General features: G+C 45.8%; 1 protein-coding gene across 2 annotated transcripts; it reads left to right on the forward strand.

The window, feature by feature from the left end:
• The first annotated feature begins 17,503 nt into the window (after positions 1-17,503).
• Positions 17,504-56,787, forward strand: LOC137534775 (zinc finger protein 585A-like). Of its 2 annotated transcripts, none has more exons than XM_068256419.1 (3): positions 17,504-17,581; positions 34,588-34,819; positions 52,703-56,787. In XM_068256419.1, exons 2-3 carry the CDS (start codon positions 34,597-34,599, stop codon positions 55,324-55,326), a joined length of 2,847 nt encoding a protein of 948 aa, XP_068112520.1. In that variant the 5' UTR covers positions 17,504-17,581; positions 34,588-34,596; the 3' UTR covers positions 55,327-56,787. The 2 variants fall into 2 exon arrangements, with proteins under 2 accessions (XP_068112520.1, XP_068112521.1); XM_068256420.1 differs by having other exon boundaries at positions 17,514-17,578.
• Positions 56,788-72,089: the final 15,302 nt, after the last annotated feature.

Raw genomic sequence — 72,089 nt, forward strand, 5'->3', positions numbered from 1 at the left:
GTTTCACCATAAAATAATCATAATGCAGCAATGTTTCCCCATAAAATAATCATAATGCCGCAATGTTTCCCAATAAAATAATCATAATGCCGCAATGTTTCCCAATAAAATAATTGTAATGCAGCAATGTTTCCCCATAAAATAATCGTAATGCAGCAATGTTTCACCATAAAATAATCGTAGTGCAGCAATGTTTCCCCATAAAATAATCAAAATGCAGCAATGTTTCCCCATAAAATAATCGTAATGCAGCAATGTTTCCACATAAAATAATCGTAATGCAGCAATGTTTCCCCATAAAATAATCGTAATGCAGCAATGTTTCCCCATAAAAAAATCGTAATGCAGCAATGTTTCTCTATAAAATAATCGTAATGCAGCAATGTTTCCCCATAAAATAATCGTAATGCGGCAATGTTTCACCATAAAATAATCATAATGCAGCAATGTTTCACCATAAAAAAATCGTAATGCAGCAATGTTTCACCACAAAATAATCATAATGCAGCAATGTTTCCCCATAAAATAATTGTAATGCAGCAAAGTTTTACCATAAAATAATCATAATGCAGCAATGTTTCCCCATAAAATAATCGTAATGCAGCAATGTTTCACCATAAAATAATCATAATGCAGCAATGTTTCCCCATAAAATAATCGTAATGCGGCAATGTTTCCCCATAAAATAATCATAATGCAGCAATGTTTCACCATAAAATAATCATAATGCGGCAATGTTTCCCCATAAAATAATCATAATGCCGCAATGTTTCCCAATAAAATAATCATAATGCCGCAATGTTTCCCAATAAAATAATCGTAATGCAGCAATGTTTCCCCATAAAATAATCGTAATGCAGCAATGTTTCCCCATTAAATAATCATAATGCAGCAATGTTTCTCCATAAAATAATCGTAATGCGGCAATGTTTCCCCATAAAATAATCATAATTCAGCAATGTTTCACCATAAAATAATCATAATGCAGCAATGTTTCCCCATAAAATAATCATAATGCCGCAATGTTTCCCAATAAAATAATCATAATGCCGCAATGTTTCCCAATAAAATAATCGTAATGCAGCAATGTTTCCCCATAAAATAATCGTAATGCAGCAATGTTTCACCATAAAATAATCGTAGTGCAGCAATGTTTCCCCATAAAATAATCATAATGCAGCAATGTTTCCCCATAAAATAATCATAATGCGGCAATGTTTCCCCATAAAATAATCGTAATGCGGCAATGTTTCCCCATAAAATAATCGTAATGTGGCAATGTTTCACCATAAAATAATCGTAATGCAGCAATGTTTCACCATAAAATAATCGTAAGTCAGCAATGTTTCACCATAAAATAATCGTAATACAGCAATGTTTCACCACAAAATAATCATAATGCAGCAATGTTTCCCGATAAAATAATCGTAATGCAGCAAAGTTTCACCATAAAATAATCATAATGCAGCAATGTTTCCCCATAAAATAATCGTAATGCGGCAATGTTTCCCCATAAAATAATCATAATGCAGCAATGTTTCACCATAAAATAATCATAATGCAGCAATGTTTCCCCATAAAATAATCATAATGCCGCAATGTTTCCCAATAAAATAATCATAATGCCGCAATGTTTCCCAATAAAATAATTGTAATGCAGCAATGTTTCCCCATAAAATAATCGTAATGCAGCAATGTTTCACCATAAAATAATCGTAGTGCAGCAATGTTTCCCCATAAAATAATCAAAATGCAGCAATGTTTCCCCATAAAATAATCGTAATGCAGCAATGTTTCCACATAAAATAATCGTAATGCAGCAATGTTTCCCCATAAAATAATCGTAATGCAGCAATGTTTCCCCATAAAAAAATCGTAATGCAGCAATGTTTCTCTATAAAATAATCGTAATGCAGCAATGTTTCCCCATAAAATAATCGTAATGCGGCAATGTTTCACCATAAAATAATCATAATGCAGCAATGTTTCACCATAAAAAAATCGTAATGCAGCAATGTTTCACCACAAAATAATCATAATGCAGCAATGTTTCCCCATAAAATAATTGTAATGCAGCAAAGTTTTACCATAAAATAATCATAATGCAGCAATGTTTCCCCATAAAATAATCGTAATGCAGCAATGTTTCACCATAAAATAATCATAATGCAGCAATGTTTCCCCATAAAATAATCGTAATGCGGCAATGTTTCCCCATAAAATAATCATAATGCAGCAATGTTTCACCATAAAATAATCATAATGCGGCAATGTTTCCCCATAAAATAATCATAATGCCGCAATGTTTCCCAATAAAATAATCATAATGCCGCAATGTTTCCCAATAAAATAATCGTAATGCAGCAATGTTTCCCCATAAAATAATCGTAATGCAGCAATGTTTCCCCATTAAATAATCATAATGCAGCAATGTTTCTCCATAAAATAATCGTAATGCGGCAATGTTTCCCCATAAAATAATCATAATTCAGCAATGTTTCACCATAAAATAATCATAATGCAGCAATGTTTCCCCATAAAATAATCATAATGCCGCAATGTTTCCCAATAAAATAATCATAATGCCGCAATGTTTCCCAATAAAATAATCGTAATGCAGCAATGTTTCCCCATAAAATAATCGTAATGCAGCAATGTTTCACCATAAAATAATCGTAGTGCAGCAATGTTTCCCCATAAAATAATCATAATGCAGCAATGTTTCCCCATAAAATAATCGTAGTGCAGCAATGTTTCCCCATAAAATAATCATACTGCAGCAATGTTTCCCCATAAAATAATCGTAATGCAGCAATGTTTCCCCATAAAATAATCATAATGCAGCAATGTTTCCCCATAAAATAATCATAATGCAGCAATGTTTTCCCATAAAACAATCGTAATGCGGCAATGTTTTCCCATAAAATAATCATAATGAAGCTATGTTTTCCCATAAAATAATCGTAATGCGGCAATGTTTTCCCATAAAATAATCGTAATGCAACAATGTTTCCCCATAAAATAATCATAATGCAGCAATGTTTCCCCATAAAATAATCGTAATGCAGCAATGTTTCCCCATAAAATAATCGTAATGCAGTAATGTTTCACCATAAAATAATCATAATGCAGCAATGTTTCCCCATAAAATAATCATAATGCCGCAATGTTTCCCCATAAAATAATCGTAATGCAGCAATGTTTCCCCATAAAATAATCGTAATGCAGCAATGTTTCCCCATAAAATAATCGTAATGCAGCAATGTTTCCCTATAAAATAATCATAATGCAGCAATGTTTCCCCATAAAATAATGGTAACGCAGCAATGTTTCACCATAAAATAATCGTAATGCAGCAATGTTTCCCCATAAAATAATCGTAATGCAGCAATGTTTCCCTATAAAATAATCATAATGCAGCAATGTTTCCCCATAAAATAATGGTAATGCAGCAATGTTTCCCCATAAAATAATCATAATGCCACAATGTTTCACCATAAAATAATCGTAATGCAGCAATGTTTCACCATAAAATAATCGTAAGTCAGCAATGTTTCACCATAAAATAATCGTAATACAGCAATGTTTCACCACAAAATAATCATAATGCAGCAATGTTTCCCCATAAAATAATCGTAATGCGGCAATGTTTCCCCATAAAATAATCATAATGCAGCAATGTTTCACCATAAAATAATCATAATGCAGCAATGTTTCCCCATAAAATAATCATAATGCCGCAATGTTTCCCAATAAAATAATCATAATGCCGCAATGTTTCCCAATAAAATAATTGTAATGCAGCAATGTTTCCCCATAAAATAATCGTAATGCAGCAATGTTTCACCATAAAATAATCGTAGTGCAGCAATGTTTCCCCATAAAATAATCAAAATGCAGCAATGTTTCCCCATAAAATAATCGTAATGCAGCAATGTTTCCACATAAAATAATCGTAATGCAGCAATGTTTCCCCATAAAATAATCGTAATGCAGCAATGTTTCCCCATAAAATAATCGTAATGCAGCAATGTTTCTCTATAAAATAATCGTAATGCAGCAATGTTTCCCCATAAAATAATCGTAATGCGGCAATGTTTCACCATAAAATAATCATAATGCAGCAATGTTTCACCATAAAATAATCGTAATGCAGCAATGTTTCACCACAAAATAATCATAATGCAGCAATGTTTCCCCATAAAATAATCGTAATGCAGCAAAGTTTTACCATAAAATAATCATAATGCAGCAATGTTTCCCCATAAAATAATCGTAATGCAGCAATGTTTCACCATAAAATAATCATAATGCAGCAATGTTTCCCCATAAAATAATTGTAATGCGGCAATGTTTCCCCATAAAATAATCATAATGCAGCAATGTTTCACCATAAAATAATCATAATGCAGCAATGTTTCCCCATAAAATAATCATAATGCCGCAATGTTTCCCAATAAAATAATCATAATGCCGCAATGTTTCCCAATAAAATAATCGTAATGCAGCAATGTTTCCCCATAAAATAATCGTAATGCAGCAATGTTTCCCCATTAAATAATCATAATGCAGCAATGTTTCCCCATAAAATAATCGTAATGCAGCAATGTTTCCCCATAAAATGATCGTAATGCAGCAATGTTTCCCCATAAAATAATCATAATGCAGCAATGTTTCTCCATAAAATAATCGTAATGCGGCAATGTTTCCCCATAAAATAATCATAATGCAGCAATGTTTCACCATAAAATAATCATAATGCAGCAATGTTTCCCCATAAAATAATCATAATGCCGCAATGTTTCCCAATAAAATAATCGTAATGCAGCAATGTTTCCCCATAAAATAATCGTAATGCAGCAATGTTTCACCATAAAATAATCGTAGTGCAGCAATGTTTCCCCATAAAATAATCATAATGCAGCAATGTTTCCCCATAAAATAATCGTAGTGCAGCAATGTTTCCCCATAAAATAATCATACTGCAGCAATGTTTCCCCATAAAATAATCGTAATGCAGCAATGTTTCCCCATAAAATAATCATAATGCAGCAATGTTTCCCCATAAAATAATCATAATGCAGCAATGTTTTCCCATAAAACAATCGTAATGCGGCAATGTTTTCCCATAAAATAATCATAATGAAGCTATGTTTTCCCATAAAATAATCGTAATGCGGCAATATTTTCCCATAAAATAATCGTAATGCAACAATGTTTCCCCATAAAATAATCATAATGCAGCAATGTTTCCCCATAAAATAATCGTAATGCAGCAATGTTTCCCCATAAAATAATCGTAATGCAGTAATGTTTCACCATAAAATAATCATAATGCAGCAATGTTTCCCCATAAAATAATCATAATGCCGCAATGTTTCCCCATAAAATAATCGTAATGCAGCAATGTTTCCCCATAAAATAATCGTAATGCAGCAATGTTTCCCCATAAAATAATCGTAATGCAGCAATGTTTCCCTATAAAATAATCATAATGCAGCAATGTTTCCCCATAAAATAATCGTAATGCAGCAATGTTTCCCCATAAAATAATCATAATGCCACAATGTTTCACCATAAAATAATCGTAATGCAGCAATGTTTCCCCATAAAATAATCATAATGCCACAATGTTTTCCCATAAAATAATCGTAATGCGGCAATGTTTTCCCATAAAACAATCGTAATGCGGCAATGTTTTCCCATAAAATAATCATAATGAAGCTATGTTTTCCCATAAAATAATCGTAATGCGGCAATGTTTTTCCATAAAATAATCGTAATGCAACAATGTTTCCCCATAAAATAATCATAATGCAGCAATGTTTTCCCATAAAATAATCGTAATTTGGCAATGTTTTCCCATAAAATAATCGTAATTTGGCAATGTTTTCCCATAAAATAATCGTAATGTGGCAAACTTTCACCAGAAAATAATCAACATGCCCTTAAACTTCAGCTGCTGCCATCACCAGAATGCCATTACCCCAGAATTTACCACCCGTGTGGAAATTTTTATCTGTGTCTGCCTCAGATTACAGCGATGCCATCTGTACTATCTGCCACCAAAAATTGAGCCGGGGAAAAAGCAACACCCACCTAGGGACAACAGCCTTACGAAGGCACTTGATCAAGAAGCAAAAACACCAATGGGATGAGCACATGAGGAAAAGCAGCACACAAATGCAAAGCCACCCTCCGCCTTCTCTTCCTCCTCCAGGTGCAGCATCTTCAGCCGCTTTATCCTCTGCTGCCATTGCATCTTCACAGCCACCCTCCTCCACTCTGCCTCTCACCTTGAGCAGTTCCTGCTTCTCTGCTCATAGCAGCCAGATATCCGTTAAGGAAATATTTGAGCAGAAGAAGCCAATGTCTGTCAGTCGCCCCCCTAACAGCTAGCTTGGTGGAACTGTTAACCCGCCAGCTGTTACCATACAAGCTGGTGGACTCTGAGGCCTTCAGAACATTCGTGGCGATTGGGACACCGCAGTGGAAGATACCAGGCCGCAATTATTTTTCCAAAAAGGGGATACCCAGACTGTACTGTGATGTTGAAAGGCAAGTGGTGTCATCTCTGGCACAAAGCGTTGGGTCAAGGCCAGGGTCCATCTGACCACGGATGCCGGTTCTGCAAAGCACGGTCAGGGCAGGTATATTACTTATATGGCACATTGGTTAAACCTGGTGACCGATAGCAAGCTTGGAGTGCGTGGCTGTGCAGTGGACTTGGTGGTGACAACCCCATGGCTTGCAGGCAGGCCTGCTGACACCTCCTCTTCTTCTCCTCTTACTCCTCCATCCTCTTCACTGATGTCCTCCTCCTCGGCTGAATCATACTCTACTACTGCGCTCTCCTCCAACTGCACACCCCCAGTAACATATCAGGAAAAAAATACAAGCAGTACACTACTTACACTACCTGATCCATGTATACACGCACGATGTTTTAAAGCACTTTATGCTCCAATTTAGGAATGCAATGTGATTTTTGCCCTTTAGGGATTATAACCCTGCTCTGCGTCAAATACATAATTTTCCCAGGGCCTTTTGGCGTGTATCCCACTCTGCCATGCCCCACTCCAGGTGTTAGACCCCTTGAAACAACTTTTCCATTACTTTGTGGCCAGAAATAGTCCCTGTATGTTTTAAAATTCACCTGCCCATTGAAGTCTATGGGCTTGATTCACAAAGCCGTGAAACAACTCTTATCACGGTCGCGCTAGCGGTTTGCTATAGTGTTTTGCTATAACGCGTGTAACGTTTTCACACGCAAACGCAAATGTGAGAGCAAAATCGTGGCCATTTGCGCATGAAAAATGTTACATGCACTATAACGCTAGCGCGACCGTGATAAGAGTTATCACGGCTTTGCGGATCAAGCCCTATGGCGGTTTACCCGAATTCAAACTTTTGTGGAAGTTCGCGTTCACTGTTCGCAAACCCAAAATCTGATGTTTGGGCCCTCACTAGAGTTGACCCAAAGGAACAACAAATACATGTTTATAGTTATGACAGAGGCCTCCCATACCCCTCCAACACTTTAATGAGGATCTGTAACCAAGGATTGAACTTCATTCCAAACAGTTTCTCAAATAGATTATCAGGGGCTCTGTATGGCTGATTTTGTGATGAAACCCCTCCCATAGTGTGATGTCAGCACCTATGTAGATACTGACATCACACTGTGGGAGCTTTGTTGCATTGTGGGGAATAACAGCTGTTTCTAACTGCCCAAAAAGCAGCATTTCCTTCCACTGACATCACCTGCCAGCAGTAAAGATGTCGCCATGTTATAAATTTCAGAATGTAAATCAGGGACAAGGAGAGGAAACATTTTACAATGTAGCAGACTGGGCAGGCTGGTGTTATTATGTGATCATACGAGAGGGATCAGACTGACTGGGCAGACTGGTGTTATTATGTGATCATAGGGGAGGGATCAGACTGACTGGGCAGGCTGGTGTTATTATGTGATCATAGGGGAGGGATCAGACTGACTGGGCAGGCTGGTGTTTTTGCGTGACCATAGAGGGAGGGGATCAGACTGACTGGGCAGGCTGGTGTAATTGTGTGACTATAGAGGGAGGGGATCAGACTGACTGTGAGGAAACGCGGAAAAGCCGCCGCTAATACTCAGAGTAAGGCGGCTGACTCCGCGTTCAACATGGCAGCTGGCGCGCAGTCGGAGCGCGGAGAAACCGCCGCATGCTCAAGCAACAGGGCGGCGGATTCCGCGTCCAATGCGGTAAGTTGCACACATAGGCCTGCTCCTCTCAGTAATGCGGAATGCGGCGAAAACGCCACACGCATGGACAGAGGTGCGGCGGATTCCGCATCCAACACAGCAGAAACATTACAACACATGACTGGTGTGGCTGGGACTGATAGTCCACACTGGTTTAGGAGGACGCGCGCGCGCACAGAGAGGCAGGGCCTTTATGGCAGTCAGAAGGGGGTCAGCTGACCAAGCCGGTCAGCTGACAATTTTAACAACTTTCATTGGTCCAGCACTTATGGGAGGCGCTGGAGAGCGCTGGTGTATATATACTGGGTGCTGGTCATTCATCTGGTGTCTGGCGTAGCGATCACTACGTGGTAGCACTCAGACCTTGTCAGTATCTGTGTTTATTAGACAGTTTCGTAGGTGTTGATGATCACGGAGCTCACACCTTAGCCTAGGAATTCTGTTATTATCTGTATTATTATCTAGACCAGTTTCCAAGGTGTTGATGGCCAAGGAACTCACACCTTAGTCTAGGAATTCAGTACCATCTGTATTATTGTTATTATCTAGTCTAGTTCCTGAAGTGTGAGAATCTTGGAGCTCACACTCAAGCTTAGGCATTGTTAGTTATCTGTTATGACCTTCTGCCTTCCTGACCATTCTTCTGATCTCTGATTCTGTACCTTTGTCTTTCTGATACCTTGTTGCCAAACTCTGCTAGTTCCAGGATTCTGCATCTGTCTCCTGTCTCTGTACTGTATCTGTCCGTGTGTTTACGACCTGGCCTGTCCGACCTCGAGAACTATCTCTCCTGTTAAGAGATAGTTCACAGATCTGTTGGTGACACTGCCCATTGGTGTCACTCACGTTCTGTCCTTCCCACTGTCTCAGCCTGGCTCCGCCCCTTGGGGAGCATCAGACCTGTGGAAGGAATCTGATCCATAGCAGTAGCTCTTACTGTCTAGCACCTATCTTACGGGTGCTTTCCTCAAAGTATTACTGTTGCACCAAACACTCTCATCTCTCACTTGTCCAGAGGTTAGAAGATATATCTGATTATCGGTGATACTGCAGATCATCAATAATCGGGTATATTCTGCATTCTCGGTGATACTGCAGATCACCGGTAATCAGACCCTCTCTGCGTTACACCGATCGTTACAGAACGCCAGACCAAAAAATGCAAATGGACGCACACACTGACCGTCTGGGCGCACTTACCACTTCGGTGGACTCTATCAAACAAGTGCTGGGTAATCACAAAGCTATGATTGACGCTTTGTCCGGTTCTTTACTAACCCTGCAGACGGCAGTGGATGAGGTGCGATCCCCTCCTAGCACAGACATACGTATGCCTGTACCTGAAAAGTTTTCCGGTCACAGATCTGACTTTTGAAATTTTAGGAGTAGAGTGTTGTCATACTTTGAGTTGAGATCTAGATCTTCAGGAACCATGACCCAAAGGGTCACGTTTATTAAGACTTTGTTATCAGGCGATTCCCAAACCTGGGCATACAGTTTACCCGCTGGGGATTTAGTTCTATCCTCTGTAGACAAATTTTTTAAGGCCATGGCAGTAATTTACGACGATCCAGACATTGCCTCGACTTCTGAGCGGAAGCTCAAGTTGTTGCGTCAAGGCAAGAGTCCGGTCGAGGAGTATGCTGCCGAATTTAGGAGGTGGTCAGTTTCAGCCAGGTAGGACACCTATGCTCTCTTAAACTGTTTCTTATCAGGGTTGTCAGATGAAGTCTCTGATCTTATGTTAAGTCAGCCCGAGCCCAAAACCCTCGATGAGGCCATTTCATCGGCAATCAGGATTGATCGCAGATTGCGTTATCAACGGCAGACTCGGGGTAGAAACAACGTTGAAATGGTGTCCTACGCTGCACCTCCGGTGACTCCACCTCCTTCCGTCTCACCTTCCCCTGAGCCAATGCAGATTGGTCGGTCTAGACTGTCCCAGGTGGAGCGGAGACGCAGGATTTCTGAACAGTTGTGTCTTTATTGTGCAGAGGGGGGTCATAGAGTACGAAAATGCCCTTAAAAGTTGGAAAATGCCATTGCCTAGGAGTAGTTGGGGGTAATACCCTAGGCGTACAGCTCTTACCCCTAAAGGATAAGCGGTTACTCCTCCCTTGTATGATCAAATGGGGGGATAAATCTGAAGTCTCTGAGGCCTTTATTGATTCAGGCTCAGCGGCAAATTTTATGGATTACGAATTTGCCAAGAAATTGGGTGTTCCACTCACCCCGGTCAAGCCACCTCTGCAGGTTACGGCAGTGGACGATTCCCCTTTACAGCGTAACCATCCGCTGTCTCAGACACCGGAGGTGGAAGTCACAATAGGGGTGCTGCATAGAGAGAAATTGCAGTTTTTTGTATTGCGCATGACAACCTCCACAATCATCCTTGGCATGCCGTGGTTACACCTTCACTCCCCTCAGATAAATTGGGCTACCAGTCAGCTAACGAGCTGGTCAGCCCACTGTTTTCGTCATTGTTTAGTGAAGGTGACCTTAGGCCAGACCAGGATTCATGTGGAGGGTGTCCCGGAACAATATGCGGAGTTTTCGGACGTGTTTTGTCCCAAAGCTGCCGATAAACTACCTCCACATCGCCCTTTCGATTGCCCGATTGATCTCCGATCAGGTTGTATGCCCACTAGAGGTCATCTCAACAATTTGTCTAGGCCAGAAAAGGTGGCCATGCAAGAGTATATCCATGAAAACTTAGCTAAGGGTTTCATTCGTCCTTCCCGGTCGCCTGCCGGAGCAGGGGTTTTTTTTGTAAAAAAAAAAAGGATGGAGGCCTTCGGCCATGCATTGATTACCGGGGACTGAATAAAATCACAGTTAAAAATCGTTATCCGTTACCTTTGATAGACGATTTATTCACTCAAGTCACCAATGCTAAGGTTTTTTCAAAATTGGATTTGCGAGGTGCATACAATCTGGTGAGGATCAGAGAGGGCGATGAATGGAAGACGGCCTTTAACACACCCGACGGGCATTACGAGTATCTGGTGATGCCCTTCGGGTTGTGTAACGCCCCGGCCGTCTTCCAGGAACTCATTAATGAAGTTTTCAGGGAGGTGTTGGGTAAATTTGTCCTAATATATTTGGATGATACATTGATCTTCTCAGACAACCTCTCTGAGCACAGGGATCATGTCAAATTCATGCTACACAAGCTCAGACAAAACAGGCTTTATGCTAAATTGGAGAAATGCATTTTTGAGGTGACATCTGTCGCTTTTCTGGGATACATAATTTCCACCTCTGGCCTTTCTATGGATCCCGCCAAAGTATCTGCTGTTCTGGAATGGCCCCAACCAGTAGGACTTAAATCTCTTCAAAGATTTCTAGGGTTTGCGAATTACTATAGAAGGTTCATAAAGGGGTACTCCACAGTGATAGCACCCCTCACCAGTCTCACTAAAAAAGGGGTAGATACCAACCATTGGTCCCCCGAAGCTCTGGCCGCTTTCTCCACTTTGAAAGAACTGTTTTGCTCTGCACCCATATTGAGACACGTGGACACCTCTTATCCATTCATTGTAGAGGTTGACGCCTCAGAGGTTGGAGTAGGGGCTGTGCTGTCTCAACGCTCTGGGCTGCAGGGAAGATTGCACCCGTGTGCCTATTTCTCTCGAGGTTTTCTCCAGCAGAGAAAAACTATGATATAGGCAACAGGGAACTCCTAGCCATTAAGCTGGCCTTTGAAGAATGGCGTCATTGGTTAGAAGGAACAGAACATACGATTACAGTCTACACTGATCACAAAAATTTGGAATATGTTGAAGGGGCTAAGAGATTGAGTCCCCGTCAGGCTCGGTGGTCACTGTTTTTCTCGAGATTTAGATTCGTAATTACGTACACTCCGGGTAGTAAAAACATTAAGGCGGATGCCTTGTCCAGATGTTTTGAGCCGGAGACAGCACAGCCCTCAGTACCTGAAACTATTGTTCCACAAAAGGTAGTACTGGGAGCTACAGAGACTTGGATGGACTGGACGGAGACTTTAGGTCCCTTCCAGCAGGATGTCTCTGAGGGAAAGCCTGAAGGGGTTATGTTCGTGCCACTGCCCTTTCGTCTCCAGGTTTTGCAGATGTTTCACTCACACAAGAATGCTGGGCATCCAGGGGCCTCCAGAACGCAAGATTTGGTTGCTAGATGTGCTTGGTGGCCTTCTTTGGCAACAGACTGCAAGGAGTATGTCAGAGAGTGGAAGTTCCGACCAGGAGACCTGGTGTGGGTGTCCACACGTCATTTAACCCTGAAACAACCCTCGCCCAAGTTAGTTCCCAGGTTTGTGGGCCCTTTTTCTGTGACCAGGAAGATCAACAATGTTACTTATGCCATCGATCTTCCTGCTAGCATGCGTGGTGTAAGATCTTTTCATTTGGGTACCACTCCTCCTCCTCCTGTGATGGTCGACGACCAACCTGAATATGAAGTAGAGAAAATTTTAGATTCACGAGTAGTGCAGAACTCACTACAGTATCTAGTACACTGGAAAGGGTATGGTATGGAGGAGAGAATATGGGTACCTGAGTGAGCATGCATGCGGACAAATTAAGAAAGGAATTCCACACTCGATATCCCGAGAAACCTGGTAGGAGTTGTCCGGAGTCCACTCCACAGGGGGGGAGGGGGGGGGTACTGTGAGGAAACGCGGAAAAGCCGCCGCTAATATTCAGAGTAAGGCGGCTGACTCCGCGTTCAACATGGCAGCTGGCGCGCAGTCAGAGCGCGGAGAAACCGCCGCATGCTCAAGCAACAGGGCGGCGGATTCCGCGTCCAATCAGGCAAGTTGCACACATAGGCCTGCTCCTCTCAGTAATGCGGAATGCGGAGAAAACGCCACACGCATGGACAGCGGTGCGGCGGATTCCGCATCCAACACAGCAGAAACATTACAACACATGACTGGTGTGGCTGGGACTGATAGTCCACACTGGTTTAGGAGGACGCGCGCGCGCGCAGAGAGGCAGGGCCTTTATGGCAGTCAGAAGGGGGTCAGCTGACCAAGCTGGTCAGCTGACAATTTCAGCAACTTTCATTGGTCCAGCATTTAGGGGAGGCACTGGAGTGCACTGGTGTATATATACTGGGTGCTGGTTATTCATCTGGTGTCTGGCGTTGCGATCACTACGTGGTAGCACTCAGACCTTGTCAGTATCTGTGTTTATTAGACAGTTTCGTAGGTGTTGATGATCACGGAGCTCACACCTTAGCCTAGGAATTCTGTTATTATCTGTATTATTATCTAGACCAGTTTCCAAGGTGTTGATGGCCAAGGAACTCACACCTTAGTCTAGGAATTCAGTACCATCTGTATTATTGTTATTATCTAGTCTAGTTCCTGGAGTGTGAGAATCTTGGAGCTCACACTCAAGCTTAGGCATTGTTGATTATCTGTTATGACCTTCTGCCTTCCTGACCATTCTTCTGATCTCTGATTCTGTACCTTTGTCTTTCTGATACCTTGTTGCCAAACTCTGCTAGTTCCAGGATTCTGCATCTGTCTCCTGTCTCTGTACTGTATCTGTCCGTGTGTTTACGACCTGGCCTGTCCGACCTCGAGAACTATCTCTCCTGTTAAGAGATAGTTCACAGATCTGTTAGTGACACTGCCCATTGGTGTCACTCACGTTCTGTCCTTCCCACTGTCTCAGCCTGGCTCCGCCCCTTGGGGAGCATCAGACCTGTGGAAGGAATCTGATCCATAGCAGTAGCTCTTACTGTCTAGCACCTATCTTACGGGTGCTTTCCTCAAAGTATTACTGTTGCACCAAACACTTTCATCTCTCAGGTGTCCAGAGGTTAGAAGATATATCTGCAGATCATCAATAATCAGGTATATTCTGCATTCTCGGTGATACTGCAGATCACCGGTAATCAGACCCTCTCTGTGTTACACCGATCGTTACACTGACAGGACAGGCTGGTGTTATTATGTGACTATAGAGGGAGGAGATCAGACTGACAGGACAGGCTGGTGTTATTGTGTGACTATAGAGGGAGGGGATCAGACTGACAGGACAGGCTGGTATAATTGTGTGACTATAGAGGGAGGGGACCAGACTGACAGGACAGGCTGGTGTTATTGTGTGACTATAGAGGGAGGGGATCAGACTGCCTGTACAGGCTGGTGTAATTGTATCACTATAGGAGGTAGGGGATCTGAGTGACAGGACAGGCTGGTGTTATTGTGAAGGGAAATATAGATGGAGGGAATCAGACTGACAGGACAGGCAGGTGTTATTATGTGACTATTGAGGGAGGGGATCAGACTGACAGGACAGGCTGGTGTAATTGTGTTACTATAGAGGGAGGGGATCAGACTGACAGGATAGGCTGGTGTAATTGTGTTACTATAGAGGGAGGGGATCAGACTGACAGGACAGGCTGGTGTTATTGTGTTACTATAGAGGGAGAGGATCAGACTGACAGGACAGGCTGGTGTTATTGTTTTACTATAGAGGGAGGGGATCAGACTGACAGGACAGGCTGGTGTTATTGTGTTACTATAGAGGGAGAGGATCAGACTGACAGGATAGGCTGGTGTTATTGTGTTACTATGGAGGGAGGAGATCAGACTGACAGGACAGGCTAGTAGAATAGTGTCACTATAGGAGGAAGGGGATAAGACTGACAGGACAGGCTGGTGTTATTGTGTTACTATAGAGGGAGGGGATCAGTCTGCCAGGACATGCTGGTGTTATTGTGTTACTATAGAGGGAGGGGATCAGTCTGCCAGGACATGCTGGTGTTATTGTGTTACTATAGAAGGAGGGGGTCAGACTGACCGGACAGGCTGGTGTTATTGTGTGACTGACAGTGACTATAGAGGATGGAGATCAGGCTGACTGCACAGTCTGGTGTTATTGTGTGACTATACAGATAGGGGCTCAAAGTGGTGTTATTGAAATCCTGAGAACAGAAGATGCCCATGTTTGCAGTCTCAAATCCTCACAGCTAATTCCGCTATACTCTAATATGAGCTGGATGAGTTAATCAATATTCAGTAATAAGAAGACATGGACAATCTGCAGATTCTGATTGTGTGGGAATTGGAATATGCAGTTCTGGGACTGTAAACATATTTGCAGAAATCATCGGACTTGTGAAATTATTAGCTATGCTCTCCAGGTGATGATTGGTGGGGTGGTCAGCTTGGCAGCTCCTATATGTGATTATCCCTGTGCAGATTTTCCAGTTCCAGCCAGCCCTGCATATTCCGGTGACTGGTCCCTGTAGCAGCATAATCTGCACAGAAGAAGACTTCTAATGAACTCCAGGCCAGGACATGTTTGCAGCAATCTTTGTAGCTGCCTCTGTCCTTTCCTGTGTAGGGCAGGGTTGCCATTGCCAACCCAATTTCTTATTTTTGCTGGACAAATTGGTCAAAAAATCTGGACACCCCAAGTTTTGGACGGACAGGGGCGGAGTCAGGGGGCGGAGTCAGTAGCTGGCTTTTTAGGGGACTTCTTGTTATTTCGGGGGGGAGAGAAATATAGCTGAAGCAGGTGATTACTGCATAAGGCTCATGTGAAACAGCATTCCTGAACTGAGAAGACTTTCTTACCCAAAGTAAGATTGCATATATAGATATAATCTTTCAAATGTCTTTTTGGCATTATCAAAGTTAATAGTCAACATTGCCTACCTGTCCTGCACTATCATTCCTGACAACCATAACTCACATTACTTTACCCACCACCTATCATACAGTCCCCACCACTCCAGGCCCAGTCCCCCTCCAGTGACAGGCAGCCAGCACAGCACCTCTCCTCCAACTAAGTCTCCCCCTGCCTGTCCCCCACTGACTGGACCCCCAGACTAGTCCCACAGACACCCAGCCCCCACTGCCTCTCTCACACACAGACACAGACTCACAGTGAGTGTGCTTGGGTGGCTGTTTGTCTCCCTCCCTGGCTCCAAGCCTCCAACTAAGTCTCCCCCTGTCCCCCAACCAGTCCCACAGACTCCCAGCCCCCAGGGGTGCCCCTCTCTCCCTCACAGACTCACAGTTAGTGTGCTGGGTCGACTCGGCTGCTGGCTGGGCTGTGGCTGGCTCCAATCAGTCTGCTGTAGACTGCTTGTGCTTGGTCGGCTGTTTGTCTCCCTCCCAGTCCCTGCCCTGGCTCCAACTAAGTCACTCTCACTGTCCCCGCCCCAACCAGTCCCATAGACTCACAGGCTCCCACTCCCAGTCTCAGGCCAGCCCCAGGGGTGCCTCTCTCCCTCACAGACACAGAGACTCACAGTTAGCCTGGGTCGACTCGGCTGTTAGTGTTTTTCTCCTTCCTTGGCCTGGTCTGGTCGCTCCTGAGTCCCTGGCTGGACTGGACCTGGCAGATGGCGGCTGCTGATCTGTGGGGGTGGGGCGGGCCGGGCTCCAATCAGTCTGCTCTGCTCTCTGCTGTACTAGGAGACTCACTCTGCCAAGGCTCGCCTCTCAGACTCGAGTCAGGCTGCTGAGCTGATCTGCTTCTCTGTGCTCGCACTGCTCGGTCGGTCCTGTTGCTGCTGATCTGCTCCTCCTGAGTCCTGCCCTGCTGCGTGGTGGCTCGGCGGCTGTGCTGTGTGTGTGTGCCCCTGAGTGAGTGCTGTGCTGTCTGTGGCTGTGCTGCGACCTCATCCGACCTGGCTGGCTGCCGCCCGTGTGACTCTCTTCTCCTCGTGACACTCGACTCTCGCTGCTGTGGGCTGGGCCGGCTCCCTCCCAGCTGCATCTCTTATTGGGCAGCGAGTGGCGCCGGCGCCAAAAAAGAGGTGAGCTGATTGGAGGGGACACCCGGGGAGGAGAGGGCGGCTGAGAGGAGACTGAGGGAGGGGGGGAAGAAGAGCGCGCGCATGCGCAGAACAGATTGGAGTAATTGATGCGGTTTTAGACGGACGACTGCCCAGGAAATACGGGCAGTACGGACAGCTCTATTTTGAGAGCTTTTGTACGGACAGTCCGTCTTTTGACGGACGCTTGGCAACCCTGGTGTAGGGGATGGGAGAAACAGCAAAATATTAATTCCCTATGGAGACTGCAGTACCACAAATCACCACAAGATGTCAGTTGTCTCTCTCGGAAACCATAGATAACACGTTCCAAAACAGATGTGTGGGACCACGAGGCTGAAGGGAAGAACAATTACACGCGGTCCTTTCCTGAAACAGCAAAATATTAATTCCCTATGGAGACTGCAGTACCCCAAATCACCACAAGATGTCAGTTGTCTCTCTAAGAAACCATAGATAACACGTTCCGAAACAGATGTGTGGGACCACGAGGCTGAAGGGAAGAACAATTACACGCGCAGAGAGACGGTGCTCGGTATCTCAGCAGCGGAGGTGGTGAGATACAGTTGTATTTTTTATTTTACTTTGACTAACTTTAACGAGACAGTATGCACTTGCACTCACTTCATTATATTTCAGAAAATGAAGGGAAATAATGTTTCTTGTAGTGAGACTCAGCACCAGGGGCGTAGCAATAGGGGGTGCAGAGGTAGCGATCGCATCGGGGCCCTTGGGCTCGAGGGGCCCCGAGGAGCCCTCCCTCAGTTGCAGTTTTAGCTCTCTATTGGTCCTGTGCTCATAATAATCACTTGTATAGATACTTTGAATAGTGGTAATCACTAACAAACTGTTCCCCATTCCCTTCTTGCACCTCTAACACTGTGGTTGCCATTGGCAGGTTTTGTCCCGCCGTATCAATTGTTATGTATAGAGTGCTTGGGGGGCCCCATTGTAAAACTTGCATCGGGGCCCGTAGCTCCTTAGCTACGCCACTGCTCAGCACAGTTCATAACATGGGGATCTGATATCATCCGGGAGGGGAACTGTGCTGGAGGGGGTGGGAGAGGGCCACATAGTAGGGGGGCGGGGAGGGTAGGTTTTAGGGTAGTAGAGGAGCACATGGTAGGAGTAAGGTATTGGGGTGGGAGAACGGCACATATAGTGTGGGTGGGGTGGAAGGGGCAGGGGGGAACATAGTAGGGGGGAGGAGAGTCATTGAGGTCAGGGTCAGTTCTAGACTTTTTGCTGCCTGAGGAAAACTTGTGAGGAGGGGGCACATAGTAGAGGGGGTTAGATATTGGGGTGGGAGGGGGGCACATAGCAGTAGGAGGGTAGGCATTGGGGTGGGAGATGGACACGTACTAGAGGGGAGGGGAGGTATTGCTGGAACTTGGAAATCGGATTTCTGGGTAAATACTGCGTTACCACAACTTGATAATATTGGCCCAATCATAGAACTCAGAAAAGCGTTGGACCAATCAAAGAATGCAGAGTCAACTCGGAAGTACTTGGTCAATCAGAGAATGCAAGACATGACCCCCCCCCAAAAAAAAAAAAAAACTACTAAGAAAACCGAACTTGAAAATCAGAAACCAATCAGATATCCTCAGAATCGGAAATAAAAGTTTCTGCAGAATTGGAAATTGGCATTTCCAGTCATCCCTATTTCCTACTTGAGCCAGACCAGATGCGGCCAGCGGGAGCCGACAGTGTAGTTTCCACTCTGATGTTCCACTGTAGTCCTGGGCAGATGCATTACCCCCATAGGCTATATTGGGGAAGAAGTGTGGCCCGCTTAGCGCAATAGATCTCACAGATTTATAAAATAGGAGCTGATCACTGTCAGTTTAGCAATGAGCGGCGCACTGACAAAAAAAAATGTCCATTCTCAGCTCAAATGGGAACACAGCTTTGAGGAAACCTGAAGATACTTAAAATAAAATTAAAAAAAAAGTTTTACTGACCTGGGGCTTATGTCAGCCCCCTGCAGTCTCCCTGTGCCCAAGCCCTCCTGAAACCATCCTACGGTTCCCCGCTGCGGCTAAACCCTGGCCGAAGCGAACGAGGACACTTGCAGGCGCAGTGGCCATCAACTTGCTAGTCCAGAGTTCCCCAATCCTGGCCTTAAAGGGAACCTAAACTGAGAAGGATATGGATTTTTCCTTTTAAAGTAATACCAGTTGCCTGACTCTTCTGCTGATCCTGTGTTTCTAATACTTTCAGCCACAGCCCCTGAACAAGTACGCAGATCAGGTGCTCTGACTGAAGTCAGACTGGATTAGCTGCATGCTTGTTTCAGGTGTGTGATTAGGCCTCTATTTCAGCCAAAGGGATCAGGACTGCCAGGCAACTGGTATTGATGAAAAGGAAACATCCATATCCCTCTCAGTTTAGGTTCCCTTTAAGGCCCACCAACAGTACTTGTTTTGCAGAAAAGCACAAATATGGTGAGGTGATTAGTTTTCCAGTAGAACTGATTAACTACCTCAGTGAATTTCCACAAAACATGCACTGTTGGTGGGCTTTGAGGACAGGGTTGGGGAACACTGTGCTAGTCAGCAATTACGAAACTTAGCCGCCGCGCCGGACTGGAGGATCGTTCTAGGACAGCCTGGGCACAGGGGGCTGGCAGAGGCCCCAGGTAAGTGAAACTTTTTTTTTAAAGTATCTTCAGGTTTCGTTTAACTCAGTACAATAGTCGTCCCCCCTTCCTGCTGATCCTCTTCCTCGAATACATTTTGCCATAGCCCCTGAATAAGCATGCAGATCAGATGTTGCTGACCGGATTAGCTGCATGCTCGCTTCAAGCATATGATTCAGGCTCTGTTCCCTCTAGAGCGGAGAATGGACATTTTTTTGTCCATTCTCCGCTCATTACTAACTAAACAGTGAAAGGCTCCTATGTTATACATAGGAGCTGTTCAAACTTGTCACACTGCAATGGATAAGTGGGATCCGTTGCAGGAAGCAGACAACACTTCTGTGCAGTCCACGATAGTCCCAGGCAGGTAGCTGCATCTGCATTTGCCCCAGGCTACGCAAATTGCCTCTGCTCGGTCCCTGAATACAGGTAAGAAGTTTGGGGATCCCCATTGGGTTGCAAAAGACTAATAGGAATCCTCAGCAACAGTGAGAATTCTCATTTGTTCATGAACCAATGAAAATGTTCCCTGTTGCTAGGGAGAATTGGCCTAATGCAGCCTATGGAGAGTCTCGTGCTTCTGCTGGCCTCCAGGCTGATTTTAGAGAGGGACCAAGTGGGAAAGGAGAGCGGCAATCACTTTGGACAGTGGGCAGACGTGAATCAGATGCAAAATGGATGGAGCGCACCCGCAACTATTTTGCCTCCGCTCTAGTAGGAACACAGCCTCAGTCACTTCTGCAACCAGAGATACGCAGGACACCAGACGACTGGTATTCTTTAACCACTAGCCGCGGTTGCAGCAGTATATACTCCCTGTGGGAAAACTGTTCACATCCCAGGGGCGTAGATATATGCCTCCTGCAGCATTGCCGCTGTGCACACTCCCTGCTGTCTCCCAAAATCGTTCTCACTGCCGATCGTTAGAGGGGAATGAATGGGAATGCAGTTCTTATTCACTGATCTAAATCCCTGTGTCAATCATCTCTGGCATCAATGAGGTGCCTGCGTACATTGTAACAAACTTAACCACTTCCCAACTGAGGGGTTTTACCCCCTGACCACCAGAGCAATTTTCACCTTTCAGCGCTCCTTCCATTCATTCGTCTATAACTTTATCATTACTTATCACAATGAAATGAACTATATCTTGTTTTTTTTTGCCACCAATTCGGCTTTCTTTAGGTGGGACATTATGCCAAGAATTATTTTATTCTAAATGTGTTTTAATGGGAAAATAGGAAAAACCGTGGGAAAAAAAATATTGTTTTTCAGTTTTTGGCCTTTATAGTTTTTAAATAATGCATGCTACTGTATTTAAAACCCATGAAATGTATTTGTCCTTTTGTCCCGGTTATAAAACCATTTAAATTATGTCCTTATCACAATGTTTGGCGCCAATATTTTAATTGGAAATAAAGGTGCATTTTTTCAGTTTTGCGTCCATCCCTAATTACAAGCCCATAGTTTATAAAGTAACAGTGTTATACCCTCTTGACATAAATATTTAAAAAGTTCAGTCCCTAATGTAACTATTTATGTATTTTTTTTTTAATTGTAATTTTTTTAAATTACAAGAAAAAAAAAATTGGGGAGTGTGGGAGGTAAAGGGTTAATTTTGTGTGTTAAACTAATTTATTTCTATGTGAAAAATGCTTTGGATGTAGTTTTACTATTTGGCCACAAGATGGCCACAGTAACATTTTGTTTATGCGACCTGCAAGCGTCCGGAAGGACGCTTGCAGGAAGTAGAAAGAGGCTGAGAACTTTTTTTTTTTCCCACAATGGTCGCGCTGCTCAGCCGAGCGGCAGCGGATCATTGCGGGGCTTAGATCAACGAACGGGAATGGATTTTCCCGTTCATTGATCTCCGGGCGAGCGGGCGGCGGCGTGTTTACTAGCGGCGGGCGGCGTGTTTACGAGCGGGAGCGCGGGCAGCGGCGGGAGCGCGGAAAGTACGTATTTCTCCGTCCCTGGGGGTTAAAGGATGGAAAAAGGGACGGAGAAATGCGTACGCGCGGGGGTAAAGTGGTTAATTACACATGCACACATTACTTCCTGTTTGCGTACTATTATTATGCGGCAGGAAAAAAATATAGAAAATATTGTAAAATTACACCTACATACATTTATTTCAATAAAAAGACCTACATATCATTTAAAATTAACTCCTAACCTCCCACACTCTGCTATAAATACCCAAATAAAACTTTTGCATTTAAAAAAATGACAATTAAAAAAACAAAAAAATAAACATAAATAGTTACCTCAGGAACTAAACTTTTTTTTAATATATGTGTCAAGAGGGTATATTACTTTTATTTTTGAAATATGGGCTTGTAAATAGTGATGGACGCAAAACTGAAAAACAATGCACCTTTCTTTCCAAATAAAATATTGGTGTCATACATTGTGATAGGGACATAATTTAAACAGTGTAATAAATGAGACAAATCGGCAAATAAAATATTTGAGTTTTAAAGAGGTGCTGTCAGCTATACTATCTCAGAAAAAAAAAACACATACAGTGGGTTGCAAAAGTATTCGGCCCCCTTGAAGTCTTCCACATTTTTTCATATTACTGCCACAAACATGAATCAATTTTATTGGAATTCCACATGAAAGACCAACACAAAGTGGTGTACACATGAGAAGTGGAACGAAAATCATACATGATTACAAACATTTTTTACAAATAAATAACTGCAAAGTGTTGTGTGCATAATTATTCGGCCCCCTTTGATCTGAGTGCAGTCAGTTGCCTATAGACATTGCCTGATGAGTGCTAATGACTAAATAGAGTGCACCTATGTGTAATCTAATGTCAGTACAAATACAGCTGCTCTGTGAGGGCCTCAGAGGTTGTCAAAGAGAATATCGGGAACAACAACACCGTGAAGTCCAAAGAACACACAAGGTCAGGGATCAAGTTATTGAGAAATTTGAGGCTTAAGGTGGCCACACACGATACAGTAAAATGATCCGATTTTACAGCAATTCGATAAAAACGTTCGTATCTCCCAAATAAATCGAAAGCTTTTTTTTCATTCGACTGAAAAATCCGATTGGATTTCCCGTTTTTTTCGATTTATATCGGTCCGGAATGCCAGATATTTCTCTTCAATTTTTTTAAAGATTGTATGGTGTGTGTTAGATTGTCAATTTATTAATATACACACCCTAGCAATTTTCTCAGAGTTTCCAATCAGTTTTATCATAATTGGGGAAAAATTGAACATAGGTGTGTGGTACATTGGTCATATTTTTGAAATGTTACAATCAGTCAGAAAAATTGATTGCAATTCTTAAATTGAACAGATATTTAAAAAAATGTATGGTGTGTGGCCACCTTTAGGCTACAAAAAGATTTCCAAAGCCTTGAACATCCCAAAGGAGCACTGTTCAAGCGATCATTCAGAAATGGAAGGCGTATGGCACAACTGTAAACCTACCAAGACAAAAACTCACAGGCCAAACAAGGAGAGCGCTGATCAGAAATGCAGTCAAGAGGCCCATGGTGACTCTGAACGAGCTGCAGTGATCTACAGCTCAGGTGGGAGACTCTGTCCATAAGACAACTATTAGTCATGCACTGTACAAAGTTGGCCTTTATGGAAGAGTGGCAAGAAGAAAGGCATTGTTAACAGAAAGCATAAGAAGTCCCGTCTGCAGTTTGCCACAAGCCATGTGGGGAACACAGCAACCATGTGGAAAAAGGTGCTCTGGTCAGATAAAACCAAAATGCTCGGGGGGGGGGGGTGCATCTCTTCAGCAGGGACAGGGAAGCTGGTCAGAGTTGATGGGAAGATGGATGGAGCCAAATACAGGGCAAACTTGGAAGAAAACCTCTTGGAGACTGCAAAAGACTTGAGACTGGGGCGGAGGTTCACCTTCCAGCAGGACAACAACCCTAAACATAAAGCCAGGGCAACAATGGAATGGTTTAAAACAAAACATATCTATGTGTTAGAATGGCCCAGTCAAAGTCCAGATCTTAATCCAATCGAGAATCTGTGGCAAGATCTGAAAACTGCTGTTCACAAACGCTGTCCATCTAATCTGACTGAGCTGGAGCTGTTTTGCAAAGAAGAATGGGCAAGGATTTCAGTCTCTAGATGTGCAAAGCTGGTAGAGACATACCCTAAAAGACTGGCAGCTGTAATTGCAGCAAAAGGTGGTTCTACAAAGTATTGACTCAGGGGGCCGAATAATTATGCACACCCCACTTTGCAGTTATTCATTTGTAAAAAAAATGTTTGGAATGATGTATGATTTTCGTTCCACTTCTCACATGTACACCACTTTGTGTTGGTCTTTCATGTGGAATTCCAATAAAATTGATGCATGTTTGTGGCAGTAATGTGACAAAATGTGCAAAACTTCAAGGGGGCCGAATACTTTTGCAACCCACTGTATATAAATAGATAAATACTTGCTCAACTTACACAACATATGTATTGCATTGTCCACGTTTTGATTTTAGTGATTTTTCTACAGTAAAAAAAAAGAAAAAAATCCTTTTAGCATTTCCCATTTTAACTTTGGCTATTTTGAAGCCAATCCTGATGTATTTCCTCCCTTACTTTCCCTTCACTATCGAAAGTGCATTGTCTCAGCAGAGAGGAACAGAGGTGTGGGAGGGGCAAACAGGAGGGAAAGAGGATTCAGCCAATCAAGCTGCATTAGTTAAGTCTGAGCCTGAAGTAGAGATGTAAAAAAGGACAACCCAGCATGCCCTGCAACTTCTTTTTTGTGTACCAAATTTTGTGTGTACCAAATAAGACTCCGGTAAACTGCGGGAATGATCATTAATCAACAAGAAAAGTAATAGTGATTTTAACTTTTGGATTGCCTGATTAGCATCCTTATTATATTTTAAATCCACAATGACCGAAAAAAATGAGAAATAATGAATTTTTTACATTTTTTTCTTATTGTCCCCCTTAAAATGCATTTAGAATAAAATAATTATTTACAAAACATACCACCCCAAGAAAGCCTAATTGATGGCGAAAAAAACAAGATATAGATCATTTTGTTGTGATAAATAGTGATTAAGTTATTGGTGAATGAAAGAGAGGAGCACTGAAATGTGAAAATTGCTCTAGTCCATAAGGGAGGGGGGGGGGGGAACCCTCAGTAGTGAAGTGGTTATAAGGAAATGGCTAAATATGGCAGCCTCCATATACTTCCTGCTTCAGGTTGCCATTAATGCAAACCTGTAAATTTTAAATGGAGAGGCAGTCAGTTACTTAACTCAGTAGGGGCAAGCTTATTGAAGCTGGAACATAATCGATTCTCATCATAATCGATAAAATGATCAAATTACATAGTCGTTCATGCAGGAAAATTGAGCATCTCTCCGCTGACTGCCTCTCTCCATATCTCTTCTATGTCTACCCGTTTCCCTATCTCTCCTGTGCTTTCCTGTCTCCTAATCTCTTCTCTCCTAATTTCTCCTATGTCTGCTTCTCTCCTCATCTCCCTACTATCTGTCTTCCTATCATTCCATTGTTTGTCTTTTTGCCTATAGGTGGCCATACATCAGACTTGATGACCGATCGACCATCCAAATCGATTATTATAATCAAATTGGATGAAAGCTTGTACCGCCAAGTGCATGCCCGGCCGACAAAGAGACCAATTTCGGGACATTGTTAATAGGGCATGCTGCAAGATGTCGGTCCAAAGTTGGTTGGTTGGGTGCACAGCGGGAGTGGTGTGCAATTTATTCAGGTTTGATAAAAGAGAAATTTGTCTCTTGGTCGAATCTGCCCATACATTGCTAGATGTATGGCTATCTTAACTCTCCTTTTGCCCTGTAACATGTCAGCCATCACTCCTTTCCTTGTAAAATGTTAGCCAGCACTCCTTCTGCTGTAACATGCCAGGCATCACTCCTTCCGCTGTAACATGCCAGCCATTACTCATTGCCCTGTAACATGTCAGCCATCACTCCTTCCCCGGTAACTTGTCAGCCATTACTCCTTCCACTGTAACATGTCAGCCATTCCTCCTTCCCCGGTAACATGCCTGCCATCACTCCTTCCCCTGTAAAATGTCAGCCATCACTCCTTCCGCTGTAACATGTCAGCCATCACTCCTTACGCTGTAACATGTCAGCCATCATTCCTTCCCCTGTAAAATGTCAGTCATCACTCCTTCTGCTGTAACGTGTCAGCCATCACTCCTTGCCCTGTAACATGTCAGCCATCACTCCTTTCCCAGTAACATGTCAGCCATTACCCCTTCCCCGGCAACATGCCTGCCATCACTCGTTGCCCTGTAACATGTCAGCCATAACTTCTTTGCCTGTAACATGCCAGCCATCACTCCTTCCCCTGTAACATGGCAGCCATCACTCCTTCCACTGTAACATGTCAGCCATCATTCCTACCCCTGTAACATGTCAGCCATAACTTATTCCCCTGTAACATGCCAGCCATCACTCCTTCTACTGTAACATGTCAGCCATCACTCCTTCCCCTGTAACATGTCAGCCATAACTTCTTACCCTGTAACATGCCAGCCATTACTCCTTGCCCTATAACATGTCAGTCATCACTCCTTCCTCTGTAATATGTCAGCCATAACTACTTCCCCTGTAACAAGTCAGCCATCACTCCTTCCCCTGTACATGTCAGCCATCACTCATTCTCCTGTAACATGTCAGCCATCACTCATTCCCCTGTAGCATGTCAGCCATCACTCCTTCCCCTGTAACATGTCAGCCATCACTCCTTCCCCATAACATGTCAGCCATCACTCCTTCCCCTGTAACATGTCAGCCATAACTTCTTACCCTGTAACATGTCAGCCATCACTCCTTTCCCGTAACATGTCAGCCATAACTTCTTCCCCTTTTTACATGTCAGTCCTCGCTCCTTCCCCAGTAACATGCCAGCCATCACTCCTTCCCCTGTTACATCTCAGCCATCACTCCTTCCCCTTTAACATGCCAGACATCACTCCTTCCCGGTAACATGTCAGCCATCACTCCTTCCCCTGTAACATGTCAGCCATCACTCCTTCCTCTGTAACATGTCAGCCATCACTCCTTCCTCTGTAACATGTCAGCCATAACTTCTTCCCCTGTAACATGCCAGCCATCACTCCTTCCCCTGTAACATGCCAGCCATCACTCCTTCCAGGTAACATGTCAGCCATCACTCCTTCCCCTGTAACATGTCAGCCATCACTTCATCCTGTGTAACATGACAGCCATTACTCCTTGCCTTGTAACATGTCAGTCATCACTCCTTCCTCTATAACATGTCAGCCATAACTACTTCCCCTGTAACATGTCAGCCATTACTCCTTCCCTTTTAACATGTCAGCCATAACTTCTTCCCCTTTTTACATGTCAGCCATAACTTGTTCCCCCTTTTTCCATGCCAGCCATAACTTGTTCCCCATTTTTCCATGCCAGCCATTAGGCCTGAAAGATAAATCGAATTTAAACCGAAATCGTGATCACCAAGATCAAAATTTTGGAATCTTCAAAGCGGCAATTATCGCGATCACGTCATTTCCACATGGGGGAAGTTTGAAGAAGTGGCTTCAAACTTTTCCAAAGTCCTGGTGAGTGTGGCTCGCAGCGTTGGACATACCTTCTGCACGAGTCAAATCGTTGTCCGTCCTCTATCGCTGTCTGCCGGCTCCGGTGTTTGGCAAAACTCCGGGTTCCTGTATGTCACATGACATACAGGAAGTATTCAGTGCATTAGAGCCTGCAGGAGGCGACGTGGATAGACAGGCATCGCTGGACTCGTGCTTGAAGCTATGTCCAGAACTGATGTAGCTTGGTTGACAGAGGAAGCACAAAGAGACACAGAGCGGGCACAGAAACAGAGCGGGCACAGAAAGAGACACAGAGGGGACAGAGAGAGAGAGAGAGAGAGAGAAACAGAGCGGGCACAGAGACACAAAAGGGGCAAGAGAGAGACCCAGTGGAGACATAAAGAGGCAAAAGGGGCACAAAGAGAGACGGGGAGAGAAGGGGAACAAACCTGCAAAGAGGGGGAACAAAGCTTGATTTGAAGGAAATCGTGAATCGAAATCAATTTCAGACAGCAATCGCTCAAATCAATTTTTTCCTAAAATCGTTCAGGCCTACCAGCCATCACTCCTTCCCCTGTAACATGTCAGCCATAACTACTTCCCCTGTAACAAGTCAGCCATCACTCCTTCCGCTGTAACATGCCAGCCATTACTCCTTGCCCTATAACATGTCAGTCATCATTCCTTCCTCTGTATCATGTCAGCCATAACTACTTCCCCTGTAACAAGTCAGCCATCACTCCTTCCCCTGTAACATGTCAGCCATCACTCATTCCCCTGTAACATGTCAGCCATCACTCCTTCCCCATAACATGTCAGCCATCACTCCTTCCCCATAACATGTCAGCCATCACTCCTTCCCCATAACATGTCAGCCATCACTCCTTCCCCGTAACATGTCAGCCATAACTTCTTCCCCTTTTTACATGTCAGACCTCGCTCCTTCCCCAGTAACATGCCAGCCATCACTCCTTCCCCTGTAACATCTCAGCCATCACTCCTTCCCCTGTAACATGCCAGCCATCACTCCTTCCCCTTTAACATGCCAGACATCACTCCTTCCCGGTAACATGTCAGTCATCACTCCTTCTCCTGTAACATGTCAGCCATCACTCCTTCCTGTGTAACATGACAGCCATAACTTCATACCCTGTAACATGCCAGCCATTACTCCTTGCCCTGTAATATGTCAGTCATCACTCCTTCCTCTGTAACATGTCAGCCATAACTTCTTCCCCTGTAACATGCCAGCCATCACTCCTTCCCCTGTAACATGCCAGCCATCACTCCTTCCCGGTAACATGTCAGCCATCACTCCTTCCCCTGTAACATGTCAGCCATCACTCCTTCCTCTGTAACATGTCAGCCATAACTACTTCCACTTTAACATGTCAGCCATTACTCCTTCCCCTTTAACATGTCAGCCATAACTTCTTCCCCTTTTTACATGTCAGCCATAACTTGTTCCCCCTTTTTCCATGCCAGCCATCACTCCTTCCCCTGTAACATGTCAGCCATAACTACTTCCTCTGTAACAAGTCAGCCATCACTCCTTCCCCTGTAACATGTCAGCCATCACTCCTTCCCCATAACATGTCAGCCATCACTCCTTCCCCATAACATGTCAGCCATCACTCCTTCCCCATAACATGTCAGCCATCACTCCTTCCCCATAACATGTCAGCCATCACTCCTTCCCCATAACATGTCAGCCATCACTCCTTCCCCATAACATGTCAGCCATCACTCCTTCCCCATAACATGTCAGCCATAACTTTTTCCCCTTTTTACATGTCAGTCCTCGCTCCTTCCCCAGTAACATGCCAGCCATCACTCCTTCCCCTGTAACATCTCAGCCATCACTCCTTCCCCTGTAACATGCCAGCCATCACTCCTTCCCCTGTAACATGCCAGCCATCACTCCTTCCCGGTAACATGTCAGCAATCACTCCTTCCCCTGTAACATGTCAGCTATCACTCCTTCCTGTGTAACATGACAGCCATAATTTCTTACCCTGTAACATGCCAGCCATTACTCCTTGCCCTGTAACATGTCAGTCATCACTCATTCCCCTGTAACATGTCAGCCATCACTCTTTCCCCTGTAACATGTCAGCCATCTCTCCTTCCCCATAACATGTCAGCCATCACTCCTTCCCCGTAACATGTCAGCCATAACTTCTTCCCCTTTTTACATGTCAGTCCTCGCTCCTACCCTAGTAACATGCCAGCCATCACTCCTTCCCCTGTAACATGCCAGCCATCATTCCTTCCCCTGTAACATGCCAGCAATCACACCTTCCCCTGTAACATGCCAGCCATCACTTCTTCCAGGTAACATGCCAGCCATCACTCCCTTCCCTGTAACATGTCAGCCATCACTCTTTCCCCTGTAACATGTCAGCCATCACTTCTTCCCTGTAACATGCGAGCCATAACTTTTTCCCCTTTTTACATGTCATTCCTCGCTCCTTCCTCTGTAACATGCCAGCCATCACACCTTCCCCTGTAACATGCCAGCCATCACACCTTCCCCTGTAACATGCCAGCCATCACTCCTTCCTCTGTAACATGTCATCCATCACTCCTTCCCCTGTAACATGTCAGCCATCACTCCTTCCTCTGTAACGTGTCAGCCATAACTTCTTACCCTGTAACATGCCAGCCATCACTCCTTCCCCTGTAACATGTCAGCCATTACTAATTCCCCTGTAACATGTCAGCCATAACTTCTTCCCCTTTTTACATGTCAGTCCTCGCTACTTCCCCTGTTACATGTCAGCCATCACTCCTTCTTCTGTACCATGTCCGCCATCACTCCTTCCTCTGTAACATGTCAACCATCACTCCTTCCCCTGTAACATGCCAGCCATAACTTCTTCCCCTTTTTACATGTCAGTCATCACTCTTTCCTCTGTAACATGTCAGCCATATCTTCTTCCCCTTTTTACATGTCAGTCCTCGCTACTTCCCCTGTAACATGTCAACCATCACTCCTTCCCCTGTAATATGCCAGCCCTCACTCTTACACCTGTAACATGTCAGCCATAACTTCTTCCCCCTTTTTACATGTCAGCCATAACTTCTTCCCCCTTTTTACATGCCAGCCATCACTCCTTCCCCTGTAACATGTCAGCCATTACTTCTTCCCTTGTAACATGCCAGCCATCACTCATTCCTCTTTAACACGTCAGCCATCACTCCTTCCCCTGTAACATGCCAGCCATCACTCCTTCCCCTGTAACATGCCAGCCATCACTCCTTCCCCTGTAACATGCCAGCCATCGCTCCTTCCCCTGTAACAAGCCATCCATCACTCTTTCCCTTGTAACATGCCAGCCATCACTCCTTACCCTGTAACACGTCAGTCATCACTCCTTCCCCTGTAACATGTCAGTTATCACTCCTTCCCCTGTAACATGCCAGCCACCACTCCTTCCCCTGTAACGTGCCAGCCACCACTCCTTCCCCTGTAACGTGCCAGCCATCACTCCTTCCCCTGTAACATGCCAGCCATCACTTCTTCCCCTGTAACTTGTCAGCCATCAGTCCTTCCTCTTTAACATGTCAGCTATCACTCATTCCCTGTAACATGCCAGCCATAACTTCTTCCCCTTTTTTACATGTCAGTCCTCGCTCCTTCCTCTGTAACATGTGAGCCATAACTTCTTCCTCTGTAACATGCCAGCCATCACATTTTCCCCTGTAACATGCCAGCCATCACTCCTTCCTCTGTAACATGTCAGCCATAACTTCTTACCCTGTAACATGCCAGCCATTACTCCTTGCCCTGTAACATGTCAGCCATAACGTCTTCCCCGTTTTACATGTCAGTCCTCGCTTCTTCCCCTGTAACATGTCAGCCATCACTCCTTCCTCTGCAACATGTCAGCCATCACTTCTTCCCCTGTAACATGTCAGCCATAACGTCTTCCCCGTTTTACATGTCAGTCCTCGCTTCTTCCCCTGTAACATGTCAGCCATCACTCCTTCCTCTGCAACATGTCAGCCATAACTTCTTCCCCTTTTTACATGTCAGTCCTCGCTCCTACCCTAGTAACATGCCAGCCATCACTCCTTCCCCTGTAACATGCCAGCCATCACTCCTTCCCCTGTAACATGCCAGCAATCACACCTTCCCCTGTAACATGCCAGCCATCACTTCTTCCAGGTAACATGCCAGCCATCACTCCCTTCCCTGTAACATGTCAGCCATCACTCTTTCCCCTGTAACATGTCAGCCATCACTTCTTCCCTGTAACATGCGAGCCATAACTTTTTCCCCTTTTTACATGTCATTCCTCGCTCCTTCCTCTGTAACATGCCAGCCATCACACCTTCCCCTGTAACATGCCAGCCATCACACCTTCCCCTGTAACATGCCAGCCATCACTCCTTCCTCTGTAACATGTCATCCATCACTCCTTCCCCTGTAACATGTCAGCCATCACTCCTTCCTCTGTAACGTGTCAGCCATAACTTCTTACCCTGTAACATGCCAGCCATCACTCCTTCCCCTGTAACATGTCAGCCATTACTAATTCCCCTGTAACATGTCAGCCATAACTTCTTCCCCTTTTTACATGTCAGTCCTCGCTACTTCCCCTGTAACATGTCAGCCATCACTCCTTCTTCTGTACCATGTCCGCCATCACTCCTTCCTCTGTAACATGTCAACCATCACTCCTTCCCCTGTAACATGCCAGCCATAACTTCTTCCCCTTTTTACATGTCAGTCATCACTCTTTCCTCTGTAACATGTCAGCCATATCTTCTTCCCCTTTTTACATGTCAGTCCTCGCTACTTCCCCTGTAACATGTCAACCATCACTCCTTCCCCTGTAATATGCCAGCCCTCACTCTTACACCTGTAACATGTCAGCCATAACTTCTTCCCCCTTTTTACATGTCAGCCATAACTTCTTCCCCCTTTTTACATGCCAGCCATCACTCCTTCCCCTGTAACATGTCAGCCATTACTTCTTCCCTTGTAACATGCCAGCCATCACTCATTCCTCTTTAACACGTCAGCCATCACTCCTTCCCCTGTAACATGCCAGCCATCACTCCTTCCCCTGTAACATGCCAGCCATCACTCCTTCCCCTGTAACATGCCAGCCATCGCTCCTTCCCCTGTAACAAGCCATCCATCACTCTTTCCCTTGTAACATGCCAGCCATCACTCCTTACCCTGTAACACGTCAGTCATCACTCCTTCCCCTGTAACATGTCAGTCATCACTCCTTCCCCTGTAACATGCCAGCCATCACACCTTCCCCTGTAACGTGCCAGCCACCACTCCTTCCCCTGTAACGTGCCAGCCATCACTCCTTCCCCTGTAACATGCCAGCCATCACTTCTTCCCCTGTAACTTGTCAGCCATCAGTCCTTCCTCTTTAACATGTCAGCTATCACTCATTCCCTGTAACATGCCAGCCATAACTTCTTCCCCTTTTTTACATGTCAGTCCTCGCTCCTTCCTCTGTAACATGTGAGCCATAACTTCTTCCTCTGTAACATGCCAGCCATCACATTTTCCCCTGTAACATGCCAGCCATCACTCCTTCCTCTGTAACATGTCAGCCATAACTTCTTACCCTGTAACATGCCAGCCATTACTCCTTGCCCTGTAACATGTCAGCCATAACGTCTTCCCCGTTTTACATGTCAGTCCTCGCTTCTTCCCCTGTAACATGTCAGCCATCACTCCTTCCTCTGCAACATGTCAGCCATCACTTCTTCCCCTGTAACATGTCAGCCATAACTTCTTCCCCTTTTTACATGTCAGTCCTCGCTACTTCCCCTGTAATATGCCAGCCCTCACTCCTACCCCTGTAACATGTCAGCCGTAACTTCTTCCCCCTTTTTACATGCCAGCCATCACGCCTTCCCCTGTTACATGTCAGCCATTACTTCTTCCCCTGTAACATGCCAGCCATCACTCATTCCTCTTTAACACATCAGCCATCACTCCTTACCCTTGTAACATGCCAACCATCACTCCTACCCCTGTAACATGTCAGCCATAACTTCTTTCCCTTTTTACATGCAAGATGCCAGCCATCACTCCTTCCACTGTAATATGTCAGCCATAACTTCTTCCCCTGTAACATGCCAGCCACCACTCTTTGCCCTGTAACATGTCAGCCACCACTCTTTCCCCGTAACATGTCAGCCGTCACTCCTTCCCCTTAACATGTCAGCCACAATTTCTTAGCCTGTATCATGTTAGCCATTACTCATTCCCCTGTAACATACCAGACACTACTCCTTGCCCCATAAAATGTCAGCCATCACTCCTTCCCCGTAACATGTCAGCCATAGTTTCTTCCCCTGTAACATGTCAGCCATTACTCCTTCCCCTGTTACATTTCAGCCATAACTTCTCCCCCTTTGTACATGTCGGTCCTTGCTCCTTCCTCTGTAACATGTAAGCCATAACTTCTTCCCGTGTGACATGCCAGCCATTACTCCTTGCCCCGTAACATGTCAGCCATCACTCCTTCCTCGAAACATGTCAGCCTTCACTTCTTCCCCTGTAACATGTCAGCCATAACGTCTTCCCTTTTTACATGTCAGTCCTCGCTCCTTCCTCTGTAACATGTCAGCCATCACTCCTTCCCCTGTAACATGTCAGCCATAACGCCTTCCCCTTTTTACATGTCCGTACTCTCTCCTTCCTCTGTAACATGCCAGCCATCACTCCTTGCCCTGTAACATGTCAACCATCACTCCTTCCCCTGTAACATGGCAGCCATCACTCCTTCCCCCTGTAACATGGCAGCCATCACTCCTTCCCCTGTAACATGTCAGCCATCACTCCTTCCCCTGTAACATGTCAGTCATAACTTCTTCCCCTTTTTATATGTCAGTCCTCGCTCTTTCCTCTGTGACATGTCAGCCATCACTCCTGCTTCATAATATGTCAGCCATAACTTCTTCCCCTTTTTACATGTCAGTCCTCTCTCCTTCCTTTGTAACATGCCAGCCATCACTCCTTACCCTGTAACATGTCAGCCATCACTCCTTCCCCTTAACATGTCAGCCATCACTCCTTCCCCGTAATATGGCAGCCATCACTCTTTCCTTTGTAGAATGGCAGCTGTCACTCCTACCCCTGTGACATATCAACTAGCACTCCTATCCCTGTAACATGCCAGCCATCACTCCTTCCCCTTCACATGCTAACCATCACTTCTTCCCCTGTTTCATAACTTATTCCCCTGTCTTTAAAACTTGAAATTTCACTGTGCAGCACTCCCTATCTGACAAATTTCAGCTATAAATGGAAGCTGTGTAGACATATATATATATATTTTAACACAGTTTATATAATTCCTACTTTATTATCTATCTACAGAGAGATCACATGACCAGATCAGTGAGGATGGATGAGAACCAGAAAATGAAAGAGGAAGAAGAAGAGACATATGTGAGCCGTTATCAGCAGTCTATAGAGGAGGGTAATATGATGGGGACAATTAAAAAGGAAGAAGAAGATACATGTGTGAGGGGTTATCAACAGTCTAGGGTGGAGAGTAACATGATGGGGGCAATTAAAGAGGAGGACACTCATACAGACACCAGAAAAGGTGAGTAATCAACATTGAATATTTAATAAATGTGTATATTATTATTGTTGCTTCACTGCTCACAAACTGGCTATAATAGGAGTTAAGCTAGTAACTCATGTTAGATTATTGTCATATGAAATGATCACTGTTTATTTTTGGTGAATGGTGACAGCCAGGGTCATTTCTGGCCATTTTGGTGCCCTAGGTGTAAGGCCTGGCAGATCTTTTGTAGGATTGCCATGGTATACCAGTATTACGATATACCACGGTTTTAAAATGCACGGTAATCATACCATGCACTTTTAGGAAGTACTGTTTTTTGACTGTATTTCCGCATCCCCCGCCACCGCTCCGCCATTGTCCTGCTCTCTGTCTCCCTCTGTTACGAAAGCAAGCTCCCAAAGCTAGTTCCTGATTGCGGGAGGCTTGCCGACAGGACAGACTGTGTGCAGGTGCTGGTGTTGCTTGCAAATTTTCGCCAAAGTCATTTTCGCATCGAAAATCCCGTTTTCGCTGAATTTTTGCGAAGATTAGTTTACATTTTCGCTTTTTCGCCCACTACCGAAATTTAAAGGGAAAGTGCCATATTTTCACCCAAATACTAAATTTCGAAAATAACTGCTATATTCAACATGTGCTTAGCATGAAAATTTGAAAATTGATAGGAAGTAATGTCTTCTCTCCCCATATTTGGTCTCCCATGATTCTTAGCTGCAGAATTGACCCAGGAACCATATAACTACAACCAATCAGACAACAGACAGCCCCCTGAGAAGACTAGCTCTCTGACACACCAGCCTCTGTTGGGAAGAGTTAGTGGATGTGATAGGAGTAGAGAGAGCTTAGCTAGCTAGTGGGGCGTAGCAATAGGGGGTGCAGAGGTACAGTGGCTTGCAAAAGTATTCGGCCCCCTTGAAGTTTTACACATTTTGTCATATTCCATTTCTGAATTCATGTTTGTGGCAGTAATGTGACAAAATGTGCAAAGCTTCAAGGGGGCTGAATAATTTTGCAAGCCACTGTATCCACTGCATCGGGGCCCTTGGTCCTATGTAGGGGTGCTCAGATACCCCTTTTTAAAATCTGAATTGAGCCGGATCCGGATACCCAGATACCCGGATTGATATCCGCATTCATGGGGATATCCGAATGCATTATCCGCGGATAGCTGGCCTATTCGGATATCCACATAGAAAACCGGAAGTGGCCTCTAAATTGCTTTTAAAATGTTTTTTTAGGGTAAATGATGCATGTATCATCATGTTTTATTAAAGTGAAACACTAATTGATTATGTGGGGAGTTAAATTACACACACACATGTAACGATCGGTGTCAGCACACAGAGAGAATCTGATCATTGGTGATCTGCAGTATCACCAAGAATACAGATATATACCTGATTATGGATGATCTGCAGAATCACCAATAATACAGATATATACTATACTAACCTCTGGACACCTATGTTTAAGTATATCGTGAGTGTTTGGTGTAACAGTAATACTTTGCGTAACCCACCTGTCGAGCAGGTGGCCCTAGGCAGTATGGGAAATACTGCTTTAGGAAGTACAGAAACCTTCCAGCTGCCTGAGACTCTCCAAGGGGTGGAGTTAGGCTGAAGGTAGGAAGGACCAGAGAGTGAGTGACACCTGAAGGTGGATGTCACTGACTGATCTGGAGACTATCTCTTAGAGGAGAGAGATAGCTCTTGAGATCGGGCAAGCCAAGTCGGCAACACACGGACAGACGAAGTACAAAAGACAGAAGGCTGATTCGGTATCCAAGGCAAGCAGGGTTTGGCAACGGAATATCAGCTATGCATGGTTCCAAATCAGTGAGCAGAGGGATAGTCAGGAAAGCAATAGGTCATAACAGATATCAAACAATGACTAGTCTTGGGTGTGAGGTCCGTGGTCTCTACACCCTGGAACTAGTCTGATGTATAACAGATCGATAACACAAGTTCCCTAGTCTTGGGTGTGAGGTCTGTGGTCTCTACACCCTGGAACTAGTCTGAAGTATAACAGATTGATAACACAAGTTCCCTAGTCTTGGGTGTGAGATCCGTGGTCTCTACACCCTGGAACTAGTCTGAAGAATAACAGAATGATAACACACGTCATCTGGCTCAGTGTGAATTCCCAGGTCCTCCTGGTTCAAACACACTGTTGGATCTGACTAAGGTCTGAGTGCTTCCACGTAGTGTTCGCAACGGCAGACAACTTGTGAGTGGCCAGCAGTGTATATATAGAACAGCGCTCTCTGGCACCACCCCTAAGTGATCAACCAATGGTTGCCAGCTCTGAGGTCAGCTGACCAGCCTGGTCAGCTGCTACCCCCTTGGCCATCATAAAAGTTCTGCCTCTCAGCGCACGCGCGGGTATTCCTGAACCTGTGTGAACTAACAGACTCATCCACACCAGATGCACGCTACCGCGTACAAACCGCCGTGCTGGACGCGGAACCAGCCGCCTTGCTGCCAGTACATGCGGTGGTTTTTCCGCGTTCTGCCATGTTACCAGACGCATGCTTCCGCGTGCAACCCGCCGCCCTGGACGCGGAATCTCACAACACAAAAAAAAAAAGCTGTCTAACATCAGGACTAGGTACGCGACAGTGGTCGTGCAGCCCACATTGTGTCCAAAATCCAACCGCACAACTGGGACATCACAGTTTTCAGCCAAGACACCTCCAAAAAATGACACCGCAATTGTGCTTTGGGTTGAATATAGGTGGTGGTATCAGCAGCAGTGGCCTTTGGCACCGTGGCGGTGGGAGCCAATGCCAGCTTGCTTCAGCCTCTTGAACTCCTCATGCTCAACAACATGTTTTTTGTCCAGATGGGTGATGAAGCTGGAGGTGCCATACGTGTAGGGGTCACAACCTCTGCTCATCTGTAGTTTGCACACATTGCATATGGCAAACTTGGTGTCCAATGAGGGCAGAGGGAAAAACTGCCTGATTGGGGAGGTGAAGATTCCCCTGCAGCCTGAGTGGGATGCTGCTGCTTTTCTCCCTGTGGTGGTTGAGGGTTGAGTGGTGCGGCTGGTGGTAGCGGCAGAAGGCTGTGGGTCCCGCATTCCACGGCCACCGTCTGCAATGCTGATCCTCCGTGCCAAACCCACCGACGCATCCTCCTTCTCAGAGTAAGAGCTGACATCCCCACCCTGTGGATGGTAGTCACGGTCCTTCATCCCATCATCAACATCATACCCCCCCTCCTCAAAACCCAGAATATCCTCCTCAAACTCCTTGCAGCTAACAGCCCTGAGTTTGATCGTGGCGCCTGGAGTGAAAAGCTCGCTGACTGAGGGTAGGCTGCCTGCTGGGGTTGACACTGACGCGGCAGACCTTCTGAGGGTGGCCGCAATGTTGCTCCCTGTCCTCTTGCCCTTGCTGCCCCTCCCCTGGCTGCCGGTGCCAGCAGACATAGTGCAACTTATACGTGATGATGTCACCAGATGATGTTGGGTACTTGTACTTTAATAAAATTGGGGTTGACAGGCAGCAGAGTAGAGGACAGTGCACACTATCTGTCTAACTGTCACACTGACACTGCTCAGCACAGCAGCACGGCAGTAATCTGTAGTAAGCTAACAGTACTACTCTAACAACTAACTGCAGTAATAACTATACAATAACACAGTAATCATATTCCCTAACCTATACTGTCCTGCTGGCCTGCACATCAGACACAGGACCTAGCTAGCAGGCTGCTGCAGCACAGGAATCTGACTGACTGTCACTGAGTGAATAAAATCAAACAATTACAAGCTTGCTAGCTAAAAAAAAAAAATAGAACAATAGTGTAGTGAAGGTGTTTAGCACTGAAAATCTTTAGGTTTATCACTGTATACAGCACTTAGGCCAGCAGCACTGGAGCTTGTCCCTCAGTGAGCAGCCAGTCACACAAGCAAGGACGAGATTTCTCATCATGACCCCCCTCCTTATATACAGGGGGAACTGGTCAGGGTTCCCTTCTGTGATTGGGTGCTAGGGCTTAGTCTGGGAGCCCTCTGATTGGCTCAATGAGGTCAGGGGGGGCTGGCCAGAGTTCCCCTCTGTGATTGGTTGCTAGGGCTTCTGCTGGGAGCCCTCTGATTGGCTCAATGACGTCATCTCCTTAGTTACAGTATTCGGATTCGGATATCCGCGGATATCCATGGATATCCGGGTATGCAACCAAATATCCGCATAGTGCTATGCGGATTTCAGCCCAGATATCCGGAATCCGAATCCGTGCGGATAGCTTAAAAAAGTTCGGATATCCGGGAATCCGGATGAGCACCACTGGTCCTATGCTGATAATATTCACTTCTATAGATGATTAGAATAGCAGTGATCATTAACACACTGTGTCCCATCCCTTTCTTGCACCTCTGACACTGTGGTTGTCCTTGATTGGTTTTGGTGTGGCGTATCAATTGTTATGTATAGAGAGCTTGGGGGGCCCCAATGCAAAACTTGCACTGGGGCCCACAGCTTCTTAGCTATGCCACGGCTTGCTACTGCTCATTTCTTTGCAGTCTACTGTGTGTTTGTGGTTTGAAAATCTCCACAAATACAAGCTACTGCAGGCTGGATTGTAGTTATATTCTAAATCAAAAGTCTTTTTTAAAGGAGAACTGTAGTGAGAGATATATGGAGGCTGCCATATTTATTTCCATTTAAGCAATACCAGTTGCTCGGCTGTCCTGCAGATTAATGTGGTTGCAGTAGTGTCTGAATCACACCAGAAACATGCATGCAGCTAATCTTGTCAGATCTGAAAATGTGAGAAACACCTGATCTGCTGCATGCTTGTTCCGGGTCTATGGCTAAAAGTATCAAGGTGGCCATACTCTGGTCGATTTGCCATCAGATCGACCAACAGATAGATCCCTCTCTGATCGAATCTGATCAGAGAGGGATCGTATGGCTGCCTTTACTGCAAACAGATTGTGAATCAATGTCAGCATGAAATCGATTCGCCATCTGTGGAGCTGCCACTGCTGCCGCCGCCCCTCGCCAACTTTACATTACCTGATCTGGGCGGCGCGAGTCCCCGGGTCTTCGCTGTCTCTTCTCTGGTCTGGGCTCCTCCTGCTTCACTTTACTTCCTGCCGGGGAAGTTTAAACAGTAGAGGGTGCTCTACTGTTTAAACTTCCTGCCAGGACAGGAAGAAGTGAAGCCTGCCGGACGGAGCAGAGGAGAGAGTGGGGACTCGCGCCGGCGGAACAGGTAATGTATTGTCGCTGTATTGCTTCAGTCATTGGGCATTCGAAAGGCCGCTATCGACCCGCCAGCGATCGAGCAAAATCTTCTGCACGGACAGGAACGATGGGAATCGACGGAAATGATCGATTTCGGACAGAAATCGATCATTTGGTTTGCGTTTGCGCGGGATTTCACAGCCGATTTGATCACAGTGATCGAATCGGCTGTGTATCGGCGGGAAAATCGGTAAGTGTATGGGCCCCTTTAGAGACAGAGGATTAGCAAGATAGCCAAGCATCTGGTATTGTTTCAAAGGAAATAAATATGACAGCCTCCATATTCATCTCGCTACAGTTGTCCTTTAAAGGACAACTGTATTGAGAGGTATATGGAGGCTGCCATGTTTATTTCCTTTTAACCACTTGCCGACCGCCTACTTCATATTGGCGGCGGCAAAGTGGCAGCCCCAGGACCACGTAACGCAGATTGGCGTCAGGTCCTGGGGCACTCTCTGGCGCGCTGGGATGCGCGCGCATCCACCGGCAATAGGCTCCGCCCACCCGCGACGTCAACCCGCCGGCCAATCGGAAGCTCCGGCGGGTTGTTAACCCGACGATCCCCGGATAGGAAGCGTATAATACGCTTTGTAATGTTTACAAAGTGTATTATACAGGCTGCCTCCTGCCCTGGTGGTCCCAGTGTCCGAGGGACCACCAGGGCAGGCTGCAGCCACCCTAGTCTGCACCCAAACACACTGATCTGCCCCCCCCTGCCCCCTGATCGCCCACAGTACCCCTCAGACCCCCCCCTGCCCACCCCCCAGACCACCATTTGCACACAATCACCCCCCTAATCACCCGTCAATCACTCCCTGTCACTATCTGTCAACGCTATTTTTTTTTTTAGTCCCTAAACTGCCCCCTGCTCCCTCCTGATCACCCCCCCCCACCCCTCAGATTCTCCCCAGACCCCCCCAGACCCTCCCCCCCCCTGTGTACTGTATGCATCTATCCCCCCTGATCACCTGTCAATCACCCGTCAATCACCCGTCAATCACCCGTCAATCACCCGTCAATCACCCCCTGTCACTGCCACCCATCAATCAGCCCCTAACCTGCCCCTTGCGGGCAATCTGATCACCCACCCACACCAATAGATCGCCCGCAGATCCGACATCAGATCACCTCCCAAATCCATCGTTTACGTCTATTCTCTCCTCTAAACACCCACTAATTACCCATCAATCACCCATCAATCACCCCCTATCACCACCTGTCACTGTTACCCATCAGATTAGACCCTTGCGGGCACCCAATCGCCCGCCCACACGCTCAGATTGCCCTCAACCCCCCCCCTTATCGATTCGCCAGTGCATTATTTACATCCGTTCTTCCCTGTAATAACCCACTGATGACCTGTCAATCACCCCCTGTCACTGCCACCCATCAATCACCCCCTGTCACTGCCACCCATCAATCAGCCCCTAACCTGCCCCTTGCGGGCAATCTGATCACCCACCCACACCAATAGATCGCCCGCAGATCCGACATCAGATCACCTCCCAAATCCATCGTTTACATCTATTCTCTCCTCTAAACACCCACTAATTACCCATCAATCACCCATCAATCACCCCCTATCACCACCTGTCACTGTTACCCATCAGATTAGACCCTTGCGGGCACCCAATCGCCCGCCCACACGCTCAGATTGCCCTAAAACCCCCCTAATCGATTCGCCAGTGCATTATTTACATCCGTTCTTCCCTGTAATAACCCACTGATCACCTGTCACTCACCCCCTGTCACTGCCACCCATCAATCACCCCCTGTCACTGCCACCCATCAATCAGCCCCTAACCTGCCCCTTGCGGGCAATCTGATCACCCACCCACACCAATAGATCGCCCGCAGATCCGACATCAGATCACCTCCCAAGCGCAGTGTTTACATCTATTCTCTCCTCTAAACACCCACTAATTACCCATCAATCACCCCCTATCACCACCTGTCACTGTTACCCATCAGATTAGACCCTAATCTGCCCCTTGCGGGCACCCAATCACCCGCCCACATGCTCAGATTGCCCTCAGACTCCAGCCCTGATCACCTCGCTAGTGCATTGCTTGCATCTATTTCCCCCCTCTAATCACACCTTGAGACACCCATAAATCACCTCCTGTCACCCCCTAGCACACCTACCCATCAGATCAGGCCCTAATTTGCCCCGTGTGGGCTCCTGATCACTCAGCCAAACCCTCAGATCCCCCTCAGACCCCCTTCCGATCACCTCCCCAGTGCATTGATTGCATCTATTTTCCCCTCTAACCGCCCCCTGAGACACCCATCAATCACCTCCTGTCACCCCCCTAGCACTCCTATCCATCAGATCAGGCCCAATACATCCTGTCATCTAAGAGGCCACCCTGCTTATGACCGTTTCCACAAAATTTGCCCCCTCATAGACCACCTGTCATCAAAATTTGCAGATGCTTATACCCCTGAACAGTCATTTTGAGAAATTTGGTTTCCAGACTACTCACAGTTTTGGGCCCGTAAAATGCCAGGGCAGTATAGGAACCCCACAAGTGACCCCATTTTAGAAAGAAGACACCCCAAGGTATTCTGTTAGGTGTATGATGAGTTCATAGAAGATTTTATTTTTTGTCAAAAGTTAGCGGAAATTGGATTTTTATTGTTTTTTTCACAAAGTGTCATTTTTCACTAACTTGTGACAAAAAATAAAATCTTCTATGAACTCACCATACCCCTAACAGAATACCTTGGGGTGTCGTCTTTCTAAAATGGGGTCACTTGTGGGGTTCCTATACTGCCCTGGCATTTTAGGGGCCCTAAACCGTGGGGAGTAGTCTAGAAAACAAATGCCTCAAAATGACCTGTGAATAGGACGTTGGGCCCCTTAGCGCACCTAGGCTGCAAAAAAGTGTCACACATGTAGTATCGCCATACTCAGGAGAAGTAGTATAATGTGTTTTGTGGTGTATTTTTACACATACCCATGCTGGGTGGGAGAAATCTCTCTGTAAATGGGCAATTGTGTGTAAAAAAAAATCAAAAATGTGTCATTTACAGAGATATTTCTCCCACCCAGCATGGTTATATGTAAAAATACACCACAAAACACATTATACTACTTCTTCTGAGTACGGCGATACCACATGTGTGACACTTTTTTGCAGCCTAACTGTGCTAAGGGGCCCAAAGTCCAATGAGTACCTTTAGGATTTCACAGGTCATTTTGAGACATTTGGGTTCAAGACTACTCCTCACGGTTTAGGGCCCCTAAAATGCCAGGGCAGTATTGGAACCCCACAAATGACCCCATTCTAGAAAGAAGACACCCCAAGGTATTCCGTTAGGAGTATGGTGAGTTCATAGAAGATTTTATTTTTGTCACAAGTTAGCGGAAAATGACACTTTGTGAAAAAAAACAATTAAAATCAATTTCCGCTAACTTGTGACAAAAAAAAAAAATCTTCTATGAACTCACCATCCTCCTAATGGAATACCTTGGGGTGTCTTCTTTCTAAAATGGGGTAATTTGTGGGATTCCTATACTGTCCTGGCATTTTAGGGGCCCTAAACCGTGAGGAGCAGTCTTGAAACGAAATTTCTCAAAATGACCTGTAAAATCCTAAAGGTACTCATTGGACTTTGGGCCCCTTAGCGCAGTTAGGGTGCAAAAAAGTGCCACACATGTGGTATCGCCGTACTCAGGAGAAGTAGTATAATGTGTTTTGGGGTGTATTTTTCCACATACCCATGCTGAGTGGGAGAAATATCTCTATAAATTGACAATTGTCATTTACGGAGATATTTCTCCCACCCAGCATGGGTATGTGTAAAAATACACCCCAAAACACATTATACTACTTCACCTGAGTACGGCAATACCACATGTGTGGCACTTTTTTGCAGCCTAACTGCGCTAAGGGGCCCAAAGTCCAATGAGCATCTTTAGGCTTTACAGGGGTGCTTACAATTAGGCACCCCCCAAAATGCCAGGACAGTGAACACACCCCACAAATGACCCCATTTTGGAAAGTAGACACTTCAAGGTATTCAGAGAGTAGCGTAGTGAGTCCGTGGCAGATTTCATTTTTTTTTGTCGCAAGTTAGAAGAAATGGAAACTTTTTTTTTTTTTTTTTTTTGTTACAAAGTGTCATTTTCCGCTAACTTGTGACAAAAAATAAAATCTTCTATGAACTCACCATGCCTCTCACTGAATACTTTGGGATGTCTTCTTTCCAAAATGGGGTCATTTGGGGGGGATTTGTACTATCCTGGAATTTTAGCCCCTCATGAAACCTGACAGGTGCGCAGAAAAGTCAGAGATGCTTGAAAATGGGAAAATTCACTTTTGGCACCATAGTTTGTAAACGCTATAACTTTTACCCAATCCAATAAATATACACTGAATGTTTTTTTTTTATCAAAGACATGTAGCAGAATAACTTTCACGCTCAAATGTATAGGAAATTTTACTTTATTTGAAAAATGTCAGCACAGAAAGTTAAAAAAGTCATTTTTTTGACAAAATTCATGTCTTTTTTGATGAATATAATAAAAAGTAAAACTCGCAGCAGCAATCAAATAGCACCGAAAGAAAGCTGTATTAGTGACAAGAAAAGGAGGTAAAATTCATTTAGGTGGTAGGTTGTATGACTGAGCAATAAACCGTGAAAGCTGCAGTGGTCCGAATGGAAAAAAAGGCTCTGGTCCTTAAGGGGTTTTATGACTGCAGTCCTTAAGTGGTTAAGCAATACCAGTTCCCTGGCTATCTTGCTGATCCTCTACCATTAATACTTTTAGCCATAGACCCTGAACAAGCATGCAGCAGATCAGGGGCTTGATTCACAAAGCGGTGCTAACCTACTTAGCATGTCTAAAGTCTTTAGACGCGCTAACCAGGGTGCTAAGTAGGTTAGCACCGGATTTCTCAATCAGATCGTGCGCTAACTTTGCGCGCGCAAAGTTTTACGCGCGCAAAGTTTTACGCGCGCTAAGTCCCATAGGCTTTAATGGGCACTTCGCGCGGTGCGCCCTGTGCTCTGTGCAGTACGCGCGTAAACTTTTACGCGCATAAAGTTTTGCACGCGTAAAGTTTTATGCGCGAAAAGCTTGTTTAGACGTGCTAAGGGGGTTTTCACAGGCGCGCTAACAGTTAGCATCGCTTTGTGAATCAAGCCCCAGGTGTTTCTGATATTTGTGTCAGATCTGACAAGATTAGCTGCATGCTTGTTTCTGGTTTGATTCAAATACTACTGCAGCCAAATAGACCAGCAGGGCTGCCAAGCAACTGGCTTTGTTTTAAAAGAAATACATTTGGCAGCCTCCATTTCTTCCACTACAGCTGTCCTTCAGGCCTCATTCACATTTGAAAGCGCAAAACGCCGTCGCTTACCGCCGGCTTTTTGCGTGATTTTTCAGTGATTGAACACTGCAGCGATTTTTACGCGATTGCATTTAGCGCTTCTATAGCACTGAAACGTGATCGCCGGGAAATCGCCTGAAAATGGTGCAGGCTAAGCGTTTGCGTTTCGCTGTTTTGGGCGATTTGCGGTGATTAGCGCAAATTGCCTAAGTAAGAACGGGCCCATAGGGTTTAATTACACTAGCGCTTTCAAAAGCGTTTGAGCGTTTTGCCGAAATCACCAGGAAAATGCTTTAGTGTGAATGGGGTATCAAGCATGGTCGCTGTGTCCAAGCCGATGTTCTGATGCTTTGTTTTTTTTATTTGTACACTGCCAGCTTCTCCTGACTTATGGGGGTGATGGTCACTTTGATCGAGCTGCTGCTCCCCCACCACTGTCATTTTATGGGATGTGTACATTGCCTGCTTCTCCTGGACCTGACTTATGGGGGTGATGGTCAATGTGACCAAGCCGATGCTCCCCCCACTACAGTCATTTTATCTGATATGTACACTGCCTGCTTCTCCTGACTTATGGGGGTGATGGTCACTTTGATCGAGCTGCTGCTCCCCCACCACTGTCATTTTATGGGATGTGTACATTGCCTGCTTCTCCTGACTTATGGGGGTGATGGTCACTTTGATCAAGCTGCTTTTATTGTGGACTGTGCCACAAGAGAAGAGGGGGAGAAACCAGGTCATTGCTACCAAAATACTAATCTACTAAATGAATATATATAAATACTAAAATACTAAATGAGATCAGGTTACAGCCTGTTCTCCCTTGCTTGATGCAGGCAGCCCCCGACTGCAGAGCTGACATAACACTGATACAGTTTAGTGTTCAAAGGAATGTCCAGCGCTCCTCCCCCCAAAATGAGCACTGCTGCCGGAGGAGAGAGAGAGAGAGAGAGAGAGAGAGAGAGAGACTGCACGTGGAGGAGCTGAAGCTATGACAGCAGATAAGCAGTGCTGTTGTATGAGAGGTGCTGTTTGTATGAATGCTGCCAGTATGTATATGTATGGCGTGTGTGTGTGTGTGTGTGTGTGTGTGTGTGTGTGTGTGTGTGTGTGTGTGTGTGTGTGTGTGTGTGTGTGTGTGTGTGTGTGTGATGTCTAAGTTATGTCTGCCCGATGCGTATGCCTGTGTGATGTATGTGTGTGTGTGATGTCTGAGTTATGTCCGCCCGATGCGTATGTCTGTGTGATGTATGTGTGTGTGTGATGTCTGAGTGATGTCTGCCTGATGTACATGCATCTGTGTGATGTCATGAGTCCTCGTGCCCACCGCTACTCCCCCCCACCCCCCACCCCGTTCTCCTCTATCCCCCTCCTTTTGAAGAAATCCTCTGCTGCGGCTCAGCCCAGGACTGCACCTAATACATGTCCGCTCCCCCATTTGCATTATATTTTTCAGCTCTGGTATCCTTTAAAGGAAACCAGAGACGCAGCATATTGAAAGTTTTATATCTACCTTGGGCTTCCTCCAGCCCAATCATGCGCATGGATCCCTCCCATGCCACCGTCCTCATCCTTCTCTATCGCTGGTACTGAGTTCCGTAACTTCGGCCAGTCGTGGCCAGTTTTACGCATGTGCAGTGCGCTCCCTCCGTCTCTGGTGGAAAATAGTACTGTGCCTGTGTAGTATTATTCTCCACCGGAGGGAGCGCACTGCACATGCTCAGACTGGCAGCGTCTGGCTGAAGTTACGGAACTCAGTACCAGCGATAGAGAAGGCTGAGGACGGTGGCGTGGGAGGGATTTATTATTATTATTATTATTGATTTATAAGGATCCGTGTGAATGGGGCTGGAGGAAGCCCCAGGTATGTATAAAACTTTCACTATACTTCATCTCTGGTACACTTTAAGGTGTATAGTAAAGTGCACCACCAGCATATTTAACGTGGACCTGAACTCAAAACATCCTCCTCTCTGCTCTAAAAAGATATGCAACAGTATTTCTTTCTTTGTTACAACTGATACAAATCCTAAAATAAATCTGCACAGTTTCTACTTCCTAATTCATGGAAGCAGACAGATTAACCTACTGTGCTTTCAAATGGCCTTATTATCCCCCCCCCCTGCCATAGGCAGTCATGTGACATGGGGAGAGATCAGATTACAACTTGAGATTAGACACAAATGAGTGGGAATTAAAAAGGCTCAACTCTCTAAATACATACAAGATGCATTTATCTATGTATTTCTTCAGTCCTGTGCAAGAGTTCAGGTCCACTTTAAGAATGACAGCCTGCAAAACAGCATCCTGAGCTGCTCTGAACTGCAGAGTGATTGCAGATAGCAATGACACTTATTGCAAATGCAATCAAAACCAAACAACCAAATGCAAGCAGAGAAATCAGAACACCCCCCTGCCCCCCGAGCCCTTTTCTATAGAGAGGGGAGGTGGTGAATGAGTGAGAAACATCCTAATGCATCTCACAATAGAAACTAGATTGATCATTGAGAACCTTCCAACTTGCTGGACCCCTTTCACTATGGTTGAGGCTGTGAAGGCTCTGCCTCTAATACTTTAAGTAATGAACCTTGACTAAGCATGCAGATTAGATGTTTCTGACAAAAATCTGTCAGCATTAACTGCATGCTTGTTTCAGGTGTGTGATTCAGACATTACTGCAGCCAAAGAGATCAGCAGGCTGTCGGGAAACTGGTATTCTTTAAAAGGAAATAAATCTGGCAAACCTCCACATGTCTCTCACCTTGGGTTCCTTTGAAATACTACTTACTAAAACTTTAACCTCCCTGGCGGTATTCCTGAATGTAGCCTGGGCTAGCCGCCGGGAGCTCTATGCAGAGGATAGAGCACAGCGGGCGCTTTTACTCACCTCTCGGGGATCGGGATGTCGGTAGCCGCACTCCTTCCTGTCCTCTGAGGCTCTGAATCACTCAGGTGATATCTCCATCTTCGATCAGACAACAGTTACAGTGCCACCCGGAGGACGGAGGTAAAATTGCAGCACTGGAGCCCAGGGAGGTAAGTGAGAGCAGGGGCTGCTGCAGAGACTTCATATATACAATGAGAGGCGGCACGCTACGGTAGCCAGTATCCATGCAGCCAGTAGCGTGCTGCCTCTCATTGTATATTTGAAGTTGTTGAGGACCGTGTGAGCAATACGGCCGAGGCGTGGACACTGGCAATTCCAGAGACCGATCAGCCCTGGAGCACTGCTTCCTAGGTAACACATTAGCTAACATTGAGGTTGCTGCAGAGACACTGGCGGCATGATTTTAGAGTCTGAAACATTTTAAAAAGACCCTAAGTCCTAGCAAAAAGTCATATCATACCACCAGGGAGGTTAAAAACAAAGAATTGCACTTCTACCACCCGGGATAAAACTTGCACTAAACAGGACATCTGACAGCATGTTCCCAGTTACATTGCTTTCATTCTGTCAGCCGCTAGTCCCTTAGGTTCAGAAAGCCAACCACACGTGTACATTGGCTCCTTCCCATGAGTTTCATCAGGCTTGTATACATGCTAGATAACTCTTGAACAGCACGACTACCTGGGAATTGTATTGTTTAAAGGGAACATAAGCTAAAAACGATATGGATTTTTTCCTTTTAAAATAATACCAGTTGCCTGACTCTCCTGCTGATCCTGTGTCTCTAACGCATTCAGCCACAGCCCCTGAACAAGCATGCAGATCAGGTGCTCTGACTGGAGTCAGACTGGATTAGCTGAATGCTTGTTTCAGGTGTGTGATTCGTCCACTACTGCAGCTAAAGAGATCAGCAGGACTGCCAGGCAACTGGTATTGTTTAAAAGTAAAAATCTATATCCCTCTCAGTTTAGGTTCCCTTTAAAAGGAAATAAATATGGAATCCTCCATATAGGAGTCACTTCAGATTACCTTTTAAATGACTGAGCTTTGGCAGTGATGCATTGTACACCATTCTCTCTCACTCAACGTGGAAAATACATGAGAAAATAACGAATACAGTATTCAGAGGCAACAGAAAGTGAGGAGTTGCAGCCAAAATATTTGCATAATCACACTTCAGCCTTGACTATAGTGAAAGGTAACACTTTAGTGAGGAATCCTCTGAGTTCCTTCTCACTTCAGGTGTGTTTTAAAACTATGTTTAGATACTGGGCAGCACGGTGGCGTAAAGGTTAGTGCTCTTGCCTTGCAGCGCTGGGTCCCCGGTTTGACTCCAAGCGAGGTCAACATCTGCAAGGAGTTTGTATGTTCTCCCTGTGTCTGTGTGGGGTTTCCTTTGGGCACTCTGGTTTCCTCCCACATCCCAAAAACATACAGATAAGTTACTTGGCTTTCCCCTAAATTGGCCCTAGACTACAATACATACACTGCATGATATAGACATATGACTGTGTTAGGGATTAGATTCTGAGCCCCACTGATGCTGGGCATACACGGTGAGATAATGCGCCGGAATTGAGCCGGCGCGTCACCGCTCGTCCGTGCGGATCGTTCCCCGCAAGTGCTTCTTGTCAGCTCTTCGTTGTTTTTCTATTGTCCACCCGCAGTGATCGGACACATCGGATATTATCAATCGAGCCATCAGCAGCTTGATTGATAATAAAAGACAATATGCTTTGTACTCCGCTGTGCAATATGTCAGCACTATATAAATACTTAAATAAATGCTTTTTGCTTTTGGGTACAAACCAAACAACCTCTGACTAGGAAGCTACGCACAACCTTAGTGGCCTTCCAAGCCTTTCATTGTCAACATGAATGTTAAATAGTCAGATAAGTATGTCATAAAGGCACAATGCAGAGGTGTGTGTGTGGCTTTCAGGGGCACAAAGGAGTGATTGGCGCATTCAGCAGCAGTGATGCATCATGGGAGATCTTTTTCTCGCTCAGTTAAAATTGAATTGCTGCAAACGCCTTCTGTTTTAAAAAGGCAAATTCATATTTAGCATACAGTACTGTATTTCATTAATTAGCCTCCTTAGCGGAAACCCCGAGTCAGGCTCAGGCCGGAAATCCACAGCTCAGAGTAGTAATCCCAAATTGGATCCATCAGAGGTTTGGAATGTGCAGGGCTGCTGCAGATCTATCTAGCAGTATGACTTTTAGGATCTAAAAGCTTGAGAAACAATTGCACCACTTTTGGAGAATACATTTGGAAATAATCGTACCGCCAGGAAGGCTAAGGAAGTTTGACGCTCATAGACAGTAAGATGCAAATCATTTTGAGTTGACGCAATTTTTTTTTATGATAATTTAATGGAATTATGGGCTGCTTGAAAATGTACTGTAATAAATGGAATAATTGACACACTTCTTTGATAAGTGTGACTGTGATGTAAGCTGAAAAATCATTTTGCCTTCTACCGCAGGTATTTGCAGTAATTAACTTTTCAGTGAGGAAGTGGGAAAATGATAAAAATAAATAAAATGTAATGCCAAACAAAATAATCACAAACGGAAATGAAATACAGTAATGTTAATTTGCACTCCTTGATAAATGTCTCAGGTGTATAGCATCTTTATGTTCTGTATATGTAGAGGTGCCTCTTCTCAAAAAGTTGTAAGTATAAAGTAACTCGCACCTCTCATTCATACACGATGTTTCCGAACGTACTCATGACATCATACACATGATCTAGGAATGCTCTGTTCTAATTCAATGCAGTATGACTTCTATATAAATATATTAAATTTACCTTTTTCTTAAATTAAGTATGGAGGGCTGTTTCCTACCAAAAGTGCTTTGAGGCCTGGAGCCCACTAAAGCACTTGCAAGTGTGCTTTAAGATCGCTGACAGTTCCCCAAAAGTTCTGCATTGTTGCAAGTTAATAGCCAAATTGCTATTGCGGTACATGTAGTATTTTTGGAGCGATTGCGCTCCACTGCAACAAATAGGAGTGCTGCGAAATTGCTTTTCAAAAGTGATTTTGTAGCAACTTTTTGTGCAAATTCCCTGTTTAAAGGAAATGTGAAGCCAAATTAAAATACAAAATACAGATATTTTCCTAAGGAGGGGGAAAGCTCTGGGTCCTATAGACCCTCTCACTATGCCCTCATTACAGCTCTGGCTTTCCCAATCAAATCTCCCAGTGGGGGAGGCTTCTGAAGTCTTCAGGAGCCCGAGTGTTCGGGTCGGTTACATGATGGCAGAGGGGCGAGGCAAGCAGCGGCAGCTCCACGGGTTTTGAATCAATTTCATGCTGAAATCAATTCAACATCTGTGTGCAGTGTATGGGCAGCCAGTAGATCCCTCTCTTATCAGATTCGATCAGAGAGGGATCTCTCTGTTGGTCGATCTGGTGGCTATCGACCAGTGTAAGAGACCCCTCTCTGATTAGATTTGATGGTCACCAGATATATCTAATGGTCGATCTGGTGACCTTCGTCTAATGTATGTCCACCATTCCGGAAGGTGCTCCTAAGCTCTGCTGGTTACCTGAAAACAATGAAGACATTGCTGGTTGATAGGGGATCAGATACTTATTTCACTTATTACATCAAGCTCTGATTTGGAGGCACAGGGTTTTTGAACAAAGTCAGAAGGGGATCAATTACTTCCTTCCCTCACTGTGTATGTGCCTAGATTTATCTCATTGTGTCTCATGTCAGTTCATGTACCCTTTAAAGGACAACTGACCTGAGAGGGATTTGGAGGCTGCCTTATTTATTTTCTTTTAAGTAATGCCAGTTGCCTGGCACTGCTGCTAAATTATCTGACATCAGTAGTGTCTGAATCACATACCTGAAACAATTATGCAGAAAATCCAGTCAGACTTCAGTCAGAAACATCTGATCTGCATATGCTTGTTCAGCGTCTATGGCTAAAAGTATTAGAGGCAGAGGATCAGCAGAACAGCCAGGCAATGTGCATTGTTTAAAAAGAAACATACGTCAGCCTCCATATCCCCATATTCCTCTCAGGTCAGTTGTTGATGTACAGTGTGGGTGGTGGTGAAGGACAGAGAAAAAGAGAGCAAGTACATTTACCCCTCCTTTACAGACCCTTAGCTATGATGCCTACCTGTGACCCACCCCCCTTCCCACACACATGCCCCTCCTACCCAAACCTGGGATCTCCAGCCCTGTTTTCCTCTCCACTCCCCCCCCCTCCCCCTTTGCTCAATGTACTTTCCTAAGTATCACCTCTTCCCAGACAGTGATTATCTCATTCCTATTACCCAGGGCTGACATAGATAATCTCATCATTTACGGGTTGATCCTTGTGAGTCTCTTTGTTTAGGCTTCTCCTCAGAAGCATATTACAGGAACTGATGTTTCTTCTCTATTTCTGTATTTGCAGCACAGAGTCCTGGCATCAGAAGCCCCCCAGAGACTCATCTCTCTATATCCCCGGACGGTGCATTGGATAATGATGCCATCACACAAGATTCTCCAGCCGGGATCTCCGATATCCCAATCATTCCCCTGGACTCCCTAAGTTCCTCTAACCCCAGCAAGCCTCATACCAGAGCCCTTCAGAGGATGAGATTTGGGAAAGGTTTTGTACAGAAAGGACAGCTTCTCGCACATGAGAGAACTCACACTGGGGAGAAGCCCTATTCTTGTACTGAGTGTGGGAAATGTTTTACAGAGAAATCAAAGCTGCTCTCACATAAGAAAACTCACACTGGGGAGAAGGCATTTTCCTGTACTGAGTGTGGGAAATTTTTTACACGGAAAGCAACTCTTCACTCTCATGAGAGAATTCACACTGGGGAGAAGCTATTTTCCTGTGCTGCGTGTGGGAAATGTTTTGCATATAAAAGTATGCTTATTTTACATAATAGAACTCACACAGGGGAGAATCTATTCACATGTGCTGAGTGTGGGAAAAATTTCACACAGAAAGCAGGGCTTCTCGCACATGAAAGAACTCACACTGGAGAAAAACCATTTTCCTGTGCTGAGTGTGGGAAAAGTTTTGTACAGAAAGGTGCGCTTATCTTTCATGAAATGACTCACACTGGGGAGAAGCCATTTTCCTGTGCTGAGTGTGGGAAATGTTTTGTACGTAAAAGAGTGCTTATCTCACATGAGAGAACTCACACTGGGGAGAAGCCATTTTCCTGTGCTGAGTGTGGGAAATGTTTTGTACATAAACGTGATCTTGTCATACATGAGAGAACTCACACTGGGGAGAAGCCATATACCTGTGCTGAGTGTGGGAAACGTTTTGCATATAAAAATGTGCTTATAACACATGAGAGAACTCACACTGGGGAGAAACCATATTCATGTGCTGAGTGTGGGAAATGTTTTGTAAGTAAAAGTGTGCTTATCATACATGAGAGAACTCACACTGGGGAGAAACCATATTCATGTGCTGAGTGTGGGAAATGTTTTGTACGTAAAAGTGTGCTTATCATACATGAGAGAACTCACACTGGGGAGAAACCATATTCATGTGCTGAGTGTGGGAAAAGTTTTGTACAGAAAGGTGCGCTTGTCATACATGAGAGAACTCACACTGGGGAGGAACCATATTCATGTGCTGAGTGTGGGAAATGTTTTGTACATAAAAGTGAGCTTGTCATACATGAAAGAACTCACACTGGGGAAAAACAATATTCATGTGCTGAGTGTGGGAAATGTTTTGCACATAAAAGTGAGCTTGTCACACATGAGAGAACTCACACTGGGGAGAAGCCATTTTCCTGTGCTGAGTGTGGGAAAAGATTTGTACAGAAAGGTGCGCTTGTCATACATAAGAGAACTCACTCTGGGGAGAAGCCATTTTCCTGTGCTGAGTGTGGTAAATGTTTTGCATATAAAAATGTGCTTATATCACATGAGAAAACTCACACTGGGGAGAAACCATATTCATGTGCTGAGTGTGGGAAATGTTTTTTACGTAAAAGTGAGCTTGCCATACATGAAAGAGCTCACACTGGGGAGAAGCCATTTTCCTGTGCTGAGTGTGGGAAATGTTTTGTACAGAAAAGTGCGCTTGTCGTACATGAGAGAACTCACACTGGAGAGAAACCATTTTCCTGTGCTGAGTGTGGGGAGTGTTTTGTACGTAAAAGTGCGCTTGTCGTACATGAGAGAACTCACTCTGGGGAGAAGCCATTTTCCTGTGCTGAGTGTGGGAAATGTTTTGCATATAAAAATGTGCTTATATCACATGAGAGAACTCACACTGGGGAGAAACCATATTCATGTGCTGAATGTGGGAAATGTTTTGTACGTAAAAGTGAGCTTGTCGTACATGAGAGAGCTCACGCTGGGGAGAAGCCATTTTCCTGTGCTGAGTGTGGGAAATGTTTTGTACAGAAAAGTGCGCTTATCGTACATGAGAGAACTCACACTGGGGAGAAGCCATTTTCCTGTTCTGAGTGTGGGGAGTGTTTTGTACGTAAAAGTGCGCTTGTCGTACATGAGAGAACTCACACTGGGGAGAAGCCATTTTCCTGTGCTGAGTGTGGGAAATGTTTTGTACGTAAAACTGATCTTGTCATACATGAGAAAACTCACACTGGGGAGAAACCATTTTCCTGTGCGGAGTGTGGGAAATGTTTTGTACGTAAAAATGATCTTGTCATACATGAGAGAACTCACACTGGGGAGAAACCATTTTCCTGTGCTGAGTGTGGGGAGTGTTTTGGACGTAAAGGTGCGCTTGTCGTACATGAGAGAACTCACACTGGGGAGAAGCCATTTTCCTGTGCTGAGTGTGGGGAGTGTTTTGGACGTAAAAGTGCGCTTGTCGTACATGAGAGAACTCACACTGGGGAGAAGCCATTTTACTGTGCTGAGTGTGGGAAATGTTTTGTACGTAAAAGGGAGCTTGTCATACATGAGAGAACTCACACTGGTGAGAAACCATTTTCCTGTGCTGAGTGTGGGAAATGTTTCACACAGAAAAGTGCGCTTAACGCACATGAGAAAACTCACGCTGAAGGGAAGCCATTTGTACTCTACTGAGTGATGGAAATGTATTTTTTTTTCTACAGAAAAGTGACCTTCTCAGCACACAAGCAATCTCACACTAGTGAAAAGCTTTTTATCTGCTCTAAATGTGAAAAGGTTTTATATTTAAATGAGTGCTTTAAGTTTAGCCGAGGCAACATGTCACATGATGAGATAAACGTGTATGTAAAGTACAAAACATATTCATAACCAGGCTGTTTTACTTGTTTTATTTTGTTGCCTGAAAGAGTTAATTTCTAGGCATGGAAGTGACACCTTCTGTCTTTTCGGTACCTTGTTGGCAATATAGTAAAACTCACTGATAAGCTAATTACAGGCATGGATGTTTTCCTGGCAGAATACAACTTCAGAGGACAGAGGACAGATGGGACAAGGTCAATAGTTCATGTATTTTCACTCTGGGACACTTAATAGGCTGCCACTGATTAGAGACAGTAAAACCTTTGATCTACTTTATAACTGGTTAAATATAAAAGAAAACCCTGGAATACTTAAAAAAGTCATTCTTAGGAGTGGGAGGATAAATATAATTGTGTCTGGGACACACTAGAGTGCTTTTTTGGAGCAATTTCGGAGTTTTGAGAATTGATGGCTCTTGTAAAGAAAGCTTTGCTAATGCAAGGCTGTTGTGTTGAGCCCACTAGAGCAATGGCGATTTTGGAAATCGCATTTGCGGGACATGCAGCATTTTGTGAGCGTTTGTACTCATATACATAGTATATGAATTAGCTTAATCACCTGAAAATGCAGCTGCAATTCCCTGCAAAGCACTTACAGAAGGTGCTAGTAATTGTGATTTCTAGTGTGTCCCAGGGCTAATAGAAATCAGTACACCTTGTACATCCGAGATTACACACTGGTGGGAGACCTTATTTCTGTGCTGATTATGGGAAATGTTTTGCACATAAAAGTGGGCTTGTCATACATGAGAAAACTCACACTGGGGATAATACATTTTTCCTGTACTGAGTAGTGGGAAATGTTTTATACTCAAAATCGGTGCTTAATGAACACAATAGAGCCCACTTAGGTGAAAAAATATTTTAATGTCCTGAGTATGAAAAGTGTTATAGAAATAAGTCAAAGCATGTTGTACATCAGAGATTGCACACAGGTGAGAGACCATATGTATGTGCTGAATGTGGGAAAAGTTTTGTATGAAATTCAGACCTTATTGGACACATACGTTTACACACAGGCAAAAAGCCATATTCCTGTACTGAGTGAGGAAGATGTTTTGCTGCAACAAATTTCCTCCAGCTGATTACCATTGAATAAGAGAAGTCTATGAATTCTGAGTCTCAGGCCTGAAAAGAAGTAACTTACAAAAAAAAATGTAACAATTTTTAATAATGGGAGTATCTATGTAGAGGAAATAGTATTTTAATAATCAAAACAAAATAATTGTCATAGTTAAATCAAATCTGTGAAGAAATACAATGTACAATATTTGTTTTACCGCCATTAAATAAACAATTAAAAAAACTGCATAAAAGTGAATTTTGAGTCTTTATACCCTTGAGCACTTTGTAGTGCACTAATGTGCTCCTCAGTTTCCGACGGGCTTGTGGATGCGTTATTTCCCAGAATGCAACGAGGTTCAGCCATACAGACCCCCCCCCCCCCCCCCCCCCACACACACACACACACACGCGATTATCTTTTTCAGGAAAAGGTAAACATTTCTTGTAGGAAAAGGAGTATCAGCTACTGATTGGGATACAGTTCAATCCTTGGTAACGTAAGTCCTTCTTTGGACACACCATCAGTTGTCTTTTCTGCTTCGACATCCTTATCACATCACAGCTAGATTACTGCAATGCCCTCTATATAGATCTTCTAAATAAGGACCTACACCACAGAACGCAGGTTGCTAACAAAACCAATCATTTCGCTTTTCTGTCCGGCCTCTGCTGTAGCTCTGCCGCTTTGGACCATAGCTCTTTGGTGCACTGGACATTCACAGCTGCACTTCTCACCTGTTGGGTGGTAGAAATACCGGCATATGGCTAATTATGGCAGGTTTTTCAGCAGATGTCTCACGTGTCCATCTCATGTGTCCATCTTGGCGCTCTGTGCACCTCTATCCCATTATATAGTTTCTTAAAGAGAAACTGTTACCAAGAATTGAACTTCATCCCAATCAGTAGCTGACACCCCCTTTCCCATGAGAAATCTATTCCTTTCCCCTGCTCTGTATAGCGTTCAGTTCGTGTGTCCGTTTGCAATTGGCATTTTTTACGCAATTTTTCTTTCCGATTCCTGGCGATTACCTGCGCACTGTTTTTTTTTTTCTTTTTTTGTGAACCACTTTTCTAAGTGGTTTTGCCGAGCGATTGCATTTTTTCATTTCCTGCAGTCAGTCAGGAAGTGAACTCTTTGATCCGAAACAGAATAAATACAATGTATTTATTCTTAAAACCGCAAACACAATCGCTCACGAAGCAATTTTGTGAGCATTTGTATTTTTCCTATACCTTCCATTGAGGCAAAATTGCCTCAAAATTGGCTTATACTCCGCTTTTCTGAGTGGATCAGAAACAAAAACGCTCAGATGTGAACTGTCTCATAGAGAATAATGGTGTAAGCGCTTTCAGGGCGATTTTTGAAAAATTGCAAGCGCTTAAAAAAATTTGAAAAATGCCTCTAGTGTGAACAAGCCCTCAGGGTCTATGGCTACAGCTATTATAGGCAGAGGATTAGCAGGATAGCCAGGCAATTGCCCACTTAACGACCGCCTAACGCCGATAGGCGTCGGCAGGTCGAAGTGGTGTTTCCATGGAAATGGCCACTCGTTTGAGCGGCCGTTCCATGTCAGTTCACAGAGGGTGTCTCCGTAAACAGCCGGCGAGCCTCCGACCGCGGCTCGCAGGCGTAATGTATACCCGCTCTTTACATCATACGGCGCTGCTGTCGCAGCAGTGCCGTAAAGGAGATCGGCGATCCCCGGCCTCTGATTGGCCGGGGATCAGCGCCGTCTGATAGGCTAAAGCCTATTGTAGGCGATACAGGAAAGATCTCCGTCCTGTGCCGCCCAGAGCCAGCCAGAGAGGGAGGGAGGAATAGCGCTGTGGGGGAGGGGGCTTTGAGGAGCCCCCCCTCGGCCACACAGAGCGATCAGACACCCCCAGCAGGACATTCCCCTAGTGGGGAAAAAAGGGGGGAAGTCTGATCGCCCTGGCTTAATCACGATCTGTGCTGCGGGCTAGAGAGCCCACGCAGCACAGATCAGCAAGGAATCCCCTGGTCCTTAAGTGGTTAAAAGGAAATAATACGGCAGCCTCCATAGCCCTCTCACTACAGTTGTGCTTTAAACTATAGTATATTGAGTCCCATCTATGGCAAAGTGTAATACAAACAGTCAATTTTCAGAGTCACATATTACTTTTTATAATGAATTATCTTTTTACTGTCAAGTGTAACTCAAATAAAAATGGTTATTACATTCATATTGTACGTCTTTAAAAGTGGAAGTAGTATGACTTTACATGATATTGCAAAATACCTGCAAGAACACGAGGAGTATCCAGAAGTGAATAAATAACAGGTTATTATGATACATACAGTATATATAAATATTGAGGAGGATAAAAGCAAAAGAAAATCTGTTATGCATTTCCCTCTAATCTGCTGTCAGATAATAAGCAGAGGCCGGTAGTTTCTCCTTGATTCCCACAAAGAGAAGAAGACAGGAGAATACACCAACCATACCATGAAGCCTTATGTGATGGATGAACAGAGCTCATTACAAATAGTGACACATAAGCAGATCCTGAATCGTCATCCTATCCAATCCTACCAGAGGTGTAACTAGAAATCCCCCCCCCCCCCCCTGCAAAACCTTTCGATGGGCCTCCCCCCGAATGCAGGAAGTTTAGGCGCCGGCTGCACTGCAGAAGTTTGGGTGCTGCCATAGCCATCCATATTAATATCAGTTACAGATGGAAAGTTGGGTGCCTGCTATTTGTAGCCACAGTTTGCATAGTGGGTGGCCGCTTGTGTCCAAAGTCCATGTATAACTAATGTTACTATGAGCAGAAATTTTGATGCAAGGTAAGGGTTAATGTTAGGCGTTGAGAAGGTGGGGTTTTCAAGGTTAGGCATGGGGAGGGAGGGGGTGTGTATTAAGGTTAGGTGTGTGTGTGTGGGGGGGGGGGGTTCTATGTGAGAGTAGGGTTAGCTGTAGTTACATGTAAAGGGAATGAGAGATACACATAAAGAGAGTCATGTGAAAGTTAGACCAGCTTTACACTGCATATTGGCAGCAGCAGTGTCATGCCGTGTCCACGCCGGAAAAAACAGGCCTTCGGGGATTACCACGTTAGTATGCGGTGACCCCCTCTGGCAGCCAGCCAAACGGGAAGTGATGCTTGTGCTCACTTTCTGTTTTTGGAATGCGGAAGTGGGCAAAACGTATTGCACCATCGTCGCCTTCTGCTTTTTCTGTATGCACCCTTAGTTGTCAGTCTTTCAGGACGGGAAAATAAACTTTGTTTTCTGGACTACAATTTACAGTGCCTTTCTAGACAGCTCTGCTCTGGGCCCCTCCCCAGGCTCTGCCCCCCTCCCTGCCCCCGCATCCCTTGCAGTGGTTATTGTTACGCCACAGAATGCTACATTTATATATTTTATATCTTTCACCCTAAAAAAAAACAGACGTTATTCTAAAGTAGGGTCCACAGTGTGGTAAATACATCCATATCCATGGAACACTCTATCCTGCCTGGAAAAGTCCTAGTATCCATTGTATTCTATATCTGTGCTTTTATTTTCACTGCAGAGAGCTGTACAGGCTTTCTTATATCTTGCTAAACGGCAGATGTAATCAGGAGCACCTCTAGTCATTTTGTCACTCTAGGCGAGAAAACCTTTGCCCCCCCCCATCACCCCATCAGCCTACCCCCCCCCCCCCCTGGGTGCCCCCAATAGAGATGGCTCAAACCTCAAAAAGTTTGCAAACCATGCAAACTGCAATAGACTTCAATGGGCAGGTGAACTTGAAAAGCTACAAACACTGTTTCTGGCCACAAAAGTGATGGAAAAGATGTTTCAAGGAGTCTAACACCTGGAGGGGGGCATGGCGGAGTGGGATACATGCCAAAAGTCCCAGCGAAAATTACGGATTTGATGCACAGCAGGGTTATAATCCCTAAAAGGCAGAAATCACATTGCATTCCTAAATTGGAGGCCTAAAGTGCTTAAAAACATTTGCATGGATCAGGTAGTGTAAGTAGAGTACTGCTTCATACTGACAGACCAAACTCACTGTGTAACGCACCGCAAACAGATGGACGTGCTGGTGCACATGTTGGCGAGAGTGCAGTTGATGGCAGCTTTTCAGCCCATATGATCGGGCTGAGGTAGCTCAATGACAGAACAACAGTGATTCTCCAGCTGAATTGTGATACGCAAGCCCCTTCACCGCGGCAAGGTAACGATCACGAAGGGGAATTGACACTTACATGCCTTTTTGTTTTGTTGTTACAGCCACAGTGCAGTCAGAAAAATTAGGCATGTACACGCACCAGAAAAATTATTCTAGCAGCCTTATAAATTCAGGAATCCACCTGGGATCCTGGACCCTGTTGGTGGTGGTGGAGAAGGCAGTCAAGCGGCCTGCAGGCAGAGATGCTGTGTGGGGACTGACTTAGTCTTGGGGCAGGCAGCAGCGGCCGGCAGGCAGGCAGAGATGCTGTGTGTGGGGACTGACTTAGTCTTCGGGCAGGCAGCAGCAGCCGGCATGCAGGCAGACAGGCAGAGATGCTGTGTGTGGGGACTGACTTAGTCTTGGGGCAGGCAGTCACACGGCGTGCAGGAAGAGATGCTGTGTGCAGAGCCGGGACAAGGTCCTCCAGCACCCAAGGCTGAGACACCAAAGTGCGCCCCTCCATCCCTGCCACCCCAGCCGTCACACACTGATTGCTATTAGACTAAGAGGCACCACAGGGCCCACAACCTCCCCAACACCTTAATATCTAGTTATCTGGCTTGCAGTCACTGCTATGTATCCCTTTTTCTTATTTATTTCTGCTTCAAACACAATTAGGAATGACAGTTGAATGAATTCTGCGCCCCCTCCTACACTGCGCCCTGAGGCTGGAGCCTCTCCAGGCTATGCCTCGGCCCGGCCCTGGCTGTGTGTGAGGACTGACTTAGTCTTCGGGCAGGCAGTAGCCCTCCGGGATCCATGCCTCATTCATTTTGATAAAGTACTGAACACTTTTTTGACTTAGGTGACTTCTCTTTTCAGTGACATTGCCTACAGCTGAGCTGAAGGTCCTTTCTGACAGGACCCTTGCGGCAGGGCAAAAAAGTTGGATGGCAAATTGGGACAGCTCTGGCCATAGGTCAAGCTTGCGCACCCAGTAGTGTTGGGCGAACAGTGTTCGCCACTGTTCGGGTTCTGCAGAACATCACCCTGTTCGGGTGATGTTCGAGTTCGGCCGAACACCTGACGGTGCTCGGCCAAACCGTTCGGCCACATGGCCGAACTAAGAGCGCATGACCGAACGTTCCCCGAACGTTCGGCTAGCGCTGTGATTGGCCGAACGGGTCACGTGGTTCGGACCCGAACGCGCTCTGATTGGCCGAACGGTCACGTGGTTCGGGTAAATAAATACCCGAACCACGTCATATCTCCGCCATTTGTCTGTGGGTTTAGCTTTGGGTAGGCAGGCAGGGTAGTTCGCGCTCCAGCCACGCTAGCCAGGGTCCCCCCTGTCATTGTGTCACTGCTGGGAACAGTAGTACACCGCTTGCTCAGCCACACTATATAGCATTCTGTTTACTGCCACTCTGTGTACCTCGCTCAGCCACACTATATAGCATTCTGTTTACTGCCACTCTGTGTCTGCTGGGAATAGTAGTACACCGCTTGCTCAGCCACACTATATAGCATTCTGTTTACTGCCACTCTGTGTACCTCGCTCAGCCACACTATATAGCATTCTGTTTACTGCCACTCTGTGTCTGCTGGGAATAGTGGTACACCGCTCGCTCAGCCACACTATATAGCATTCTGTTCACTGTTCTGTGTCTGTTTGGAATAGTGGTACACCGCTCGCTCAGCCACACTATATAGCATTCTGTTTACTGTTCTGTGTCTGCTGGGAATAGTGGTACACCGCTCGCTCAGCCACACTATATAGCATTCTGTTTACTGTTCTGTGTCTGCTGGGAATAGTGGTACACCGCTCGCTCAGCCACACTATATAGCATTCTGTTTACTGTTCTGTGTCTGCTGGGAACAGTAGTACACCGCTCGCTCAGCCAGAGTATATAGCATTGTGTTTACTGCCACTCTGTGTACACCGCTCAGCCAGACTATATACCATTGTTTACTGACACTCTGTGTACACCGCTCAGCCAGACTATATACCATTGTTTACTGACACTCTGTGTACACCGCTCAGCCAGACTATATACCATTGTTTACTGCCACTCTGATTCTGCTGGGAACAGTAGTACACCGCTCGCTCAGCCAGACTATATAGCATTGTGTTTACTGCCACTCTGTGTACACCGCTCAGCCAGACTATATACCATTGTTTACTGACACTCTGTGTACACCGCTCAGCCAGACTATATACCATTGTTTACTGAAACTCTGTGTACACCGCTCAGCCAGACTATATACCATTGTTTACTGCCACTCTGATTCTGCTGGGAACAGTAGTACACCGCTCGCTCAGCCAGACTATATACCATTGTTTACTGACACTATATAGCAGACTATATAGCATTGTGTGTACACCGCTCAGCCAGACTATATACCATTGTTTACTGACACTCTGTGTACACCGCTCAGCCAGACTATATACCATTGTTTACTGCCACTCTGATTCTGCTGGGAACAGTAGTACACCGCTCGCTCAGCCAGACTATATACCATTGTTTACTGACACTCTGTGTACACCGCTCAGCCAGACTATATACCATTGTTTACTGCCACTCTGATTCTGCTGGGAACAGTAGTACACCGCTCGCTCAGCCAGACTATATACCATTGTTTACTGCCACTCTGATTCTGCTGGGAACAGTAGTACACCGCTCGCTCAGCCAGACTATATACCATTGTTTACTGACACTCTGTGTACACCGCTCAGCCAGACTATATACCATTGTTTACTGCCACTCTGATTCTGCTGGGAACAGTAGTACACCGCTCGCTCAGCCAGACTATATAGCATTGTGTTTACTGCCACTCTGTGTACACCGCTCAGCCACACTATATAGCATTGCGTACTCTGCCAGTCAGTGTGTATATTGCTGGGATCAGTAATACTCCACTCACCGTCAACCACTATATGAGCTCAACATGAGTTCCCCAGAGACCTCCGCTGTGAGCAGCACTCCCAACAACAGCAACAGCCAACGCCCCACGCAAGCTATAACATCCACCCCAGCAGCCAGTGGTCAGCAGCAGCCCTCCCCGGAGGAGAACGTTGTGTCCATCAGTCCGTCGCCAGAGCGATTAATGAGGGCTGCCATTGAGGAGATGATGGGGCCTGATGTGGAGGAGGAGGTCTGGCTCAGGCCAGCATCCCAAGTTAATGTTGAGGACGATGAGGGGTCTGTGTCTGGGGATGTTGGGGTGGCAGAGGTGGTGGGTGGGTCAGACTCAGGAGAAGAGTTGTATGATGAGGATGATGATCGGGACCATCTGTATGTGCCTCAGAGTCCGACCCCGGAAAACATGTTGTATCGTGTGTTTAGGTACTAAAATCTGCGTTCCCTCCCAGTAGTGTTGGGCGAACAGTGTTTGCCACTGTTTGGGTTCTGCAGAACATCACCCTGTTCGGGGTGACTATATAGCAGACTATATAGCATTGTGTTTAATGCCACTCTGTGTACACGGCTCAGCCACACTATATAGCATTGTGTTTACTTCCACTCTGTGTCTGCTGGGAACAGTAGTACACCGCTCACCCGCCACTGTATAGCATTGTGCTCTGTGTCACTGCTGACAATAGTGGTACACCGCTCACCCACCACTGTATAGCATTTCTGTACTGCCACTGTACTGCTGCCAGTCAGCGTGTACTTTAAGGATAAGTGAAATGAGGAAGAAATCCGGTGAAAGAGGGAGGGGCAAGGGAAGAGGTGTTTCCCCTGACGGTTCACGTACAGGCCACAGGGGAGCACCCAAGAAAACCCACTCAATACTGCCCATGTTGTCCAGGACAACAACCCTCACAGATCCAAAAGAACAGGACCAGATAATTACTTGGATGACCTCTCAAGCGTCCAGCAGTGGGTTAAGCAGCACCAGCACATCACGCACGAGGTCCGAGTCCTCAGCCAGTTAAAGTCTGGGCTTTCTTTGAAGACTGCACTGAGGATGTTACCATGGCGATTTGCAAGGTGTGCAAGACCCGCCTGAGCAGGGGGAAAAGTATTAACAACCTCTCCACCACCAGCATGAGCCGCCACATTCTATCCAAACATCCCACTCTGTGGGCAAACGCGGCAGGACAGGGTACCACCAGCAACACTGCCTCCCTTGGGTTCACCAGACTCACCACCAGACCCGCCTCAGCAGCAGCAGTAGCCCAGCCATTGCGTGGTTCACAACATTCACAAACATCAGACGATGCTGACACTGTCACTTTCCGGACTAGTGCTCTTGAGGTCTCCCAGTGTTCATCAAACACAACAACCAACAGCCCTTCGGTGTGCAGCGCTACGGTTGAGTTGTCTGTCTCTGAGATGTTTGAGCACAAGAGGAAATTGCCAGCAAATGACCCCCGGGCCGTGGCAGTAACAGCCAGCCAGCATAGCCAAGCTTCTGGCCTGCGAAATGCTGCCATATCGAGTGGTGGAGACAAACAGCTTCAAGGGCATGATGTCAGTGGCCATCCCACGTTACGTGGTTCCCAGCCGCTACCACTTTGCGCGCTCTGCAGTGCCTGAGTTGCATGAGCACGTGGTCAGCTAAATAACCCGAAGCTTGAAGAATGCCGTTGCCTGCAAGGTTCACCTCACCACTGACACCTGGACGAGTGCGTTCGGCCAGGGTCGATACATCTCCCTTACCGCGCACTGGGTGAACCTTGTGGAGCCTGGCAGCGATTCCTCACCTGCTACGGCGCGGGTGTTGCCCACGCCGCAAACAGCTGGATAACAACAGCAGCACCTACCTCTCTGACTCCTTCTCCTCCAACGCATCTCAAAGCTGTACCTCATCCGGAAATGCTAACCCAGCACCAGCAGCAGTAGGATCGTGGAAGCAGTGCAGCACAGCTGTTGGCATGCGTCAGCAAGCGTTGCTGAAGCTGATCTGCCTTGGGGATAAGCAGCACACAGGGGAGGAAATTTGGAGGGGAATAAAGGAACAGACGGATTTGTGGCTGGCACCGCTGGACCTGAAACCGGGCATGAAGCTAGACACCTGGCACGAACTGGCAATGTACGCAATAGAGGTGCTGGCTTGCCCGGCAGCCAGCGTTATGTCGGAACGCTGTTTCAGTGCTGCCGGAGGCATCATCACAGATCGGCGTATCCGCCTCTCCACAGAAAATGCAGACCGTCTGACTCAAATTAAAATGAATCAATCCTGGATTGGAAACGACTACGCAACACTCCTGGACCCCAACCAAGTAACATGACCGATGAACATCTGGGATGGTTTAGCGTTTCCGGTCCCTGTTTATTGAACCTCTCATCTGTATTACATTTATGACTGCATGGCGGCAAAAAGCATTGCTGCTATATCCGCACGCTTTTTGTCCTCATGCAAGGCCTGGGTTGTTGTGTCTCACAAAGCGTGGCCTTCTCCTCCTGCGCCTCCTCCTGTTCCATCACGTGTGCTGCTGCTGCTGCTGCTGCTGCTGGGTTACCGTTGCCGGTCCCTGTTTATGGAACCTCTTATCTTTATTACATTTATGACTACATGGCGGTACAAAGCATGCTATCCGCACGCTTTTTGTCCTCATGCAAGGCCTGGGTTGTTGTGTCTCACAAAGCGTGGCCTTCTCCTCCTGCGCCTCCTCCTGTTCCATCACGTGTGCTGCTGCTGCTGCTGCTGCTGCTGGGTTACCGTTGCCGGTCCCTGTTTATGGAACCTCTTATCTTTATTACATTTATGACTACATGGCGGTACAAAGCATGCTATCCGCACGCTTTTTGTCCTCATGCAAGGCCTGGGTTGTTGTGTCTCACAAAGCGTGGCCTTCTCCTCCTGCGCCACCCTCCTCCTGTTCCATCACGTGTGCTGCTGCTGGGTTAGCATTACCGGTCCCTTTTCCTGGAACCTCTTATATGTATTACATTTATGACTGCATGCCGACAAAAAGCATGTTACCTGTGCAAAGAAAACAGACATTTCCCGCATTTAAAAGACAGTTTTCCCTTTGAAACTTTAAAATCGATTTTCTCAAAAACTATAAGCTCTTTTTGCTAAATTTTTTTTCCTCTTGTACCCACTCCCAAGGTGCACATACCCTGTAAATTTGGGGTATGTAGCATGTAAGGAGGCTTTACAAACCACAAAAGTTCGGGTCCCCATTGACTTCCATTATGTTCGGAGTTCGGGTCGAACACCCGAACATCGCGGCCATGTTCGGCCTGTTCGGCCCGAACCCGAACATCTAGATGTTCGCAGCACCCAGTAGTCCAAGGGTTCATCACTGCTCAGAGTGTCTATATAAGGCCAGGTAGTCGGCTACCTGCCGATCGAGGCGTTGGCACTGGAGGGTGAATCCGGAAGGGTTAAGGCGAGGAGGAGTAAAGAATTTCTGCATGTCCGACATCACCATGAGATCGCTAGAGCATCCTGTCCTTGCCTGCGTGGACATGGGAGGAGGAGGAGGAAGATTACTGGCAGTGGCACCTTTATTTCGTTGTGCTGTGACATCACCCTTAGGCTCCGTTCACATCTAAAACAGCAAAATTGCGGGAGTGATTTTCCCGCGATTTAACGCAGAAAAATCACTGGACACTATGGCGGTTCTGGAGCGATTGCAATTAGCGATGTTATGCATGCTAATCGCGAACGTTAATCGCGAACCGCCGGCAAACCGCTGCATGTAACACGTTTGCGGTTAACGCTAACCGCAAACACGGCAGTGAAAACACTACCATTTGTTACATGTTGTAGCATTTTTTTGAAACCCGCTAGTGGTTTGCCTTGAGCGGGAATCACGCGATGCCCGCTCAAGTGAGAACGGGCCCTAAACGCACTGTAAAGCATACTTGGCAGCTTGATGTGCAAGTGCTGCATCCTTTCTGCCTTCTAGTAATTTGGTAAAACCTCTACCACTTTGTGCTTATAATGAGGGTCTAGTAGCGTTGCCACCCAGTACAGGTCATTCCCCTTGAAATTTTTTTTTATATACAGGGGTCCCTCAACAGGCTGGACAGCATGAAAGACGCCATCTGCATAAAGTCAGATGCTGACGTACTATCCATCTCCTCTTGCTCTTCCTCAGTGATGTCAGGCAAGTTCTCCTCCTCCCCCCAGCCATGAACAATACCACGGGAAAGGTGAGCAGCACAAGCCCCCTGCGATGCCTGCTGTGGTTGTTCTTCCGCCTCCTCCTCAAATCCACCTTCCTCCTCTGACTACTCTCTTCCCCAGATGACTCATTCTTAACCCTCCTCTGTGATGCCGCAGGTTTTGATGATGTCGCAGGTGATGTTTCCAACAATTCTTCCTCCTCTTCCTGTTCACGCTCCTCTACAGCTTGATCCACCACTCTACGCATGGCACGCTCCAGGAAGAAAGCATATGGGTTAAAGTCACTGATGGCGCCTTCACTGCGACTCACCAGGTTTGTCATCTCCTCAAACGGCCGCATGAGCCTGCAGGCATTTAGCATGAGTGTCCAGTACTTCGGCCAGAACATCCCCATCTCTCCAGAGCATGTCCTTTTACTGTAGTTGTAGAGGTACTGGTTGACGGCTTTCTCCTGTTGTAGCAGGCGGTTAAACATAAGGAGCATTGAATTCCAGCGAGTCGGGCTATCGCAAATCAAGCACCTCACCAGCAAGTTGTTTCTCCGCTGAATATCGGCCAAGTGTGCCATGGCCGTGTAAGACTGCCTGAAATGCCCACATACCTTCCTGGACTGCTTCAGGACGTACTGTAAGCCTGGGTACTTACACACAAATCTCTGAATTATTAGATTCAGCACATGTGCCATGCTGGGTACATGTGTCGACTTTCCCAAATTCAAAGCCGAAATGACATTGCTGCCGTTGTCACACACCACGTTGCCGATATCCAGTTGGTGCGGGGTCAGCCACTAAAGTTGTCTCGAAACTCCGATTTTAGGTTCGCAAACCTCGAACGCGAACATGCAAAAAAAGTTTGCGAACCGGCGAACTTCGCGAACCGCCATAGACTTCAATGGGCAGGCGATCTTTCAAAACTACAAACACTAATTCTGGCCGCAAAGTGATGGAAAATATGTTTCAAGGGGTTTAATACCTGGAGGGGGGCATGGCTGAGTGGGATACACGCCAAAAGTTCAGGGGATAAATTCGGATATAACGCACAGCAGGGTTTAAAAGGAAACAGAGAGGAAGGACACTTAAAAAAAAGAAAAAAAATTCATACATACCTGGGGCTTCCTCCAGCCCCATAAGCCTGGATCGCTCCCACGCCGCAATCCTCCGCTTCCTCTTTCGCCGGTACCGGGAGGGACCTGTCACTTCCGGCGGACGCGACCAATTGTCCGCATGCAAAGGGGCTCCCTCCATACCCTTACGCATGCGGCTGTGCAGTAAGGCGCCACACACGTAAGGATAAGGAGAGAGCACCCGTGATGCGGACAATTGGCCGCATGCTTCCGCCGACTGGCTGAAAGTACGGGACCCGGTACCAGTGAATACAGGCAGCGGAGGACGGCGGCGTGAGAGCGATCCAGGCTTATGGGGCTGGAGGAAGCCCTAGGTATATATAAAAATTTTTAGCTTCTTCAGCTCTGGTTCTCTTTAAGGGCAGAAATCACATTGCATTGCTAAATAGGAGGCCTAAAGTGCTTTAAAACATCATGCATGTGTATACATCAATCAGGTAGTGTAATTAGTGTACTGCTTCACACTGACAGACTAAACTCACTGTGTAACGCACCGCAAACAGTTGTTTGTGTAGTGATGGCCATGCTGGACTGGTGCGCACCATGGCGAGAGTGCAGGCGATGGCGGTTTTCAAGCCCATATGGTCGGGCTGAGGTAGCTGAATGACAGAACAACAGTGACTGAGTATCCAGCTGATCAAATTTGGTCTGTCCACAATGAAGCAATGACTTTATTATCTTCTTGGGTCAGGTGTGCCCCCCAACCCCAACACACTCATTTAGCTGGTCATTGCTTCATTGTGATACGCAAGCCCCTTCACCGCAGCAAGGTAACGATCACGAATGAAAATTGACACATGTACATGCCTTTTGTTTCGTTGTTGCAGCTGCAGTGCAGCCATAAAAATTAGGCGGGCATGTACACACACCAGAAAAATTATTATAGCGGCTGCTGCTAGCAGCGGCCTTAAAAATTCAGGAATCCACCTGGAGTCCTGGACCCTGTTGGTGGTGGCGGAGAAGGCAGTCAAGCCGCCTGCAGGCAGAGATGCTCTGTGGGGACCGACTTAATCTTGGGGCAGGCAGTCACACGGCGTGCAGGCAGAGATGCTGTGTGTGGGGACTGTCTTCGGGCAGGCCTGACCGTGCTTTACAGACCAGGCATCCATGATTAGATGGACCCTTGACCTAACGCTGTGTTGCCTTTCAACAGCATGGTACAGTTTGGGTATCGCCTTTTTTTGAGAAATAATTGCATGATGGTACCTTACACTGCGGTGTGTGGCTTTGCTTTTGTGTGCTGCTTTTCCTCAGGGGGTCATCCCATTGCAGTTTTGCTTTGTAATCATGGTAATCAGGTAGTTGTCCCTACGCGGGTCTTGGTTTTTCCTACGGCTCAATTTTCAGTGGCAGAGAGTACAGATGGCATTGCTCTCATATGAGGCAGACACACAAAAAAATTTCCACACCACTGAGTCCTGGGATGATGGCACTTTGGCGATGGCTGCCAATGGAGTATTAAGTGGGGTGCCAGAATCAGAGCAGCAGGAGGAAGATATGTCTCGCTTCTGTGCGGAAGCTGAGGAAGATGAGGTGTTCTGTGTTAAATAGTCAACTACGTCCTGGCAATATTGGGGGTTGATGGCACTTGCCTTCTTCTGAACACTGTACTTTGGTCGAGGGCCGCACAAAATCCCGACAGCATGACCTCAAACTGACCTGCCGGGTGGCCTGCCTCTGGCTCTGCCCCTTGTTTTGTCCATATTGGGGGGGGATGAAGTGAAAGGTATGCACTGACTTGACTAATACGATGTGCGGTTACACAGGTGCAGTGAAAAGGTTGCTGTGACTGCTAGTACAACAATGTGCAGTTACACAGATGTAGTGAAAGGTATGCACGGACTGGTATTACAAATGTGCAGCTGTCACACACACAGGTACAGTGAACAGGTATGCAGTGACTGGTATATAAAACTGCATGCTGTTACACAGGTGCAGTGAAAGGTATGCACGGACTGGTATTACAAATGTGCAGCTGTCACACACACAGGTACAGTGAACAGGTATGCAGTGACTGGTATATAAAACTGCGTGCTGTTACACAGGCACACTGAAGGGTATGCACGGACTGGTATTACAAATGTGCAGCTGGCACACACACAAATACAGTGAACAGGTATGCAGTGACTGGTATATAAAACTGCATGCTGTTACACAGGTGCAGTGAAAGGTATGCACGGACTGGTATTACAAATGTGCAGCTGTCACACACACAGGTACAGTGAACAGGTATGCAGTGACTGGTATATAAAACTGCATGCTGTTACACAGGTGCACTGAAAGGTATGCACGGACTGGTATTACAAATCTGCAGCTGTCACACACACACACAGGTACAGTGAACAGGTATGCAGTGACTGGTATATAAAACTGCATGCTGTTACACAGGTGCACTGAAAGGTATGCACGGACTGGTATTACAAATCTGCAGCTGTCACACACACACACAGGTACAGTGAACAGGTATGCAGTGACTGGTATATAAAACTGTGTGCTGTTACTCAGGGGCAGTGAAAGGTATGCACGGCACGGACTGGTATTACAAATGTGCAGCTGTCGCACACACAGGTGCAGTGAAAAGGTAAGCACTGGCACAGTATAGCAATTACCAAGAACCAGCTGCAACAGACAGGGCTGTAGACGCAAGTGTCAGTGGGTAGGGATGATCAAAAACAGCAAATTCCGCTCCACCGGAATTGCGGAATTCCGCCAGCACTAAATTCCGTCGCCATTACATTTCTGTGGAACTTTGCGAATGAAACCTCGTTTTTGCTAAATGGTAGCCCATGGAACCTAGTGGCTGTTCCACCGGTCTTTTTTTTTTTTTCAGCAGGTGGTGTTGCTTACGCTATGGGACCTAGCGGTGGTCCAGCGGCGGTCATTTTGGCACCGCAGGAGGTGTTGCTTAAGCCATGGGACCTTGCGGTGGTCCAGTGGCGGTCATTTTGGCAACGCAGGAGGTGTCGCTTAAGACATGGGACCTTGCGGTGGTCTCATGCAGTGGTTTTGGCGCCACAGGAGGTGGGTCGCGTAAGCTTTGGGACCTGGCGGTGGTTCCATGGCGGTGGTTTTGGCGCTGCAGGAGGTGTCGCGTAAGCTTTGGGACCTGGTGGTGGTCCCATGGCGGTGGTTTTGGTGCTGCAGGAGGTGTAGCGTAGGCTATGGAACCTATACAAA

Source organism: Hyperolius riggenbachi, chromosome 10 (assembly GCF_040937935.1).
Source record: "Hyperolius riggenbachi isolate aHypRig1 chromosome 10, aHypRig1.pri, whole genome shotgun sequence".
Classification (NCBI taxonomy): Eukaryota; Metazoa; Chordata; class Amphibia; order Anura; family Hyperoliidae; genus Hyperolius; species Hyperolius riggenbachi.

Excerpts from the sequence above, each read along its gene's own strand:
- LOC137534775 (XM_068256419.1), top strand. The coding sequence starts at position 34,597 with ATGACCAGATCAGTGAGGATGGATGAGAACCAGAAAATGAAAGAGGAA. Across the intron at positions 34,820-52,702 it reads TCATACAGACACCAGAAAAG|CACAGAGTCCTGGCATCAGA; the intron begins GTGAGTAATCAA and ends CTGTATTTGCAG.